This window comes from Eschscholzia californica, unplaced genomic scaffold (genome assembly GCF_041429995.1).
Source record: "Eschscholzia californica isolate CP2 unplaced genomic scaffold, dmEscCali1.0.p SCAF_5, whole genome shotgun sequence".
Classification (NCBI taxonomy): Eukaryota; Viridiplantae; Streptophyta; class Magnoliopsida; order Ranunculales; family Papaveraceae; genus Eschscholzia; species Eschscholzia californica.
This window is the reverse complement of record NW_028238472.1, coordinates 32,121,249-32,193,337: the sequence shown is the minus strand read 5'-3', so window position 1 is coordinate 32,193,337 and position 72,089 is coordinate 32,121,249. Positions and strand designations below refer to the sequence as shown.

The following is a 72,089-nucleotide window of genomic DNA, read 5'->3' as shown; positions in this document are numbered from 1 at the left end:
AATGAAATGTTACAAGTTGTTTAATCCAATTGTCAATAAAGTTCTATTTAGTAGGGATGTGGTATTTGAAGAAGATTTGGCATGGGAATGGAAAGGAAAAGAAATTGTTCAAGTTGAACTTAGACTTGAAGGAGAAGAAGAAGAAGAAGATGTGCCACCAAGAGAATTTCAAAGAGACCCACAAACACCATCGTCCTCATCTCCATCATCCTCATCATCGGGGGGAAGTTCTAATGAAGGGCCAATGAAAACAAGAAGTTTGAGAGAGAGATATGAAGTTGTAGATAATGAAGAAGAATTAAACTTGTGTTGTTTTCTCATGGATTGTGATCCTATTAGTTATGAAGAAGCCATCCAAGAAGAAAAATGGGAAAATGCTGTGAATGAAGAAATTAATGCAATTGAAAAAAATGATAATTGGGAGTTGACAAATTTGCCAAAAGGATACAAACCTATTGGTGTGAAGTGGGTATATAAGACAAAGAAGAATGCAAGTGGAGAAGTCCAAAGATACAAAGCAAGACTTGTAGCTAAAGGTTACAAGCAAAGAGCCGGCATTGATTATAGTGAGGTATTTGCTCCCGTTGCTCGTATGGAAACAATTAGATTGTTAATCTCTATATCGGCTCAATATTCATGGAAAATTTATCAACTTGATGTCAAGTCGGCATTCTTGAATGATATCCTTGAGGAGGAGATATATGTTGAACAACCTTTAGGGTATATTAGAAAGGGCAAAGAAGATAAAGTTTATAAGTTGAAGAAGGCCCTTTATGGGTTAAAGCAAGCTCCACGTGCATGGAATGCAAGAATTGATAAGTATTTTCAAGAAAATGGATTTGAAAAGTGTCCTCATGAGCACACTTTATATATGAAAGTGAAAGAAGGTGGAGGTATGTTATTTGTTTGTCTCTATGTTGATGATTTGATATTCACCGGTAATGATTCAAGACTATTTGATGAGTTCAAGAAGAGCATGATTAAGGAATTTGATATGACCGATATTGGGTTGATGGGTCATTTCCTTGGTATTGAAGTGAAGCAAATGGAAAATGGCATATTTATTTCTCAAAGTGGATATGCTAAGGAAGTTCTTAGAAGGTTTAAAATGGAGTCATGTAATCCGGTAAACACCCCTCTTGAAAGTGGAGTGGAGTTGAGAAAATGCTCAAGAAGAAGTGATGTCGATCCTACATATTTCAAAAGTTTGATAGGAAGTCTACGTTATCTTACATGTACAAGACCGGATATTCTTTATGGAGTTGGGCTAGTGAGTAGGTACATGGAGACACCGGATGAATCTCATCTTAATGTTGCAAAAAGGCTCCTTCGATATATTAAAGGTACGCTCAATGATGGTTTATTTTTCTCTTGTGAACAAGATTTTAAGCTTATCGGTTATTCCGATAGTGATTGGGGTAGAGACTTAGATGAAAGAAAGAGTACATCGGGGTTTGTATTTTTTATGGGTTACACGGCATTTACTTGGTCTTCTAAAAAACAACCCATTGTGACTTTATTTACTTGTGAGGCGGAATATGTAGCCGCTAGCTCTATGGTTTGTCATGCAATTTGGTTAAGAAATATGTTGAAGCATCTTCAATGCCCTCAAGTTGGTCCAACCGAAGTGTTCCTTGATAACAAATCGGCTATTGCTTTAGCCAAGAATCCCGTTTGTCATGAAAGAAGCAAGCACATTGATACACGCTACCATTTTATTCGTGAACATGTTAAGGAAGGTGATATTGAAGTGGTGTATTGCAAGTCTCAAGATCAAATAGCGGATATATTTACGAAGCCCTTGAAGCATGATGTTTTTGAGAGATTGAAGTGGATGTTAGGTATGAGAAGCTATGGAAATTTGGTTTAAGGGGGGATGTTGAAAAGGGGCTTTTAAACCAAATTTGGGTTTGGGCCCAAAATAAAAGTGTGGGTTTGAGTAAATGGTTTACCAAACTAGAAGGGGTAAAAAAGTAAAAGCCTCATGAAATTAATTAAAAGGGTGTAGAGAGTTCTTTTCTTAGTCAAGTTCAAGAACAATCTAGAGAGAGAAAGTAAAAGGAGAATAGTATACAAGAAACTTGAAGAAGAAGACATAGATCTAGTATGAATATTGTGTTTAAGGTAAGAACTAACTTCAATATCTAGTTTAATATTGTGACAAAACTTTGTGTCTCTTGTTTTATGAGATTGTGTAGATCTAAAGAAGCTTTATTATATGAAAGTATGTTGATGTGAATCTTTTGAGTTTATTTGAGTGTATTGAAGTATCTATACCTCTAATCTCCAACAGCAAGCACCAGGAGCTTAGTTTACTACATTTGGGAATTTCTTACAAACTCTTGGTTTCAAAAAAGCCCGAACGATCATTTCGTGTTCATTCTTCATGCTTCTTCTCATAGTAGCTCTTCCCTAGACTCTCTTATCGCAACACTGAGCTAAGAATTTCCTATGAAGGACTTGAATTCTCTTCATTACTTCTTGGGAACTGAGGTAATTAAGAAACTTGGCAATGCTCTTCTTCTAACTCAAAGTAAATATGCTTTGGAGTTGCTAAAGAAGGCAAACTTGTTAGATTGCAATCCTAGTTCCACCCCAGTTTCTACTGCTCAACATCTCTCTAAGCTGGATGATGATATTTTTCCTGGTCCCTCATTTTATAGGAGCATAGTTGGTGCTTTACAATACCTTGGTGCTTTAAGCAGCAGCCCACCGTTGCGCATTCATGTACAGAAGCTGGATACAAAACCTTTTTTGTTGCTGCCTCTGAGTTGTTTTGGGTTTTCATATATATATTTCATGAGTTAGGAATTGCCTTATCTGGGTGTTCTACTCTCTATTGTGACAATTTAGGAGCACAAAGTATTGGTTCGAACCCGGATTTGCACGTTAAAACAAAGCACATAGAAATTGATTATCATTTTATCAGAGATTTGGTGACTTCAATTTGACTACACCTTTTACATATCGTCACTACTGATTAGCTTGTTGATTTTCTTACGAAAGGACTCTCAAAGGCTCAATTTCTTTTTGTAATAGACAAGTTATTGTGCCTTCTCGCCCGACAGCTTGAGGGGGCATGTTAGAATAAATATTAGAACTGATGAAGAAGATGATGTAAAGGAGGTGTAACTTCCATAAAATTCGGAAATAAAAGAGGTGTGGTTAATAAGAGGGTGCCACAACAAAACTGGTTAAGCCCAACTCTTGGTTTAAAAGTTGTTAAGAGTTTGTTAGAAGTTAAATTGTTTGTTGTAAGTTCGTGAAGCTCTTTTATCTCTCCAGAATTCAATCTATAACTACGATTGATAATCTGTAATAAAGATTAATTTTTAGATCTAATAAAAGGGTTTTCGTTAGATGATGATTTCTATCATTATTCCCAAAGAAAGATGGTAATAATGTCGGTGTTATCTCAATAGGGTTTATGAGTTTAATTTATTATTTTAATGAACTAATACTACATGTAAAGAAAAATGAAGTAATATTTTTTTTTGAATTGTTCAGCGTATGCCTCGAACCTTTGACCTCTAAGGTGGAAGATTATACCTCTTGCCATTCAAACTAAAGATTGTTGGCATAAATGAAGTAATACTGTCCATATGATATGATGCTAAATCTACATGTCATAAAATTATAATGTAAGGTGAGATGGTGTTGGGTTTTCCTCCTAGTGGGGAAACCTAGTTGGGTTTGGATTAGGAAACCAAACCCGGACCCGAGTCGAGTTTCTTTGGGTCGGTTACTTATGACGGTGGAATTAGGATTAAGGGGGAGTCTATAAATACTACCTTAACCTAATTTAGATGTGTGTGAGGAGCACCAAAGGGGGCAACACAATTAGAAACGCACAAGAGAAGAAGGGAGAGAAGGAGGTTGCCGAGAAGAGCGGGGCAGAACTTTTTCAGCACGCGCAGTCTTCGTTGTTCGGAAAATCCGACGGTGAGTTCTTCTCCGATTGAGCTGAAATTTGGCAGAACTGTTCTTGACATATTCATCTAGTATTTGTACGGAGGGATCGTTGATTGGTCGCCGGAATCCTAGTGAATAAGGGTCGTTTTTGGACTGCAGATTTCTGGGCTGTTTTGTTCTTTCTTGTGAGGGTTTCTCCGTGTTTCTTCGTGTTTGAGATTGATTCTTTTGGGAAGGGTCTGAGTCTCGGTTGGACGTAGTCTGTAACTACTTTGCTATCATAGTTGATTTGGTTGGACTACGAGTCCCGTGGTTTTTACTTCTCACGTTGAGGAGGTTTTCCACGTTAAAAATCGTTGTCTTATTTACTTTCAGTTCTTTGTTTATTGCTACCCCTCCGACTAGGTGGGAGAAACAGCCAGCCCTGTTGTCCCCTTGACAGCCCTGGAAACAGCCAGCTCCGCTTTTCCTCGACATCCCTGAACAACCAGCCCCGCTATCCCTAACATTTTTTTCATTGTATACATCTTATTGTTTCCTGTCTTCCAAGCAAATAACTGCTCCAGCTTCAACCACAACGAACGAGCATTAGTCTCATTCTTAATATGATGCAACACATTATCATCCACCCATTGCCTCATCAAACCACAAACTTGTCGATGTAACAATTTCCACTGATCATCAGTTTTCTCATCGGGTTTCTTCTCCTGAAACACCGGAACGTGAAGTTCCTTCACAAAGAGCAAGTCTTCCATCTTACCCTTCCATAGATGATAATTAGCACCATTCAAACTTATCATTCTACCCATATTTTCCATCACTAACACAAACAAACCAATAACCGAAGTTATCACAATCCAAAGAACTCTCTAACCTGGAGCTCTGATACCACTTGTTGGAAAAAACGGGCACTTAGGCGCAGCGGAAACAAGAGTTTTTCCCTTTGTGTTAGTTACGAGGATAATATAGAAGAATATGTGGGAGCAATAAACAAAGAACTTAAAGTAAATAAGACAACGATTTTTAACGTGGAAAACCTCCTCAATGTGAGAAGTAAAAACCACGGGACTCGTAGTCCAACCAAATCAACTATGATAGCAAAGTAGTTACAGACTACGTCCAACCGAGACTCAGACCCTTCCCAAAAGAATCAATCTCAAACACGAAGAAACACGGAGAAACCCTCACAAGAAAGAACAAAACAGTCCAGAAATCTGCAGCCCAAAACGACCCTAAATTCACTAGGATTCCGGCGACCAATCAACGATCTCTCCGTACAAATACTATATGAATATGTCAAGAACAGTTCTGCCAAATTTCAGCTCAATCGGAGAAGAACTCACCGTCGGATTTTCCGAACAACGAAGACTGCGCGTGCTGAAAAAGTTCTGCCCCGCTCTTCTCGTCAAACCTCTTTCTCCCTTCTTCTCTTGTGCGTTTCTAATTGTGTTCTCCCCTTTGGTGCTTCACATACACATCTAAATTAGGTTAAGGTAGTATTTATAGACTCTCCCTTAATCCTAATTCCACCGTCATAAGTAACCGACCCAAAGAAACTCGACTCGGGTTCGGGTTTGGTTTCCTAATCCAAACTCAACTAGGTTTCCCCACTAGGAGGAAAACCCAACAGATGGGAGCCATAAATAAACCCAAAAGAGAAATAGAAATTAGTAGATGGCAAAGAAAACAATAGGGTGATCCATCATAAAACTACTTATTTTTTTGAAGTCAAACATAAGGTAAAAGAGTAAAAGACAACAAGGTAATTATGCCTAACAACCCATTAAAAAAAGATTCATAATTAAGCAAGAATATCATCTAAAGACTTAGGTGTAGCCTCTAATTTTGCCTTCTCTAGATCTTCCAATTGCTTCTCCTTTGCTAGTTTCTTAAGCTTAGCAAGTTCAATATCCTTACTCATCTTCTTCTTGTACATTTCCATAAATGTTATTGGTTCTTCCAAAATCGATTTTTCTCCCTCTCGGATCTTCAGCGGGTACACAATTGCATCTGTAGACGGATTCTGGAATGTCGCTATTGATAATCGACTATAACTCGAGTTCACCACTGCCTGGTGATCTGCATTCTTGAAACGCCCGTTGCTCAAGTACTACAAAAGTATGTTATTGTTTCATCAATCAATACGTTTGTAGAGGAAGATTACTTAATTACTCTAGTTTGTATCGAACCTCTAAACAATTGGGCCACGATATTAAAAGACTATAGTCCGAACTCCAGAATAATTAAGAATATTAAAAGACTATAGTCCCAACTCCGGACTAATAATAAGACCCAAATCGTGAGCTAATGACGTTCGGGTCCAAAATAGTCCCTTACGATAGTTTGGGCCAACCCTAATAACACAAAGCAAAATTGTATTGTGTGGTGTGATAAAAGTGACTGAATAATAGCAAAATAGAAGTGAACTCACATGACCATGATCTCCAAGGTTAACAACAAAAGCTCCATCAACAGGTTGAACTGTGATCCATGTCTTACCACCATCTCTAGTAGCTTGTAGACCTCCAACCTGGTCTTGAAGAAGAAGCGTAATCGTACCCGGATCCGTATGTCGTTTCAGCCCAAGAGTCAGATCGGGTTGTGGGCATTTCGGGTAGAAATTAACCACCACTTTCTGATCCATATCAACACAGGCTTTAGTCAGGGCTTCTTTGTCTAGGTCCATCGCCTCTGATAAAACTTGTAATAATTTGCAGGCCAAGCCCATAAGCTTCTCACTGTATGATTCTGTTACTGATCTCCATCCTTCGGGCTTGTCGGGCCATCTCGAGTAGTCTCGGTTTGGGATCGGGTATGAGAAGTAGGTTACAATCTCTCTCCAATCCTGGACCGCTTCTCCCTACAACAAAGTATATACAAATATTTAATTTGATCAGTCTTCAGAGTAGTACTTGTTAAGTTGGATCTGGCATCTGATTCAATGGTAGAACTACCTTTAAGTCGAATTTCAGAATATTTATTTTTTTCTGATTCATAATGCCAGATATCAGAATTCAGTCTTCTCTTCTACTCAGGCTCGTTTTCTCTCTTCACGCCCCACGGACTAGGCAAGTCCGAGGATACTCGAATTGGGCCTGACCCGTGCTGAGTTTGAACAACACTGACTGAGGCCAATCCGAGTACTCTCGGACTGCTTAGTTCTTGGGCCTCGGACTGCTGAGTCTGAGACCCACGAGAAGTACCCAGAGTGAAAAAAATGTAAGTTTGAATTGATTTTACCTGGAGATGACTGGAGACAATGAAACCACCTTTCTTCCCACCGGACATATCAAACCGAAGCTTCTCTTCCGGTGGCAAAGTAAAAAACTCTCTAGCAAGACGACTCATCTCTGAGATAACACTCGTATCAACACCATGATCAACCACTTGAAAAATCCCCCAATCTTCACAAGCTTCAACAATTTTCTTACAGATCTCTGATCTCCGATCACTTGAATCATCATCAATTCCGGCTAGTGAAATTACAGGAATTTCATCACTGAATTGATTGTAAGCAACTTTAGGACGTTCATCTTCATCACGAACAAAGCTTTTTTGAAGTGTTTTTTCATCAGCTAATGCTGTCAATGTTGATGGCGCCATTAATTAATTTATCTTTCTCACTCTAAAATCTTCACTCCTTTTTTTTTTTCTCTCTCTCTCTCTCTCTCTCTCTCAACACTCACTCTACTCACTCTTTATAGAGTGAGTGATGGAAGAGGAGGTGAACGGTAGATGGTTAGGTAGGTAGTGTGTCGTGGCAGTTCTATCTACCGCTCGTGCTAGCTACCCTCTTTTTATTTCAAAAATTATGAGGGTGCCCAAAAAATCATTTATAAATGGTATAGTTTTTAATTTTCTAAAGTTGTTTGCTTGCACCTAAATATATCAACAAAAATGATAAATGTGGTTCAAGTGGGTAGAAGTATGTCTTCCTATTTTCTTGTGTATAGGTAATGAAAATAGTCACTCAATACAAGAGTTTGTAGATCAATATTAGTTAATTATTTGGTCGTATTTTTTTTTTTTTGAGAATATTTGGTCGTATTGATAGTGTAGAAATTATTTTATGCTTCTTTAACATATTTCTTGGAGTCAAACACGACAAAAATTTGTAGCGATATATTTTTTATTTGTCCATAAAAATGTTGTCAATTTATAAACTACATAAAATGTCACTCTTGCCATTTTTATTATAAAGCTTACCCAAACTTTTCTTTAAATGTAATCTTACGTGGAATATTACATATACTTATCATGATCTTTCTGGTAAGATCCACATTAATACATCTCATCAAAAAATAAAATCCACATTAATACATCTTTAGGAGAAAAACATAAAGTCTCCAAAATTGGTATATTGGCAAAAAAAAAAATCTTTGTTTATGTAAATCAGTTTTGTCTAAAAAAAGAATCAAATTTTCATATAACATAACTCAATCGGTTTGAAATATAATCAAATTTATGAAATAAATTAAAAAAAAAAATTAAAGTTCAACTTTTATTTGTGACAAATCAAAGTTCAACTTTTATTTTACGGATTATATTGGTTTCCATGTTTCTTAATAATAATAAAAAAAAGAGTTTATGTCTTAGTGTCGCTAAAGACACGTGATAGGCTAAAACTCAAATTACTTTTACAAACTTCTGCCTTTTATTAGAAACTTAAAGGTCATTTATAGGCTTAAAAATCCCTAAATTTCGATTATCGGATGATAATTTGAACTAAATCAAATATCCATTGTGCAGGGTAGACCCAAGTCTTTGGGAGACCTACAGCAAAGTGAAAAACGAGGCCTTTTATACGGTAACAAAAAAATATTCGAGAAACGATTTATCAAAATAATTTTTTTTCCATGTGGTAATTTCTCTACTCTTTTTTATTTTTCTTTTAAATTTCATGATCTGGCATTACGTGCATACGCTTTACAAAACCAACTTCCAATAGAATAATTAAGTACGATATTAAATGAAAGTCAACACTTGGTTGCCCAAGTGGTTAAAGTGTTGACATATACTCCAAAGGTCCCTGGAGGTCCCAGGTTCGATCCCTAGAGGAGGTGGAATCTCTGGATTATTGAATTTGAGATTATTAGGGCATAAATAATGTACGTGGGTTTTAGGCCGTAGTTAGTTGTGATTTAGGTCAGTGTTTAATTGGGCTTTAGGTTTGTTCCTGTTTAATCTGACAGTTACCGTGCATCGTACATTGAAGTCAAATTCCCCAAAAAAAAATACGATATTAAACGTAAACCTAAAATAGAAAAATTAAATTTAAAAACACATAGTTGTTTAATGTGTAATTGTATAAATTCAAGACTATACTTATATAAAAAGAAGTGTGTAATTAATAAAAATTAGTGTAACAGTATTAGTAATTATATGATTTATACTGTAACACAATTGATAATTATATAATTTGTTTGTTGCATAAAAGGAAATAATGTTAAGAGACAAAAAATTTAGAATCACGAAGAGACAATCGGATTGTAGAGATCTAATTCTATAATTAAATGAGATTAGAACCTAATTCCCGAAAACAAAGATATTAAAAGAATAGAAAATAAGATAGAAATCAAACAAAGAAAACGGGAAAGAAAATTTAAAGAGAGTGAGAGGAGAGCATATAGTGGATAGAGATAGACGGCAAAAGTGAGAAGAATACAAGAGAGAGCGAATTAATAGATCTTGTGGACCTTAGTTGGATTTTATTTCTCTATATTCATAGGGTGCCTATAAAACTATATATTTTGTGGGCATTTTTAATTGCAGCTCGAAGCAACCGCTTTGACTGCTTTGGGTCTGGGATGCCCCTGCCATTATGAATAACTACTATAATTAATACATGTTAATACGTGTTTAAATTGAATAAAATACTCAATGTGGATAATTATTAAATAACTATCTATTCTAGAAAATATTTCTATCCACTTGGTTGGTCACGGTCCCTGATCAATCCATTCTTTTGACAAGATCATTGCCCTCAAGAATCATCAATAAAACTGATATATTTGATTCCTCCTCTTCGTTCATAGGCAGAACATCTTGAACTTGTGTTCCGGTAGGAATATCTTTTTTAAGTAAGGCACACAAACCACTGGATGGATTCACGATTTTGTTGGTAACGAAGTCGATATGCTACATTCCCTACTTGTTTAAATACTTGATATGGACCATAGTACTTAGGTCATAATTTGTTATTACCACGTCGAACTATAGGCATTTGTTTACACGGTTATAACTTAAGATATATAAACTTTCCTACTTGAAACTCCAACTCTCGCCTTAAATTCCACATCTCGCCTTCCTTCGTTTAATTATTTTTTCATAATATTTTGTGGGGTGCTTAAGTTTCTTTGCTAATATCTCAATACACAAGTATAGTGTTGCAAGATTTCATCAATTGACTACACTTTAACTTTACCCAATGCATATGTTGCCAATCATAGCGACGATATAGTTGTGTCGATATACGTTATAAGGCCTCAAAAGAAGTAGTTCGAGTGGACGTGTGATAAGATGTGGTATACCTGTAATTCACCCATGGTAACCACATGACCCACCCTTTTGATCTGTTACTCATAAATCATCACAGATATGCTTTAAAACATTTGTTTACTATCTTAGTTTGCCCGTCAGTTTGAGGATGATAGGTTTAACTCATATTTAGTTTGGTCCCTTGATGTCGTTAAAATCCTTGTCAAAGATTACTAAGAAACACGACATCTGGTCACCTTTGAAATAATTGGTTGTGGGAACCCATGGAGTATCACGATATTCTCAAGAAAGGACGAGGCTAGTGATGCAGCTGCGTGTGCATGCTTTAGAGTTATAATATAAACATATTTTATAAACCGGTCAATCAATACCAAGATCACTGACTTACATTTCCATGTTGGCAACCCGTCGATAAAATCTAATAAAATCTCTATCCAGTATATTGTTGGTATCTTAAGTGCTACAACGATCATATAGATAGGGTATTATATGTTAAAATTCACGATTATGTGATAATCGGAGATAGATGGACATAAACAAAGAACACCATACTTAACGAGGTTCAATTGGGTATTCACGACCTACATCCTCAAAGAAAACCACAATGGCTACATATTTTATTCCTCATAATTTTGGTGATTCCTTATAATAATTGAATAGTAATCGAATGAATTAATGTTAGATCCCTCCCTTATTCATAGAGAAATTAGGATTTGTAGATTTTTAGTTTCTCCTAACTAAACTAAGACAAAATATAAAATCTATTTAATACTATAATTAGATAGTTACAAGAATATCTTAAATATAAAATCTATTTGTTCTATGAAACATCAACGATTAACCTGCTCAAGATAGCATGTTAAATTCACGATTATGTGATAATCGAAGATATAAATTGAAATAATTGACACGATAATATAACGTAGTTTGATTGGATAATCACGACCTACATGCACGGGGAATTAATTTTTCATTAATAATCACCAAACCAAGAGGCTTTGATCGGTTACATTTGTAACACATAACTTGATAACTAAAACCTAAAACCCAACCGATATTTATAGAGTAATTTAGGGTTTTATAGTTACCTGAACTAGGAAAGGATAATATCTTCAAGTATCTTAGAATATTCTTGATCGTCGGATCTCATCATCTCGATACATCACGTATATTGTGTTAAATTCACGATTATGTGATAATCGAAAATAGACATTGAAATACTCCCTCCATCCCAATTTAAGAGTCCTGTATTCCTTTTTCGTCTGTCCCAAATTAAGAGTCTCATTCCTCTTTTATCATATAAAATCTGTAGATTTTTCAATTATACCTGTGTTGACAATATATAATGTATTTATTACTTAATTAAAATAATTCGAATTTTGGAATCTTTTAGAAAGAGATAAGAATAATTTGTGTTTATGGAAACTAATCTTATATACAGTGCTACTTCTTTTGAATTCCAAAAAACATGTTAAAAATTAATATGGGTAAAAATAGAAAAGTGAAAATTGTGAAAAAAAAAAGTTATGTTTTTAAAATGGGACTCTTAATTTGGGACAGAGGGAGTAATTGACACGATAATGTAACGTGGTTTGGTCGGATAATCACGAATTACATCCACAGAAAAATAATTATTTAATTAATAATCACCACAACTCGCAGGTTTGATCGGTTACATTGGTCAGACATAATTCGATAAGACTTAGAACCCTACCCATATTTATAGAGTAATTTAGAATTTTCTAGTTACCTAAGTTTCCTAACTAAACTAGGAAAGATCATAATATTAATCTGATAATAATATTAGATGACTACAAGAGATATATCAAATATCGAAAGCCTAATCTTCTGAATCTTCGTATATCTTCAAGTAGCTTAGAATATTCTTGATCTTCGGATCTCATCATCTCGATATGTCACGTATATCACGTGTTTACACACGTGTATCAACACTCCCCCACCCCCTCCCTCCGCAAGTCGGAACACAAAATTTTTGAAATGTCTGTTTTGGAGATAACCAAAATACCAATTGAAAAAAATTATCTTATTTTCATTCAATTTGCATGATTGATGGTTTAAAATGAACACGTTTGTCTTCGGTTTAAATAATAAAAAACGTTTTCTCTTGGTTATTGGCGGCTACAGAAGATGCTTGAAAATAATTCTCTCAGCATATTTGTTGGTTGGGATTAATTTTTGCATGGATGATTTTGGAAAATAAGCAAGTGTTCCAAAACTCCATACTGTTGTTTATCCTTCATTAAGAACGCTCGACCTTTATAATTCACCTTTTTGTTGTCAATGTTCCATTTGTTAAATTGCCGAAAGAAGAAATACAAGGATATATATAAAAACTCTGCAACCGTCGACGAAGATGATGATTGTCGAAGGAAAAAACAGGAGATTGACACAACAATATGTAATCGTTGGGAAAAGCATAAGCGAAAAAAAAACACGAACAAATAACCTTCTCATGATACCATGTTAAAATTCTCGATTATGTGATAATCGAAGATAAATGGACATAAACAAAAAATACCATATTTAACGAGGTTCAATCGGGGTATTCACGACCTACTTTATTTCTCACAATTGTGGTGATTCGTTACAATAATTGAATAGTAATCGAATGATTTAATCCTAAAACCATCTCTTATTTATAGAGAAATTAGGAATTAAGGTTTCTTAGTTTTTCCTAACTAAACTAAGAAACAATATAAAATCTATTTAACACTACCATTAGATGGTTAGAAGTATATCCTAAATATAAGAAAATATATCATCAATATGTTTCATATCTTCCAATATCTTGGACTCATCTTCATCTTGCTCTTTTCATTTCGATCCGTCTTATATCTCAATATCCCCCGACAAGTTGGAACACGTAAATATTGGAGTGTCCGACTTGGAGTGAAATAAAAACGTCTTATTCGTCTTCTAACAACTTTTGGATTTCGGGTGCTTCATGAAAGATGATTTAGTTACAACGATTAGAAAAACTATTGTTCAAAATAGCGGAAGAAGAATATTTTTTCAATGAAACATGAACGATTAACCTGCTCATGATACCATGTTAAATTAACGGTTATGTGATAATTGGATATAAATGATGGGCCTAGAAAGTTTCCTAAATAGGTCACCACCCGCAAGTATACGGGCGTCAAGTAATAGTTCCGGTAAGACCGGTTCGTTCCTCAGAGACTAGTTGAACTTATTCTAAAACTAGGAAGTAATAAGATTTTGAAAATGATTTTGGTTTAGGTGATAACATAACGGACAAAATAATAAAAAAAATTATGATACAATGAACTCAAATGGGGATAAAGACGAGGGTTTCAGAATCTATCCATGGAACAACTTTAGAGATGACAATTAACAAATGAATCAAATACTTATTTTCTATAACTCAAACTTTAGGATATGAACTATCTAAAGTCCGGAAAGTATTTTCGTTAAAACAATCTTAACAATTTAGGTATTCACCATTGCTATTGAATTTGTAACTATTCAACTATTAATCATCAACAAATAAGCATAGACCATCAAGGAATTTAACCCAAGCATGATATATCAAATCACGAAGCATGAATAATGAAGAATTCGTTTGCAAATAACTATCAAGTGTGACTAATTACATGAGGTACCATTTAAGTATTTGATTAATTCATGAACATGTCTCTAAAAATATCGACAATATAAAACTACTCACAAAGATTTCGTTCCAAAATCAAGATTAAAAGGAAAAAAGAGATCACCAAATTATTGATGTTTTGTTCATGGCGATGAAGTAATGGCAAGATTCTTTTCTCACAAAAGTAATTTCACCAAAACTCTTTGTATAAACTCTGAAATTTCATTACAGCAATAGAGAAGAACAAAATCCATCTCTCTGTTTACAAATGTCTCTCAATTTCTCTCAGTCTCTACCCTGTTTTTCTCTTTCTCTCTTTTTCTCCCTTTTTTCTCTCAACAAGACTGGTATGTTCTCCTCTCTGTTTTCACTTTCTCTCATTAACAGTTACTACAGGAAGAGGGAATAAACCATCAGTGATGATTATTTCTTGTTGTTTTCCTTTCTCTATCCTTCTCTCTCTCTCTCTCTCTCTCTCTCTCTCTCTTTCTATAGATTATACATGAAGCTCAGAGAGGATGAAGAAGATAGATAGAAGGCCCCCTGTTTCTGGTTCAAAGTGAAGCTCCTCTCAACTCTCTGTTTCTCTTCTTTTATAGTCCCCATGCCAAAAGCAGTCGGTTCCCTCTTTTATCACCCCTCTCTCTCCAATCTTCTTCACATAAGAGAAGATGATATCACCCCATAAACAACTCAAGATTTATTTCTAAAATCTTCTCATTATTTCTCTTTAAACCGACGGAATTTAATCCCTCACTGAAATCCAATCAAAGGAGATAAATCTCTTATCTCTTTACTGTCAAATTGATAATGACAGAAATAGAATGGTTCAAATAATATCCACTTACCTTCTCTGTAAATTCAGAAACCTCCTCTCTTCATATATCTAAGAAAGAGAACAAAATCTCCTACTATATCACATACTCAAAGAGAGTATCCATTAAGTAATCTTGAAAGAAACCAATTAGTTGCTTTCCTTTTCTATCGAAATCTCCAGTACCATCTCCATCATCCTCCTTCCATCTTGATAAAAATCTTCAATCTTCAAAGAATTTCTATGAGTTTCTCTCTCTAAAAATCACCACATCAATGAAATCTTCAAGTATCTCTAAAATCAGACCTCTCATTCTATCTCTATCAAGAAACTATCTCCCATGAAAATCTTCACCTTTCCATAAGTTTCCTAAATCTCTCTCTTGTTTCAATGGTAATCATATAAAAGGGAAATATTTTGCTTCTCTCTTTGAATGATAAAAGGGAAAGAGTGAAAGAGGAAAATATTTAAGGGAAAGAGTTTTTTTTTGGTAATTCCATTACAATTGGTATTGATACATCATAGACGTGATAAGCTCAATTACTACCCATACAAACTCAAACAAACCGGGCCTATAGCCCATCTAAACCATGGCCTGAAGCCCATCTAAACTATGGCCTAAAGCCAATCTACATTATTATTAATACCCTAATAATCCCATTTCAAATAACCAAAGATTCCACCTTCTCTGGGATTTGAACTTGAGACCTCCAGGGGTTTCTGGAGTTTATGTCAACACCTTGGACCACTTGGGCTACCAACTGTTGACGTTTAAGGGAAAGAGTTAGAGACAGATGGGCGCTTCCCAATGATATAGGCTGGTGTTGACGTGAGATTGGTGGGAAAATTCGGTGCATCTCGGAGCATACATATATTTTGCAACACACTTCATAGTCCAACAGATTAAGCAAATGGTCCAGCAACCGTCTGATCTATCTTGCACGTCTAAAAGAAAACTAAGTAGCGTGTGTTCGGTTACACCGAAGCCGAGCCATTGAGAATCCCGAATGATGTCCCGTTTGCCCCGATTGTGTACCGAAAGGATACTGCTGACGTCCAGATGTAGGGTTTTGTGTATCCTATACACTATCTAGTGTTCTAAGCGGAATCTCAAACATCATATGTTAACACTAGATTTCCCAGGATCATATGCATAAACTAATCAATGAACTAGAAGAGGGATAAATACCTTAACGCGTTTTTCCCTCGAACCATTCCAATCGCATGTAAAGATCGAGAGCTCCAATTGTAGCTCCTCTACTTGAGACACCGAATGAATAGACTTGATCTCCCTTCCTTTCAGACTGCTAGGACTTATTAGAAGGTTGAGAAGAACTCTTCTTTTTGACTAGATTGATAGAACGGGAGCTTTTTCTCTATATTCCTCTCTCTCCAATAGCTGTATATTCAGAGAGAAAGAGAGAGCTGTATATTTTTCCTTAGAGAAAAATCCACACCTTTTCTGTTCTCAACTGACCCAATATATAGACAAACCCTAATTAGAATCCCATTCAGATTAGGTCTTTCTATTTTCGGGTCACAGAAAAGATAATTACCAAAATACCCTTTTGGGGTATTTTGACAAGTCCCTTTAGTGTGGCCGGCCAGAACAGCCCACCATGGGCTTTCTATGGCCGGCCCACTTGCTCTGGTCGGCCATCACATGGCCGGCCTTATGAGCCTTCCCCGGGACACCCCTTTTAAGGCCCGGTTCTTTCTATCTTGATCCGAATCTCCATTCGAACCCTTTCGGCCTTTCTAGTTGGATCCCATCCATCTTTAGCCTGTTCCCGTCTAGTCAAGTCTCTCCGATCAAGCTACCACTCTTATTGTAACCCCGTTGTAGGATCCGGTCTATGTTAGCCGCGAATCAACTCCTTGATCCGACGATCGTAGTTGGCTTCTAGCAAAGCATTACGACCCCTAATTGGACCGGACTGGATGATCTTTACGTGTGGTCATCGTTATCCTAACTGACAAATTGATCGCATTGCCACCTTGGTCGAAGGACACTCCTTCGGAAGGGCATCTCCTTCGGACCGAACGGATATATCCTTCAGTCTCCCACTTGTACTTAGAACAAGTGCAATGCTCGATTCCCATGTCTCTTAGTATCTCATCTGATACGTCATATCCTTCAGACTTTCTTGATCTGGAGAACAACTGTCAATACAAATGATTAACTCTTAATCCATTTGAGTGTGGCCACACATTTTCCAGTTGCTTCTCCTCAAGTGGCCCGGAGATACTTAATCCTAACTTAATAGGAGGACATCATCCAGTCTTGTACTCCCACTTAACTCCATGTCTATCCTGTCTCCCCCAGTATGCCGCCTTTATAACCTCCTTTTACGGCGCGGCGTTTGACGGTACCAAAGTTCGACATTCCTTACCTAAGATGAGTGGAGCACTCATGTTTACGGAATCTCTCCAATCTCGCCTATGAGAGTTTGTGACGTTTTTCAACTCCTTGAAAAACTCTCATCTTTGGGTTATCCAGTGTAGATTCCCCAATCATACACCCATGTAATTGACTTAAATACCATATTCCTATAGCCCATGGAACTGCGCTATCAGTCAATTCCCATGCTAGTCTTCTTGAATCATTGTTGTCCATGCAATGACCTGGACTAGGGACTGAATAATGAATCTATTCCATGTTCACTTAGTAGGGTTCCATTTACCAGATCACGTATCTGATAAACCTACCTGGAATGCTTCATTATGTTTGGACTGTCAATTAAACACTAAACTATTATTTAATGACAGAAATAATTTATTTATTTCTTTTATTGAATGTAGCTAATTGATTACATGAAACTCCTTTCATTAATCCAATTACAACTTAAAGCCATTCATCGATGCGTTTTATACCTATGCCCCTTCTATGACTCTCATATTTGGGCTGAGGCAGTGGTTTAGTTAACGGATCGGCAACATTGTCATCCGTATCGACTTTGCAAATGACCACATCTTTTCGCTCAGTGATTTCCCTAATCACGTGGTACTTCCTTAGGATATGTTTGGATTTCTGGTGTGCTCTTGGTTCCTTAGCCTGGGCGATAGCTCCATTGTTGTCACAATACAGAGTAACCCCATTTTCTATGTTAGGAACTACACCAAGTTCGGTGATAAACTTCTTTATCCAAACTCCTTCCTTCGCTGCTTCCGAAGCGGCAAGGTATTCTGCTTCTGTGGTAGAGTCTGCTACAGTAGTCTGCTTTGAGCTTTTCCAGCTTACTGCTCCTCCATTTAGACAAAAGACATAACCCGACTGCGATCGGAAATCATCTTTGTCCGTTTGGAAGCTCGCATCCACATGGCCTTCTACGATTAGTTCATCTTTCCCGCCATATACCAAGAAGTGATCCTTTGTCCTTCTCAAGTACTTCAGGATATTTTTGGCTGCGGTCCAGTGTTTCTCACCTGGATTAGATTGGTAACGACTACACATGCTCAGAGCATATGAGACGTCTGGGCGAGTGCAGACCATGGCGTACATGATAGATCCTATTGCCGAAGCAGGCACCTTCTTCATGTGTGCTAGCTCATCAGGATCTCGGGGACACTGAGTCTTACTTAGCGTCGTACCATGTGTCATGGGTAGGAATCCTCTTTTAGAGTCTTCCATCTTGAACCTCCCAAGAATCTTATCGATATAAGTCTCTTGACTGAGTCCAATCATCCTCTTCGATCTATCTCTATAGATCTTGATGCCCAATATGTATTCTGCATCTCCTAGGTCTTTCATTAAAAAACACTTCCTAAGTCACTCTTTTACGGAGTTAAGCATAGGAATGTTATTTCCAACGATCAGTATGTCATCCACATACAGGACCAAGAAAACTAGGTTGCTCCCACTAACCTTCTTGTATACACAAGATTCCTCTTCATTCTTCAGAAAACCAAACTCTTTGATTTTCTCGTCGAATCGAAGATTCCAGCTCCGACTTTCTTGCTTCAACCCGTAGATGGACCTTTGAAGCTTGCAAACCTTTCCAGCATTCTTGGAGTCCTCAAAACCCTCAGGCTGTGTCATGTACACATCCTCTTCCAGTTTACCGTTCAGGAAGGCGGTTTTGACATCCATTTGCCAAATCTCATAATCGTATTGAGCTGCAATTGCTAGAACAATCCTAATGGACTTAAGCATCGCGACAGGGGAAAAGGTTTCTTCGTAGTCTATTCCTTGGACTTGTCTGTAACCTTTTTGCCACGAGTCTAGCTTTGAAAACACTCACATTTCCATCCTTGTCTGTTTTCATCTTGAAAATCCATTTGCATCCGATGGGTTTTACTCCATCGGGCAAATCAACCAAGTTCCAAACTTGATTCTCAGACATGGATTCCATTTCGGATTTCATGGCTCCCAGCCATTTTTCGGAGTCTGGGCTCGTCATAGCTTCTTTGTAGGTGCTGGGTTCATTATCCTCTATCAACAACAACTCTTGTCGTTGAGATAACTCAATCAGCCTTGCGGACCTACGCGGGGCTCGAACAACAGGTGAGACACTCTCAACTCCTTGAGGGTTCTCCTGCGAATCACATTCGCTCTTCGCGAGAGGATCTACCATCTCTTCCTTTCTTTCCTTTTCTATCGGCTCAGAATAGTTAGGAATCGCGACTTCTGACATCGGTACAACGGTGTCAGTTTGTTGCTCGGATCGAACTTCTTCAATTTCTATATTTCTCCCACTTGTCTTCTTGGAAAGAAACTCCTTTTCAAGGAAGACACCATCACGAGCAACAAACACTTTGTTCTCTGATGGGTTGTAGAAGTAATACCCCTTCGTCTCTTTTGGATAACCAACAAAGAGACACTTGTCTGATCTTGGTGCTAGTTTATCTCCTTGTAAACGTTTTACATAAACATCGCAACCCCAGACTTTGAGAAAAGACAACTTTGGAACCTTTCCAGTCCATATCCCATATGGCGTCTTTTCTACAGCTTTTGACGGAGCTCGGTTTAGTGTGAAAGCAGCCGTTTCTAGAGCATACCCCCAGAAGGTGTTAGGAAGATCGGCTAAGTTCATCATCGATCGAACCATGTCCATCAAGGTTCGATTTCTCCTTTCGGACACACCATTCATCTGAGGTGTTCCTGGAGGAGTGAGTTGGGACACTATTCCACAACTCCGAAGATGATCCTCAAACTCTTGACTCAAATATTCACCACCTCGATCCGATCGAATGACTTTTATTTTCTTGCCAAGTTGATTCTCTACTTCATTCTGGAATTGTTTGAACACTTCAAACGATTCCGACTTATGCTTCATAAGATATACGTAACCATATCTAGTGAAGTGATCTGTGAACGTTATGAAGTAGCCATAGTTAACTCTCGCAAGTGTACTCATAGTTCCGCATACATCTGTATGTATCAGTCCTAATGGTTCACTCACCCGATCTCCTTTTCCCTTGAAGGACGATCTTGTCATCTTGCCCACTAAGCATGGCTCACATGTATCGTACGATTCCAAATCACACGATCCCAGAAGTCCATCTGAATGAAGCTTCTGCATGCGTTTCATGTTAATGTGGCCCAAACGACAATGCCAGAGATAGCTTTGGTTAGAATCATGAGTACGAAGCCGTTTCGCGTCTATGTTCAGGATTTCGTCTTCTATGTTCACAACATAAAGACCATTACGTAGCTTAGCACTGGTATAGAACATCTCACCTTTGTATAAAGAACAACACTTGTCCTTTATTATAGCATGATATCCCTCTTTGTCTAACACCGACACAGAGATGATGTTCCTTTATATAGTGGGTACATAATAGCAATTATGCAGCACTAATATCAATCCAGTCTCTAAACTGAGCTCAAAGGTTCCTACGGCCACAGCAGCAACTCTTGCCTTATTTGGGACTCGTAGAACCATCTCGCTCTTTGTCAGATACCTGACCTCCTTGAGCTCATCTAATTCTGAAATTATATGTGCTCCACATCCGGTATCAAATACCCATGAAGGAGAGTCAGCCATATCTGCCAAATTGACCTCTATAACATAGGCACCGACTTCCACTTCCCTTTCTGGTAGCTTTATTACGCTTTCTTTATTTGAAGCATCGAGAATTCTTCTCTGATCTTCCTCCCAATCTAGAAAGTCGTATAGATCTCTATCTAAACGTGAACTAATACTATATGCCAACTCTACCCTACATAAACATAATAAGGATTTTGCTAAGTACTACATTCAATGTTTACGCAAAAACAGTTTTTGCCATATTATTCAATGAAAACCGTCCCCTTTTGAATAATACGATTCCAAGATCCCATTCCTGTGAAGTTAAGCGTACTTTGGCACTGCCCTTAACTTCTCCCTCCTGGGTGAGTAACTCCTTACTGATCATATCTCATATGACTCTTGGTTGATGAATAACACTTATGTGTTCAATTCATCCTTTTGCCTCGAAATCCAAAACTCTTTTGCTGACTCGTTGAGAATAACCATTTAGACATGTAGACCTCTTCATAGGTCTACTCGTATTGTCCCGAGGTAAAAGATGGCACCCTGCTTTGGCATGACCCACCATCGATGAACAAGGGCTCAACAGGTGTCTTAATCTGGGTAGGCATTACTCAAAATTCTTTTTTTTGGGGGACTTTTACGTTTTTGTTTGCATGCATTACTGTGAACTCTAGCATAATCATACACCACATAAAACGTAAATAAGTAAATGCGCGCGAGAAAATAAATCAAGCAGACATGATCCTAGTATGGCCCCTAACCTAAAAGATCTAATCTTCTTAGGTTCTTGCTTGTTTTGCCTCTGTTCGCCTGGATCTCCATCCTCGAACCTCCATTGAATTCTCCCACTCGAACCACGATCTCATCCTTTGGTTCTTCAATGGACTCTATTGGACCCTTAACTCTAATTACAAGACTCAACGATTCGCAGATCGTATAAAACTTGAAATTAAATTAATTACATCGGGCACCCATCCGTGCTTAAAAACAAGATAGAACAATTCTATGGCCATACTAGAACCCGCATTCACATTCATACATACATAATAATATGACACTCATAAATCACCCAAGTATGTATGAGATTCGCTTCCTTAGGTACTACCGACATCTCTATGTCTAACGTGCCTTAAGTCTAATTTTCTCAAAATTCCGACTAATAGCTCGTTTTGGTTTTATCCTAAAAGATTATGAAATCGTTTTGGAAAAACTCCGTTTTTAGGCTTTTGATTGGCCCGGGTCGCTTTCGGAAAAAAAATATATGGTTGAAGTTGGAAGAAGAAAAGTCAAAACCTCCCACTCAAGTCAAGGCCCAAAAAAGCCCAAGTCAAACTCTAAAGACTTAAGTCAAACTTGGTCAAACACCCGCGGACCAGTCTCGGTTTGACCCAAAACTTGGCTCGGACAAGTGTTTAGCACCGGCCGGACCGAGAAAACATGTTCCAAACATGTCGGGTACCCCGGTTTGGACGCGTCCTGGCCCTAGGCCAGACGTGCTCCTTGGCCACAGACGCGTCCTAGACGCGTCTTGGTGCATCAAACGCGTTCTAGACGCGTCTGGACGGTCAGACTATGTCTCGGCCTATGGCCGAGACCTTCTCAGACTCCCTGTTGCATATGGACTGGGATTCCAGACGCGTCCCAGACGCGTCTGGGATGTCCGAGACCCAGTCTCGGATTCCCAGTCCCACTCGGATTCTGTCTCGGTCCTAGACCGAGACGGACTGGGATTCCAGACGCGTCTTGCACGCGTCTGGGCGTCCGAGACTTCATGTCTCGGACTCCCAGTAGGACTCGGACTGGGACTATCCCAGTCCGGTCTTTCCACATCTCGGGATTCTGTTTCCCGAGATGTCCGGACTGGCCAGACGCGTCCTAGACGCATCCTGGCTGGTCCGGACCGGCAGTTTCTATTTCCAAAATAGAAACTGCCATCCGAGCATGCTGTCTTCTCCCTTTCTCAACCCTAATTTGTTGTTTTTGATGAAAAATCATAAAAAAAAATAGTAGGTTTTGAAAACTTTTTTCAAAAAACTCATTAAGTTTTAAATTCCCTTTTCGAAAACTCTTTTCAAAATCGAAAATTTAAAGTTCTCCCAATTGAAACACTTTCAATTTCTATCCGATTACGTCGAAACCTAATTTAAACTAATCAATTTTATGTCTAAATCCATATTTAAACATAAAACCATCTAATCAATCAAGTTCGAATCTAATTCGACTAGTCAGAGATAGTTTCATGCAACCGGCTCTGATACCACTGTAGGGTTTTGTGTATCCTATACACTATCTAGTGTTCTAAGCGGAATCTCAAACATCATATGTTAACACTAGATTTCCCAGGATCATATGCATAAACTAATCAATGAACTAGAAGAGGGATAAATACCTTAACGCGTTTTTGCCTCGAACCATTCCAATCGCATGTAAAGATCGAGAGCTCCAATTGTAGCTCCTCTACTTGAGACACCGAATGAATAGACTTGATCTCCCTTCCTTTCAGACTGCTAGGACTTATTAGAAGGTTGAGAAGAACTCTTCTTCTTGACTAAATTGATAGAACGGGAGCTTTTTCTCTATATTCCTCTCTCTCCAATAGCTGTATATTCAGAGAGAGAGAGAGAGAGCTGTATATTTTTCCTTAGAGAAAAATCCACACCTTTTCTGTTCTCAACTGACCCAATATATAGACAAACCCTAATTAGAATCCCATTCAGATTAGGTCTTTCTATTTTCGGGTCACAGAAAAGATAATTACCAAAATACCCTTTTGGGGTATTTTGACAAGTCCCTTTAGTGTGGCCGGCCAGAACAGCCCACCATGGGCTTTCTATGGCCGGCCCACTTGCTCTGGTCGGCCATCACATGGCCGGCCTTATGAGCCTTCCCCGGGACACCCCTTTTAAGGCCCGGTTCTTTCTATCTTGATCCGAATCTCCATTCGAACCCTTTCGGCCTTTCTAGTTGGATCCCATCCATCTTTAGCCTGTTCCCGTCTAGTCAAGTCTCTCCGATCAAGCTACCACTCTTATTGTAACCCCGTTGTAGGATCCGGTCTATGTTAGCCGCGAATCAACTCCTTGATCCGACGATCGTAGTTGGCTTCTAGCAAAGCATTACGACCCCTAATTGGACCGGACTGGATGATCTTTACGTGTGGTCATCGTTATCCTAACTGACAAATTGATCTCATTGCCACCTTGGTCGAAGGACACTCCTTCGGAAGGACATCTCCTTTGGACCGAACGGTTATATCCTTCACCAGATTGCCCCTGTTACCCATTAAAATTCATGCCACGTGTCATCCGGATGATCTGGTCTAGCCTCTTTCATTCCGATATTTGACTTAAGCTAACTTTTCGCTCCGGACTCCGATTCGACATCCGTTTTCACCCACGGATTCGTCTTGGACTCTACTTTTCAACCGAGTACTAAAATTTCCAGAACACCCTCATCTCTAAATGACCGAAATGCCCTCAAGTGTGTCTTTCTTCCGATTTTATCTGGTTTTCGCGCTCAATTCCTTAGAAGACACCTGAACAAGAGAAAACACACAATTCATCAGAGTAACTGCTCGAACTGGACTAAATAACCCGAGTTAAGAGATTCAGATGGGACATTTTCATGTCTCATCAAACATCCCTAAACTTAGATTTTGCTAGTCCTCGAGCAAAACAGAGAAATAAAACTAAACCCAGTTCACCACTTTCGTAGGGACTCACGATTGCACTTAGCACGTGCAACAAGCCGTTAAACCTCTAAGTTACCCTGGAGGACGAGTTTTGTCTCGTGAGGGTTTCCAGTGAATATACCCACAAAATTCAAAAATCTCAAAAGTCCAAAAGGGTCTAAATATGATATGGACTAAAAATGTTTATCTGGTTGATTTTCGAAAGTTAACAGACACAAATCCAAGTCAACTAGACCATACAAAAGTTAAAAATCCCTTCACTAGTAATCAAGACCTGAAGTGCACGTGCCCAGCCAATATAAGTATCATTTCGGTTCTGAAAAGACAAGACCTTGATTACCGTCTCGATACATTTCGCCTCGACTACTGCCTCACGGTCATACACTCAAAAATTAAAGTCACTCGGAATGGTTCACTCTATGTGTTGGTATGAATATGAAGGAAAACTCAACACATGAAAAAGACGGACTAAAAATTTTGTGGACGACTGATCTCAAAGAAAGGAAACAACCACTATTACGGAATGGGGAAGCTAACAAACTCTTCTCACCTGATCTACTTTCTAACAATGCTTCCTAGAGGTCGATATACTAAAGATGAACTAGAACTCCTGAGAACTCGACGTCTTCAAATCTTCAAGAACTACTTTGGGATAAACACTAACACAAACAAACACCTTTTTTTTTCCAATACTTTTTTTTTTCAGTACACTAGTGCTATACTCAAAATACAAATACTTTCTTGACATTGTTCTTTCCTTGGTAATATTCTCTTCCTTTTGCTTCATGCCTTAATTCTCAGGGTTCTAAATGATGGATGAAATTTTCTATCTTCCTCTAGTTGACACTGTTTTCAAGTTTCTCAAACTACAAGAGTAAAGTTCGCTTCCTAATGACATCCCTAGTGGATGTAAAATTTGAACTCAAGAGATTAAATGAGTTCTTCTTTCAATATTGCGAGGTTGAGTAGCTCTTCACTCTACTCGGAATTAACTCAGAAGAGATCACTCAAAACAACAAGAAAGGCTTAGAATCTCACATAGGTTAAGTCTCCACTAATGATTGATTAAGCTCTCTCAGAAAAGTCAACTCTTCACCTATCTAACACTCACATGGCTAGTGCACAGACAACCTCAAGACTCGAAATTCGTGAAAAAAACCTTTAGTAAAAGCACAGTACGACCAACTAAACTCAAGCAAAAATAACTAGACTCACATTTTCAATCCAAAAAATTTTAAAATTTTGAACCCTTTTGAATTTTTGAAATAAGGACTTAGCAAAAAATTCAATCCCCTGTCCCCAAACTTAAACCGAACATTGTCCTCAATGCTCTGAAGACTATGCAAAAAATAACAAGGTGAAGGGAAAGATATTACCTGATTCCGACGTCCTAAGCGTGGGTTGCCTCCCAGAAAGCGCTAAGTTTAACGTCTTCAGCCAGATGAAACAGATGACTCGAAAAAATAGAAAGAATTATACCTAGTGGATTACAAAGTGTAACTAACTATAAACCAATAATCGATACATCTGTGGGTCCACCCAAAACACAAAGTTTTCAGTGAACGATAGTTTCACATTTTTGTAACTTGGTGATAGTGTAAGTGAGACTATCAAGAAAGAAGGGCAATCCCCAAACTTAGACGACAATAAGGTCGTTAAGTTTGGCACCGCACCAGAGAGAGTACAGACCGGATAGAATGGGTCTTTATATGGATGATCGACAGAGGGAGTGAGTGCTTCAAAATCTACACATGGTTTTGAGCAACAAAATACAAAGCAATCTAAAGGACTATCAATGACACCCGGACTTAAACTAGGGTTCTCTAAAATAGGTACTTCGGGTTCCTTCAACGGAGAAACCCTACTATCAAACTGATATTCCCTAGAACTCGGGTCGGATAGACATTCTGTAATCTCTTTTATCACGATGTAATCGGGGTCCTCTAAAAATTCTAGATCTTCGCCTAAGTCAGACGGGTCATTACACTCATTTAACAAATCGGTCAACCATGATTCATCACCCTCAGTTGGGAGTTTAGGTTTCTCATCATCTTCAACTCTAGCAGACTCTTCATTTTGGCCTGAAGGGATTTGAAGTTCGGTACAAAGAGAGGATATCTCAATATTGGGCTCTACCGTTTCTGAGATTTTGGGTTCAATAACGACATTTTCGGGAGAACTATACTCCTCTAAAATTGTATCCTCATCATCATACACAGGGTATTGTGTACTGTACTCTATATTGTCCTGATAATCCTCTTCTATAGTACTAGTTCTCCTACTGAGTATTTCTTCTATAGTTCTGCACATATTGTCAGTCTTTTTTCTAAAATCTGACAAAATTCAGAAGTACTCTTTTGAAGATCACTAACAGTTTGGGCTAATGAAGGTGATGCTAAAGAGGGAGAGTCAACAGCTTCACCGTTATCCCATTGAGGTTGAGACACATGTGGAGCATAAAACTCTTCATTATAATGCATGTAAGAGTCATTAGTTCCAATGTTTTCCCATTGAGGTTGGGACACATTTGGAGCATAAGACTCTCTACTATAATGCATGTAAGATGATCTGTCAGGATATCTATAATATGGTTCATAACCTTCTTGAGGTTGATAATAATCCCTATGACCATCATTATGCACATTGTATCTAGGATGACTAACACTATTCTGACCATTTGCTAAATACCACCATGGTAGATTTGAATAACCCTCTTCTCTTCTGCCATTTTGTTCGGACCACGATCTATCCATCTCTCTTTTAATTTTTTTTTTTTTTGAATCGAAACCGAGGAAGCACTACGAAGATCCTAGAAGGAAAACAACCACAATCAAGCTGACTTTACCAAGCAACCTAAACAAAATTTAGACGACTGACAGGTTGGTCAATTTCACTTAAAAGTCTAGACAACTCCTATATTGTAACAAAGCCTGAACTATAATTGTTATGAGGGTTACTCCGTCAAAGTAATACGGTCAAACAATTCTTGGAGACGACCAACGATGAACGTTGTGATAGCCGTCCAACCTTCGGTAACGTTTCCTCTTCTCGAGGTGACCTTTTAAAGAATTGAGTGACACTTTCCTTTTAGGAATGCCCAAATAAAAATTAAGTCCCTGGATTGTTTCAAAGATCCTATGAGCTCGATACCCTAAGGCCAATGTCTAAACCAGATTTTAATTTAAGTGAGGTTTGGGATTCGCAACGTTGTTTCCTAAATGGGCAAGAGATTGGTGATGAAATCCGACTCCTATCTTGTAATGGGGTTTGTGCCCTTACTAAAGACGATTAAACTAAGCAGTTCGTCAAATCAATGAGGCACACAAAAACATTCAAGTACCCACTTACAGGGGATTCGTGGGTGGTCAGAGAAATTACCTCCCGTTCAAGACGGGCGATGACCTTTGTAGACGACCCAGGCCACTCTTCCCTTAAGTGTCCGAACCTGAGGTTTCGTTTGATTTCCGGTTACATTTTACAAGCCCTCTAATTTAGGGTCAAAACTTTAATCCAGAAAAATAAAATAAAATTAAGAAAGTCTCAAGTCTCTCTCTCTCACAAAAAAAAAAATAAATAAATAAAACTGTAAATTTCTTCTTTCCGACTCCTCCTCCTTGTTTGCGCCTTCTCTTTCGCTCCTTAATGCCCTAAACACAAAAAATAGAGAAGCAAGTCAAAGTGGCCAAAAATACAAACTTACCAAAAATAAAAACTTTCCAAGATTAGAACAAATTTAAAAACTTAGTCCCCGGCAGCGGCGCCAAAAACTTGATGGGCCTAGAAGGTTACCCTAAATAGGTCACAACCCGCAAGTATACGGGCGTCAAGTAATAGTTCCGGTAAGACCGGTTCGTTCCTCAGAGACTAAGTCAATCTATTCTAAGACTTAGAAGTTACACGGTTTTGCTTCTGAAATCAATTTGATTTTGGTGATGAAATAATAAAATAATAAAACAAACAATAAAAATGAACTCAAATGGGGAGAAATCAAAGTTTTCTGTATCTACCTCAAACTATGATAAACAAATTCTCCTTACTAAATCATGATTTCTGACTTTATAACTCAACATTTGGTAAATTACTATTATCCAAATATCGGAAGATTTATCTTCTCAAAAGAACATATCCACTAACTAGATAGCTAAACCTATTTCGATTAAAATATAATAACAATTCAACTATTGATTATCAATCATTAAGCATATATCATTAAAGAAGATTTTCTAAACATGACATATCAAATTAAAAGAATAACTAATGAAGAACATGTTATTAGTCGAAGAAATCGAATAAGGCTATGTTTGTCTACAACTAAACACCAATCGAGAAAATCATGAAAAGATGAAAGAAAAAGTATTTAATCAAGTATGGGGTTTCATCTTCCACTCTAGATGAAGGCTTAGAGATTCATGACTACAATAAAGAAATCAAACACAAGAGATAAAAAAACAAAGATCAGAAATACTTCACCAAATCAGATTCTAATCCTCCTTTCTGATTTCAACTCTTTGTTACAAGTCTCTCTTTCTACAAAATTCTCTTTTCTCTCTCACAAAGAAAAGAAGAGATGAAGTCTCTATTTCTCACGTTCTCTAACTCCCTCTCTCTCTCTATTAATCTCTCTTTCTCTAAAAAAAAGAAAGAAAATAGAAGAAGAAGGATTGAAAATAAATTAAATTACATTACTCCACTGTTTCAACTTTGAATCTCTGCTCATCTCTCTCTCTCTCTCTCTCTGTTATTTTAATTCCTCTCTGTCACTAAAAGAAATGATGTAAAAGAAGAAGATAGATGATGGTCTCTCTCTCTCTGAATTTTTTCCTATTTTATTTGAGTTCTAGAGAGGCTCCTCCCAAGAGAAGATGTCTCAAGAGAGTACTGAAGCTCTGTTTTTATACCAACAGGGAAGAGTCATTCCAGCCGACCAACTCCTTCCCTGCTCTTTCCTTTCTACTTTCTACATAAAATATAGGGATATTTAGTAAATGCCCCCCACTTATTTAGCAATATTAGGACTTCACCCCTAAAAACATTATCGTTCAGGCGTTAACCCCCATTGCCTCTTTTTCCGTCAAAATCTCGTTATGTAGTGGGCGTGCGAGTCACATGCTTGTTATCGGACCAAAATACCCCTGTCCTAATTTTTAGTATATGACCCCCATTTATTTAGCTATATTAGGACTACACCCCCGACCAAAATACCTTGTCCATTCGAATAGTTTATCCCGAGCTAATACCTTCTTCCGATGGTAGCGTGGATCATGTCTTTACCAGTCCGAGGTAGTTGTACCATAAAATTACTCGTATGGGTCAAGTTCAAGTTATAACATCCACCAAACAGAACCCGAAAAAGAATGGAAGAACAAACTAGTAGTAGTTGTACCCAAAAATGGTGTAATTGGTTTCAAAAGTCTCTGTTTTATAATTGTTTCTCACAAAAATCTGATATTGAATCTTCTAGTCCTGTTTTAAGGAGTTGTCCATTGCTTAGACATGGGTTTCAAAGAAAAGATGAAATCTTAGAAGATTTTGCTAGAGAAGAATTGAAATCTAGAATAAATGTAGAAGAAATTGAAGAAGGAGAAGGAGAATCAATCAAAGAAAAAAAATTAAGGAAGAAATTCATCCATGTTAAATCGATTTTCAGATTGTTCTTCAACAACTAACCAAACTATTTTGGTTGGGGGTGTAGTCCTAATATAGCTAAATATATGGGGGTCATATACTAAAACTTAGGACGAGGGTATTTTGGTCCGATGACAAGCACGTGACTCGCACGCCCACTAAATAACGAGATTTTGACGGAAAAAAGGGCAATGGGGGTTAACGCCTGAACGATAATGTTTTTAGGGGTGAAGTCCTAATATTGCTAAATAAGTGGGGGGCGTTTACTAAATACCCTAAAATATAGCCGGAATCCATCTCTCTCTCTCTGTTAATTATATCTCAGAATATCTCCTTGGTTCTCTTTCTAAGGATCTCTATTTCTAGCTCCAGCCAAGATCTTTTCTGTTTATTGTATCTTCTTTCTAGCACATGAAGATATCAAGCCAATCACAACTCCCACCCTCATCTATTCTTTCTCTAAAACAGTTGTAAAATCATCTCCATCATTCCATATTAATCAAGATTTCTTTCCCTTCTTTTATATCCACTGCCATAGGAAGAAAACCAAAATAGAGATCAGAGAAAAATAAATGATATCTTCATAATCCAAAACCACATCTTCTCCCTTCTTTCCTTTCCTGCTCTAGTCATATAATGGTTTATTTATCTTTCAATTTCCAGAGATTGGAGAGATAAGAAGAAGATTCTCTCTCTCTAGATTCAATGAAGATAATAGCATATTTCTTCCAACCATTCCTTTTTTAAAAGATTTGAAAATCTCATCCAAAAAAAACTCATGATTCTCCCAATAATCCTTCTTCCATTTCTGTTGAACATATACCCAGCTAACTCTTTCCTTCATGATTTAATGGCTATGTGTGAGATGAGAGGCAAAAAGGGGAAGAAACGAACTACCCAAAAGTGCTGCCTTTGGGAATAAGGGTTGATATGGTGCTTCTCAAAGTAACCAACAAAATGTGCCAACGTATTTCAAAGATGCGGGATCAAGAATAATAAGTCTCAGCCGTTAGATTGAGCCACGTGACTAAGGGAGTACGGTTGCGTCTTCCATTCAGGTGTACAGAAGCATGGACCCCGTGCTATCCTTAACCACTCCCTCGTCGCCCGAATATGTACCGAAAATCCAATGTGCATGGTCAGATGCACACCACGTGTTATTTATTTGATTTGGTCCACTATCTTTGACTCAAACTTTGACTTGCTCTAGTTTTGTCGTGCGGACTCCGATTTGACTTCCGTTTTCGCCATTGGGTTCATCTTGGATTCTACTTTTATCTGAGCGTCAAAATTGGCATAGTTACCAGAATCTCCAAATGACCAAAATGCCCTTTTATGTGTCATTCTCCCGTTTTTGTCAGTTTTTTGCACTGAACTCCGTAAAACGCACCTGGGAAAGAGAAGCAAACAAATTATCAGAGTAACGGCTCGAATTGGACTAACTAGCCCAAGTTAAGAGATTCAAATGAGACATCTTCATGGCTCATCAATAAACATTAAAATAATTGAAACGATAACATAACGTGGTTCGGTTGAATAATTTCGACCTACATCCACGAAGAAATAATTGTTTCATTAATAATCAACACAACTCGTGGGGTTTGATCGGTTACATTAGTAAGATATAACTTGATAATTCCAACCTAAAACCCAACCCATATTTATAAGGTAATTTAGGATTTTATGGTTACTTAAGTTTCCTAACTAAAGTAGGAAAAGATAATATCTTCAAGTATCTTAGAATATTCTTGCTAGTCGGATCTCATCATTTCGATCCGTCAAGTATTACGTGTTAAATTCACGAGTATGTGATAATCGGAGATAGACATTGAAATAATTGACACGATAATATAACGTGGTTCGGGCGGATAATCACGACCTATATCTCTACGGGGAAATAATTTTTTCATTAATAACCACCACAACTCGTGGGTCTGATCAGTACATTGGTCAGACATAATTCGATAATTAAAACCTAGAAACCAACCCCTATTTATAGAGTAATTTAGGGTTTTCTAGTTACCTAAGTTTCTTAACTAAACTAGAAAAGAATGTAATATTTATTTAATAATAAAATAATATTAGATGATTACAAGAGATAATCTAAATATCGAAAATTTAATTTTCTAGATCTTCGTATATCTTCAAGTATCTTAGAATATTCTTGATCGTCGGATCTTATCATCTCTATACGTCACTTATATCACGTGTTTACACACATATCTCAACACCCTCTCCCTGCAAGTCGGAACACGAAATTTTTGAAGTGTTTGACTTGGAGAGAAAGAAAATACATCTTGAAAAAGAATTTCTCTTATTTTTCTCTGATTCGCATGATTGATGGTTTAAAACGAACACGTGTTGTGTTCGGTTGAAATAATGAACAACTTGTTCTTCTTGCTTTGTTGTTCTCGGCTAAAGAAGATACTTGAAAATAATTCTCTGAGCATAGTTGTTGGACTGAGATTAATTTTTTAAAGGATGATTGTGGAAAATAAGCTTATTCTTCATTGATAATATTCGACCTTTATAACCCACCTCTTTGTTGTCAATGTTTCGTTTGTCAAATTGCCGAAAGAAGAAATACAAGGATATATGGATATAAAAACTTTGCAATCGTCGACGAAGATGGTGATTGTCGAAAAAAAAACAGGTGATTGACATAGAATCGTTAGGAAAAGCGGAAACAAAAAGAAAACACGAACAAATAACCTTTTCATGATACCATGCTAAAAATTCACGATTATGTGATAACCAGAGATAGATGAACATAAAAATTGAGCACCGTATTTAACGAGGTTCTGTCAAGTATTCACTACCTACATCTTCGGACAAAATAACAATGGGTACGTACTTTATTCCTCACAATTGTGGTGATTCATTACAATAGTTGAATAGTAATTAAATGATTTAATCCTAAAATCTTCTTTTATTTATGAAGAAATTAGGATTTAGGGTTTTTTAGTTTCTCCTAACTAAACTAAGAAACAATATAAAATCTATTTAATACTACCATTAAATAGTTACCAGAATATCTTAAACATAAGAAAATATATCATCAATGTGTTTCATATCTTGAAAAAGAATTTCTCTTAGTTTCCTCCGATTTGCATAATTGATGGTTTAAAATGAACAGATTTGTCTTTGGTTGAAATAATGAAAAACGTGTTCTTCTTGCTTGTTTGTTTAGGCTAAAGAAGATGCTTGAAAATAATTCTCTCAGCATATTTGTTGGTTGGATTAATTTTGGCATGGATGATTGTGGAAAATAAGCAAGTGCTCCATATTGTTGTTTATCTTTTATTGAAAATGATCGATCTTTATAATCAACTTTTTTGTTGTCAATGTTCCATTTGTCAATTTTCCCAAATAAGAAATACAAGAATATATGGACATAAAATTTCTTTAACCATCGAAGAAGATGATGATTGTCAAAAGAATAAATAGGTGATTGACACAACGATATAAAATTGTTGGAAAAAGCGGAAGCGAAAAGAATACACAAACAAAGAACCTATCCATTGATACCATGTTAAAATTCCTGATTATATGAGAATCAGAGACAGTGGCGAGGCCAGAAATTTTCTTCTATGGGGGCACTTTTAATAAGAGAACCCCACGTGAATAAATAAATAAATCAAACAGTATTTATTAACTCATTATGTTTATATTATTTAAGTATTTTATTCAAATTTCGAAGGAAAAAACAAGAATTATTCAAATTTAGATAGAAATACGAAGACAAGGAGAAAGAAAAACGGCATTTACTTTTTAGTGGACAAAATTTACATGTGATCAAAATTCTAAGATTGAATAGTTACATACATATATATATATATATATATATATATATTCAAGTTTGTTTTCTTGTTTGATTTCTAAGGCGACTGACTATCTACGATCACGTTTTCTACTTAAAAATTTTACATTTTATTTTGATAGTAATTTGGTTACATGTTATTTAACTAAATAATCAAGCTAGCTAATTAATGTAACACACTAAATACATATAAAAATATAAATGCTATGCAAGAAAACAACAACCTTATTTTAGAGAGGAGATGACTAGGAAAAATCGTACCACTCAATGGATTAGGTTTACGAAGAACTCAAGAAATTAAATTACAGAAGACACAATGTTATGTATCATTTCTAAGTGTGAAGAAAGAGGTTATAGTGGGTGGTCTTTACCCTATTTTCTATGGACTTGATCTACAATGCTACATATGAGAAGTGGATGTACCTTTAGTAGTTAAAAGGTGACCTTTTTGCAACAAACAAAACCGAAAGGTGGGCTTCATTAGGGAATAGTTTTAAGGGGAGCTATATGGAGCTTGTGGGGGCATGTGACCCCACATGCCCCTTACTAGCCTCGCCCCTGATCAGAGATAGATGAACATAAACAAGGAACACCATATAGCGAGGTTCGTCGGGTATTCATGACTACAATCTCAGAAAAAATCACAATTGCTACATAATTTATTCCTTAGAATTGTGGGGATTCGTTACAATAATTGAATAGTAATCGAATAATTTAATCCTAGAACCCTCTCTTATTTATTGAGAAATTAGGATTTAGGGTTTCTTAGTTTCTCCTAACCAAACTAAGAAACAATATAAAATCTATTTAATACTACCAATGGACAGTTACAAAAATATCTTAAATATAAGAAAATATATCATCAATATCTTTCATATCTTCCAATATCTTGGATTCATCTTCATCCTCAGATCTCTTCACCTCAATATCCCCTCGCAAATTGGAACACGTAAATCTTGAAGTGTTCGACTTGGAGAGGAAAAAACACGTCTTATTTGTCTTCTTACAACTCTCGAATTTTGTGTGTGATTAAGTTACTATTATTAGAAAAAAATCGTTGAAAATAGCTGAAGCAAATTTTTTTTCAATGAAACATGAACGATTAACCTATTCATGATACCATGTTAAATTCACGATTATGTGATGTCAGAGATAGATATTGAAATAATTGACATGATAATATAACGGGGTTTGGTACGATAATCACGACCTACATCCACGAAGAAATAATTATTTCACTAATAATTACCACAACTCGTGAGTTTGATCGGTTACATTGGTCAGACACAATTTGATAATTTAAACGTTGAACCTAACCCATATGTATAGAGTAATTTAAGGTTTTTTAGTTACCTAAGTTTCCTGAACTAAACTAGGAAATAATATAATAATTATCTAATAATAATATTAAATGACTACAAGAGATATTCTAAATATCGGAAGCCTAATCTTCTTGATCTTCGTATATCTTCAAGTAACTTAATAATTGAATGATTTAATCCTAGAACCCTCTCTTATTTATAGAGAAATTAGGAGTTAGGATTCTTAGTTTCTACTAACTAAACTAAGAAACAATATAAAATCTATTTAATATTACCATTAGATAGTTACAAGAATTTCATAAATATAAGAAAATATATCATCAATATCTTTCATATCTTCCAATATCTTGGACTCATCTTGATCATCGGATCTCTTTATCTCTATCCGTCACATATCTCAATACTATACTTATTGCATTTATATATGTTGCAGACCAAGAAGTCAATTAGAGATACTGAGAATGTCTCGGTTATAACACTGTAATGGTCAAATCCCTGACTGCTCTACCTCTTAAATCTTGGTCGCTCCGATGAAAGCTCAAGGTTGGGAGGGGAGGGGGAATGGGGGGTTCACTAAGATATCTTAGGAATCTAGTTCGTAGTGAGCAAGTGTCAAGATAAGAAATTAAGAACAAATCGATCCCCAAATAAGGTCTACCATATAATATTTATAACTTTGTGTGGGCTTGACCGACCGGCTGAAAGTTAACAACGATTGAGCACCTTTCAGATGGGAGGCATGTGCTTGTGTGTAAGGTTTGGCTGAAAATCTCATGTGATATATGATTCTGGTGTCAGTAATAATTTTCTGTTATTATCGTTCTTATATTTGGGGTTCAGATGATTAAGATGTCAAATGAACAAGATAAACACTTCTAATCTAGGTAATGGAAACATTTGTTTATGAGAAATCTCATAAAGATATTTTTTTTTGGTAATTTTGCATCTTAAAAGTGGTGATATGTACAAATGAAGCATGATTCAATGAGCTTAAGTATGAGCTTGAGTTCATTGATGGTTGGATCTTAAAGATCTTGTTCATAGGATTTCAAAGGGTAAAAGCTACATGAGTACTATTCTAAAATTTAAAGGGGCGGTAAGATAGTAAAACGTAACTACAAAAATTGTCATATATTAAAATGTAATTACAAAAAATTGTCATGTATCTTTACACCAACATAGTAAAACGAATTTTATGGTCCCGTTCCCATAACATCATCCAACTAAAATGTTATTTCTTTGTACTGCTATCTTGCCTACCAGATGAAATCATCCAAACAACTAATGGTAGAAAATACTCAATTTATTTTGAGATACTTAATTTTCTTATGTGAGACTATAAGCTTCTGTTAAAATTTTACTCTTTTTTTATTCCTACATATTGACTATCTTCTTTCATAGATCTATGAAAGAAGATAATGGCATTATCAGATACAGTTAGAGGACAAAATTCGAAAGAATGTGAATGCTTAGCAATATACAACGCAATGCTTTGGGCAAAAGACCTCAACATTGACCACCTACACATTGAGAGTGACAACATGAACGTGATCATGTCGTCTCCAAAACTCCAGTAGATCCATCCAGTGGCAATCATACAAGCAGATCAAAGAAATCGTGAAAATCAAAGACAACTTTTCCAACATTATCTTCTATTACACGCTGAGACATAACAACAATATGGCAGATGCATTAGCTAAATGGAGCAGGAAAACTAGTAGAAACGCATCTGGCACAATCTCGAAGAGTTAATTTCGTATTCTTGTTAGTCTTTGTGTTCTCCTTTAACAAAAAAATGAAATTTAATTTTCTCCTTAGTTTAGAGAATATCTTTTAGTTTGCTTTATTTTAGGAAGTATCTAAAACGAAAATAAAGAATTATAATACTCCCTCCGCCCCAAATTAAGAGTCCCATATTGGTAATCCAACTTATTTTCACATTTTTTCTTCTTCCAAATTTACCCTTATTTATTTGACAACTTTTCTTAAAGTAATGCAAAGGTTATAATTTTCATTCTCGAAATACATTAACTTTTCTTGAAGTAATTAACTTTTCTTGAAATAATTGAAAGATTACAAAGAAAAAACAACTTTTGTATTGGAAAATGTCAAATATGTTAATTAGCTTAACTAATGCACCATACACTACAAAATTCAAAGAAAGGGTATTCATGAAAAAGTAAGAAATTTTATATGATATATTAGGAATGGGACTCTTAATTTGGGACATCCAAAAAAGAAATAGTAGACTCTTAATTTGAGATGGAGGGAGTATATCTAATCACAACACAATAATCTTATTGTTTCTTCTTCACAAAATCCTACATTAATTCGCGTCTTGGGAAAAGATGAAAGTTATAATACGCATGAGAGACATGATGAATGTAACTTCAGCCATAGTATAAATGGAGAAGATGAAGAATTAGAGAGAAATGTAAGAGCAAAGGAATATGATGAAGAATGAGGTAAATAAGTTGAGGCTATATGTTGGCATGGAATTTAAATCTTTTGATAAAGCATACAACTTCTATAATCGATATGCATTAGAAATGAGATTTTGTGTTTGAAAAACTTTAACTCGTAAGTGTAATCGCATCAACACAATAATGGATCGAAAATATTGTTGCTCAGGACTGTGCAATTATACTACATCTGAAATATTTGAATATAACAAAAAAACACATTTGCATACAAGAATGGGTTGCAAAGTCAAGATTTTTATGAAAACGAGAATGAAAACTAAATGGCTAATCTCCTAATTTGTAAAAGTTACCAAGGAGTTTTGTTCAATAACATGGGCTCAACAGGTGCGAAAACACCCCTTATGGGTTATATATGTATGGGTATAGTATATATATATATATATGTCATACATACATAAATACTTACAAACAAGCGTACATACAATGTACATAGGTATTATCGTATAAATGGATGAAATTATTAAGCGGGATGCTATGTAGCGCTTCAAAATCGACCCCGACCCGCTTATTTCACCGGGTCGGTCGGGTTGATCCCGCCTTCGGATTTCGGGTATCCAGGGCTCTAACGAACTCTAGGACCGTGACGGATTTCGGGTATCCAGGGCTCTAACGAACTCTGGAACCGTGACGGATTTCGGGTTCTCTTATTCTTTTTTCAACCTCATTTTCTTATGTTAAATGATCAACCCAACATGCTTATTTGCTTATGCAAGCCGTGGTGTGTGTGAGAGAATTTGAGATGAAAAAAAAATTTTGGTTGATGGTTGTTGTTGATTATCACCCTCGGTCGGCAACTTGTAGCTGCAGATGAAGAAATCGGAGAAAAAGATGAGGATAAAGACGGAGGATAAAGGATAAAGATGAAGGGTATAAAAAGAAACAAAATAAAATATAAAAAATAAAAATATTCCACTTATAACTCCCTAGAGAATCTATTTCCATGAAATAGTCCACTTTTAATTTCTTGCCCCTTAGGAATTAGTTTCCGTGAAAAGTAAAAAATCAAAATAAAATATTTTAATATATTTAGATACTTGAAACATAATATTTATCTCCATATATTTTCTAAATGATATTTTTATCCATAAAATTTAGCAAAATAAACTTTTACTTATACATCTTAGGCAAATGACATTTTTGTCCTTCTTACCAAATGACATGTTTATCAAGTTGTCAAAACGACGTTTTGGCTTTATATAGCCAAAATAACATTTTCACCCTTTTATAATATCAAATTGACATTTTACCCTTATGTTGTTAAAATGACACTTCTGCCATCGTATAATACCAAAATAACATTTTTACCCTTATGTGGTGCGAATGACATTCTTAACTTTATCTTGTAAAAACGTTATGTCTAAACTTCTATATTAAAATGACAACATTACCCTTCTATATTAGTAAAATCTCTTTTTTATCCATACGTTGTCAAATTAACATTTTTATTTTGTTTTATCAACAACTTGACATTCTTACTCTTAAGTTAGTAAAGTGATACAAGGTTAAATAATTTTACAACATAGGGGTAAAAATATAATTTTGACAACATAAGGGTAAAATGTAATTTGGACAAGATAAGGATGAAACTGTAATTTTGACAAGATAAGGGTAAAAATGTCATTTTGACTATATAAGAGTAAATAAAAACTCTTAATTGAATATTATATTTGTAGAAGTTAGTTGTCAACCACATAACAGAGTTTGTAATTCCACGGAATAATAGATGACTACTAAACGAAAGAACTCTTTATTTCTACGGAATAAATTCCGTGGAAGACTTTCCATAGAATTCTTTTATTTCCATTGAATTATTTTCCTGATATCAAACACAACCTAAACAGAAAATCACATGAGTTTTTTACATGACTTAGGAGGCTAAGCTGAAATTGGTCATAAGTAAAGGGATCAAATGTAAAATAACACAAAAAAAAGGAGATTTTGAAGGCAATGTCCGAAGTTGTTATTGCCAATCTCTAATTTGGTTAAAGGCAATGTGTGTTTAAGAGGCAACGTCTAAACGAGAGTTTGAATCAACTGTGTGAAGTCGTCGCCGGCAACCTAATGTGAAAAAAATCTTTCTTCTTCTTCCTCTTCTTTTTCCTCTCTCCCTCTTATGTTTTCGGCGCTTGAAACGTCTGATTTCGAGAGGAAACCACACCTTCATGGTCTGGTTTAAAACCCAAACCCACTATCCTTTGTTCGTTACTCTTCTCTCTCTCTCTCTCTTAGTTGTTTACTGCTCCATTCTTGCCCTGTCTCTTCACTTTTTCTCTATACCCATTTTGATCATAAATCATAGACAATTCATTCCAAGACTCCTCCACTAGGTTAGGGTTTGATCAACTCAAAAAATTGATCAAAAAGCCTGAACTAACATGCATATTGAAACCTAAAATCTTAGATGATTTCATTAGAAAACAACAACAACAAAACCAAGAACTCATCTTCAGTGAGAGGATCAAAATCTAGTAGAAATCAAGGGTTGAAGAATCTACTTCATCAACAGAGAATAATGGTAATACGGAAAACCCATTTCAAGAATCCAGTAATGGTGGTGGGATGAAGATTCTGAGTGAGAAAACTATTCGTAGGGTTTCTGGTAAATGCTTTCCTTCATTGAAATCATTATCAGATCATAAGAGAAAACATCCTGAAAGATCACGGAAAGGGATTAAACCTCCTTCAATAGGTAAGTAGTTCTATAATTGATCGTCATCATCATTGGTAAATCAAATTCTTCTTATTTATCAAATCAACAAATAAAGAATCAAATCAACAAATAAAGAGAAAATAGCCAGCTTTATTAGTGTTGGATAATCTGGTTATTCTTCATTACTCTAAAGAGAACAGAGAGAAAACATCAAAAAATGAACGTTTCAATACCTGTTAATACTGAATTTCAGTAGAAGAAACCTAAAATTTGGAGGGAAAATGAAATTCTAGTTCAAGAGACAGTAAAGGTGGGATCTAAATTGGGGACTTTGAAAAAGTTTTATGAACATGAGGTGCCGCGAAGAGAAGAAGAAGATAAGAGTACAGAGAAGAGGTGAGGAAGAAGAGAGAGACTTTTTTTCAGTATTAGTCGTGGGTCGAAGGTTGCCGGCCAGCAATTTTTGCCAAGAAGAAAGAGGTGGCATTGCCTCTAACTATATCTCATCATCTTTTTTTTTACCAAACTGTGAGAGCAAAATATATTGCCTTTAACAAAAAAGCACATTGCCTTTAAAAATTTTCCAAAATAATAATACAAGTGCAGGTGGGGTAAGTGATATTGGTAAACCCACGTAAACAAGCCCACCATTCAGACCTACCTAACTCTCGAGTGGGCGAGCTCTCCTAATTCCTTTCACGTGAAATGTCATACTTACCTCACAATCTCTCGTTAAATTTAGGTCAGAAATCATACGTTAAAATTTTCCTAGTAATTTCATCCAGCTAATATGTAGAAAACTATTCTACCAATAAGACCAATGCTATATCTCTCATATCAATCCCCTCATGACCTCCTCCTCTGTCTCCACCACCACTCACGTTCATTTGTAACGAGGTGAAAGGCTGGTGCCTGGTGGTGGAGAGACTAGAGAGGGAGAAGAGAGACAGTGGCGACGTTTGCAGCGAAGATTAAGAGAGATGTGATCTAAGAGAATACCTTGTAAGAAACAATAGGATAGCACCCAAAATTTCTCTATCCATATTTTTTTTGTTGAAAGCTCAATCCACATTCGCATGTAGTCTCTTAACAAATCGTCTACTCCATTTTTTCATACTTCATAAAAAAAATACAAAACTACTTAATGTCAAACTATGTTTACAGACAATCCCATAAATAGTAGTCACATTCTCACCATAATGATCATCATCAATATGAACTATATAGTACAATTAATTGAGATAAATAGAATGAATTGATAGTTTTACATATGATAAGTTTGTCCCACTCATAAGAGTACGACACATTTGATACAATCAGATAACTTACTGATACGACCACGGCAAATTTTCTTACAAGTAAAGAAGTGGTATCAATTTTCCTAAATAAGATTACCTGTGTATTTAGCACAACAAAATTGCCTCTATCTAGCATTAAACAATTGAGGATGAATCTGATATTAGGGTTTACCCTTGATATTGAAAATTGAGTTTATAATCTTGTTGCAGATCCGCTAGACTTCTTCTACAAGGACCCTCTGCAATACACAATATCAAAGAGAAAAAAAAAATCAGTAAGCCCGATACAGAGATGAATGTCCTACATTTCAAAAGATAAATCCAATTTGCTAACCTCCAAAAACGGTATGAAGTTGCTGAAAATCATCTTCCGAACATGCCTCCACTAAAGCATAAATGCCGGGTCTCAAAGCCTCGTTGATTTCCCTGTCATTTGGAGATAGAGATTAGCTTTAGGGTTTACGGGTTTCATGTCATTGCTTTTATGTTCTTTGTGGAAACAATATCATGTATAGCTAAAAGTAGATAATTCAGTATGACCAAAAGTAAAAAAACAATACCTTCTTATGCCTGATTTAGATGGACCATATCCCGAAAAGACTAATATGTAATTTGATAAGAAACGTGAAGCGTAACGCCCGATTTTTTCCTTTTGTTCATTTATCTACAACATTGAAAAACAAGAAACAACTTGTGAGGATGCAGATTCTAAACTCGGCAAAAATCTGATTAGGGAACCAACTAATGTTCTTAATTCTTTTCCCCAAAATATCGTGCTCAGGAAAAATAAGTGTTCAAGAACAAGATGCACGTGTGAAAGTTGTCCATGATAAGTTAATAAAGTAGAAAGTTAAAACATCACTAACCAATTCATAAACCCTTAGCAGAAAACTGGCACAAACGATTCCCTCTCGTACTTCCCACTCAAAATAGCTTTCTCTCTCTACTGATTCTTTAGCTTTTGTTTCTAAACAATGGAGAAGAACAGATACTGAATCTTGAAGAACCGATATGCACCTTCCAGAAGCACTACATATAATGAAATAAATAGTCATCATTTTATTATTCAAGAGGAAAAGCAAGAACGACAAATAGATTTTACCAACATAGTTATTTGGATTGAAGGGAACATATGATAAAATTTCATGGCATCGACTAATCAAACTCTGAATAAGGAAAACATATTAAAAGTTTCACAGTGACTTCGAAATTCGAATTCTCAACTCATCAAAGTATCAAACAAGATGTTAGTATGGAAAGTAAAACGAAACTATGATACTAATGCCTTGTGATCTTTAATGTTACAAATTTATGCAATTCACAGGAAAGAAAGGGTAGGCCTTCACCTCATCTTCAGATGAAACTATCATGCTCAATCATATTTACAATAGGAAAACCGGAAAGTAAAACAGGACAAAAATAAGACAAAATACCTTGTATGATGCTGAAGAATTGCACACAACAACTTGCAGCATGAAACAAATAGATCTACAGAGAAAAGTCGATCAATGTTACATGGAAGTTTGCCGGAGGATGGTGCCAAATCTTGGTTTGTTGACAACATTGAGTGGGCTGGAGCTTCCAAAGATCTTAGGTGAGGGAAATCTTGAAAAAGTGCCGAAGGTAAACGAAGTGATTGTGAGACATGGTGTGAACTCATCCAGAAGGACTCTGGTTCTCGTGACTTAGGTTTTCCGGCAACTTTAGTTAAGACTTCAATACACATGAGAACAACCGCTCCAGGATCAGGAGAAGTAACTCCATTGTTATAGACCAAGTGCTCACAGAAGATTAGTGGACTTTGCAAGTGCAGAACAATGTTGAATAAAGCAGAAACTGAACGTTGGATGTATATTTTAAGCTTGTTCGGACAACTATCTCCTGAAAAGCACAATAAGAAATAATTAACTTTGACTGGAAGAGTTGTAAGATTGTAACTATTTACGCTTACATTTATAGTCTAATTGTATACTCTCAGATCCCTGTATTCCTGGCTCCAAAAACAGAAGAACTGGAGGGACGTAATGCTTTATTCTAATTAGTTGCAAGTTTTAAAGAACTAAAAAATAAAAGTATAAAACAAAAAAAGATATTCATAATAATTTCCCAAAATACCTACTTGTCAAACAACAAGATGTCGATGAAATTAATTTATTTATTTTTGAGAAGTGTTTCCATACCTGTGTAACCCAATCTTGATTAGGACCTAAATTCCCACATACCAATGGTCTTGCCAAGCTAACCTTGCTTGGCTAGTAGCCCCTCGGGGGTGTTAAAAAGGGTATTTTTGGTATTTCAAAGTCTACCGGGATAAACTTGCTACAGGAGTTGGGGGTTCAGTTAGAAGTCTTTGCAGGAGTTAAGAGCCCAAGTGGACAATTTAAGTCAGACAGCCTAGCTGTGAATGGGAAATAGGGCCACTAAGTTGTGTTTCTCTATCTTCATTTATCTTTCTTTTACGCTTTCTTTATTTGATCTGTAGCTATTGCTTTGTATGATTCTAAATTCTACTGTTACATCAAAAAGTGTGTTTCTGCTTCTTTACCAAGTTTTAGGTAATGAAAAACACTGAACAAATAGAAGAATTGGCATAATGACAGACACCATAAAGGTGTCATGAGAGGCGGCAAAGACCACCATGTGCAAAAACCTAAAAAGATTACAGTTCGCGAGTTAATAACGAGAAGGCCAGGGTAATACTAGTAAAATGAGGTATTCCTATTTATCAATATATCACATCATATCAGAACACAGGTATAGAAGTGCAACTTTTACGTTTTTATGGAGAAGAAAAAAAGGTGCACTTATTTTGAATGTTAAAAAGGTTCACTTGTTATATCTCTAGCAAATCTATTACTTCTTCACGTTGTGACCAGTGAGTGGTTAAAAGAAGATCATACCTGGAACAGATTGAAGAACCAAATTCAGGCAGTCGATCCCACCTACAACAATTGGAGACACCTTTCCTCCATATGGACCACCAGTATTGATTTCATAAATCATATTATGCTGCTTCTGTATTCCAACAAGTGCACTTTCTAATGCTTCAGTAGCTGCCAATATATGCGAGTCTAAAGTTTCTTTCTCGAAGGAATTCAACTTCAGAGGTTCCTTAATTAGACCTTTAAGTGACATCCTAAGCCTAGCTATAAACTCGTCCAAGCTATAGTTTCCATAGCTTAGAGAAGACCTAGATGAACCAACTTGACTCGTGAGTATTTTGATACTGGATTTGGTGTCATGGGATTCTAGAGTAGCTCCTTTCCCCTGTAACGAACTACATCTCCCAATAGCCTTCAAATGGATGTCAATCAACCTAGGATAAACATCTTCTAGTGAAAAAGACTTGGATCTAAATAAATAGCTGGTGAAAACGTCCAGATATTTTAGAACACCATCTAACCATACATGAGAAAATGTGTGTGGTTCCTCTATCATACTTCCCAACTCCATTAGCAAGAACAGCGAAGTTCCAATAGAAATCGGCATTGACATTGATGAAAAATTAACACCATGTATGAGTTGTTTTAGACTCAGAATAGCTGAAGACCCAACAAAAAGCTGTCTGACAAGATATGCCATTTCAGGTTTGTCGCCTTTTAACAAGCTTCTAAGCAAAGGTTTGTTCAGAAGTTCTCTGTCATATAAATCAACCTCAGGTAGAATATTGACATCGTATTCTGCTTTTTGGGACTTGACCCGCTTCTTAATTCTTGAATTTTGAACAAAATATGTTCCTACATGATGCACTTTCTCAGGTTCATCACCAGAATCAGATAACGAATCAACTCTTCTGCTTCGGACGTTCCCTTCCTGAATTGGGGTTGAAAGTTCAACTAGACCTGCTGAGGGTTTCAGAAAAGATGCATGATAATCATTTAAACCTGAAGCATCGTCCTCATTGTCTGCCTGAGTGAGAACGTATAAACCATCTGGTTGCCGAGAATCCTTGAGAAGTAATGCGTGAAAGCAAGAATTAATGAACTTCTCAAAAAATGCTATGAACAGGTTGAGTTCGGATTTACAAGCGAACTGCCTCAATTTGCTTTTCTTGGTACAGGTTTTGTCCAGAATAAATGCAATTCCCCATAGAAAACCCTGAGACCATGAAACAACGGAAGCTAATTTATTCAAATCGACAGCATTGGGAGCAGCATTTCGCAGTCCACTAGGAAATAATATTTGTGAAGATTCCTTCAAATTCTCTGTGATATGTTCCATCCATGCTCCCAAGTTGGAATAGAAAAGACTCCACTTATCTTTATTGTTAAGATCATTTGAAGTGGGTGATCCTACTGTTGATTTTTTATCATATATTAGAGAGGGAATGGCAAGAGAAAACTGCTCTCTGCTTAATGCCAGAATTACATGAGATGTGTGATCCATCAATGAAAAGCCCAAATCCTTCACCTGGCTAACAGATTCTTTAGAAAGTACAGGAACAAATTCAAGTAACACTTCGACTGATTTTAGAAGCCACATAATAGACTTCGAATCATCAGAAATTGTTGAAACAATAGAGGACGTTTTTACTCCATCCTTCTCGGGAACTGCCACCAACAGACACTTTAAGGCCTTTCTACAACATAAAAATAATCTAAAGAGTTCGTAGTGAATATCCACTTCTGATTCACCATCGCGATCTAGTAGTCTGAGAATCACGAGCCTGACAAAGAGAATTTCAGGATAGTTAGATGACTAAAGAAGAAACTATGGAAGTGGACTATTATGTACTCTGCAAATGCTTCAACAAGAACTCAATACCTACCAAATATTAATCACGACTCGTATTTAAGACGAGAATATGAATAATTAAGACAGAAAATATATAGTGTTGAATTAATAAAAATTGGTAACATGAACAATAATATTAAAAGGAAGGTCTTTTTAATATTTGGGACATGTAATTGTGAAACTTATGGTATCTAAGTATCCATTTAATGATTTAAGATCTTCTAAAAATCATGAAAATAAATTAATATTCTACCCCAAAAGAGAACTCAATGTACAAATTAATATTAAGACTTAATAAAACAGAAGACGAAAGTTAACTAACCTTTCAAGATTGAGTATGTAATTGGCGTAACCAGAAAAAGATTTCAAATTCCGATGACCTTGTGGCATCCAGCATAAGAGATTAAGCAAGGTTTGACAAGCCATAAGTTCCTTGCTACATTCCGCTAGAGATTGATAAGGACGGGGACGGGGCTTCAGTGCTGAAAAATCTTCATGAGCAACTTGTCTACTGTTTAGGACCATCGACGTCTTCTTATTTTTACTTTTTGTTTTAAAATAATTCTTCTTATTTTTACTTAAAACATCTAACCAGACATTGTAGTCAACATTCCTTGATAAAGAATCACCAAATAGTGGTAATACAGATTCCTCCAAAACACGGCAAAATGCTGATTCCAAATTCCTGCAAATAAACTAGCAAAGCAGAGAAAATAAGCATCACAATTATACAGTTAAAGTAAGACTTTACGCACAAAATTAATCAAATAATCAAAAAAAATTGCAGAAGAATTTAACTTCTTACTGTTTGTTCATAAAACATAGTATCACGTAGAAGCTCCAACGAGATTCCGTGTAGTGTGACCTCCAAATTATGAGATTCACCCATTTTATGCTCCAGATTGTCTCTGCCACTGTGTCTAGCACCGGATAGGATAATATTGAACAATATAGAAAGAAACTTCCGCAATTCCTTCTTCTTGGCATAAGGACACCAACTATCTGTAGTTTGGCAGAGAAGCGACCAAACTGCAGTTGGAAGTGACTTTTTTGTCAGAGAAGGAATACTCAAATCCCATGCATCATCTCCTCCTACAGCTTCTTTCTCCTTCGCTTTAGAAGTTGCACAAGCATCAGCTGCGAGAAGTACTACCATTTTCTCCACCAACGGGAGGTACCTAGTGAGGATTGTAGTAACATCTGCAGCTTCTTGCCTTAAGATTGATAAATTTTCTCCCCCCTCCTTTATGAACTCGAAACCTTTTATCTGTCTAGTCAGATCAATAAGTCTCTGGCAAGCCATGGTACACATCACATAAACCAGCGGTGGGCATACTTCTAGAGTATCCTGGACGCAAATATCTTTCCAAACAATATGGAGAGATTCTGCAGGACTAGTTATCCAATAAAAATAACTTTCAACAGGGTTTTCCATGTAATCCTCTCCAGAATATGTTGCAAAATGATCCCCCATTGCTTGTGCAGCCTTGGTAGATGAATCTGGAGGCATTAAGCTGACTAATTGTCTGTATAAGCTTCGACAGGAAACATACATACGAGAAAAGAACAAGAAAACCCAGGATGAGCTGCTGGACATTCCCTGGTCAGAATTTTTGTCCCCAATAACAGAGTGAAGAAAATCATTGACACGGTCTGTGTGTTTCCCAACCAGGATACTGAAGGTTGGACTGACTCCTTTTATCACTCCCTTTACGGCACTACCAACAATAATACTGTTTCCTGGCGTGACAACTAAAAAATCTAATAGAACCGAGTATATTTCAGATAAAGCCCTTCCTAGAAGCTCAGCCCGCAAATCTAAATTTGACATGCTGGAACTATGTGAAGGTCCTTCAGTTTCTCCTTCATCCATCAAAGAGCTGCCTTTCAGCCACTCAAAAGAATCAGACATATCGCTTTTTAACATCTTGATGCACCCACTGGCCTGCCCTTCTGCCATGGATTTGATAGCATTACGAATGACAACCCTGAAATCTTGACAGCATAACAATATTGTGACTGATTGTACTCGTGCTTCAGGTGATGCGAATCTTGAGTACTCGTTTTCATTATTGTCAGGAATTCCAAATAACCTCACTGCTTTACAAAGTGCAAATATGGGGCTATTAACCTACATATTAGAGAAGTTGTGGCAGGAAGGCGTCAATGAAACGGAAATAATATAGGAAGTAGACCCAGAACTATAAAAACAAAAGAATAAAACAAAAACCGCTTCAACACTGCCCACCAGAACCATAGCCAGTCTGATGTAGTGATATGAACAAAACAACATAATGGACAAACTATGGAGAAGAAGCAACATCTAACAACTAAGTTAGATAAGTTCTCTTCAAATTTTTAACATAGAAGCCCCAACTTCAATAAAGAATCAAAAAGCATTTTCAGGTAAAGCAATCAGAAATAATTCCACTGACCTGGCGAAGCTCGCTATATACATTAATCAATTGACATCCAAGGTGCAGAACATGTGAAGCTAAGGAGAATCTTGCAGGTGCGCCGATCATAGGCAGATCAATAGCTATATATGAGAGCATCATACTCCACAAGCATACCAAGTCATTGTCATCTCCTACGACTTCATATTCAAGTTCCAAAAAATAACCATGCGCAATTATAATCTCCTTTAGTAAAGGTACAAATTCTTTGGGTTTCCCATCATCTACCTTCAAACGGGAAAACAAGAGTACACATATCCTTGAAGAAAACGAAACAAGTTTCTGATATGACTCCTTCAAAAAGTTAAGGTGCTCTCCTTCAGATGTATCCTCCGTTCGGATGTATACTTTTTCATGTCTAAAACTGGAAAGTATCCTATTGGTGGCTTTGAGAGTGCAATACGCATCACTCAACATGGATCCCACTTCAAAGTTGGCGTCAGAATTAGCATTTACCTTAAGCATCAATGGCTCAATAAAGATTACAAAGAGATTAAAAAATGAGTAAATAGTCTTTATGTCAGGTCTACTTGATGAATTAGAACTTTCTGTGGCTGAACTATCATTCCCACCAAACATTTTAGACATGCAATTGGTGTTCGATTTAGTTAGGCATCCTGACACACCTGTTTCTCCTGTCATGAGGATGTCCTGGGACAGCACTGGGAGTCCCTTTAGCTTCTTCACTTTAACAACAAACAAGCGATACAGCTCCGCGACACTACCCAATGTACACATCTTTTTAGACAGGGTTCCTCTCAAATCCTGGAGAAATTTTTTCTGATAACTTTTATTTGAGACTTCCACTCCCAACTCGACATTCTTTTGTGCACTAAGAATAGTTAAAAACCCGTCATTGCCTTCAAGATGAACATGATGGAACAATCCATTAGACAAAACCTCTTCCACTATCTTCAGTAAGTTAACTGTTCCCGGAGAACTACCGCCATCAATTTGTCCATGCAACACACCCAACAAACTTAGCAGCGGTTCAAGAAGTTTATCCTTATCTACGAACTCTTTAACTATTTTTTTCGGAGTCGGGTGAACCCTCAGGAAATTAGCAAAACGTTCTAAGATCAAACTCGACAAACTGAGTAAAAGAAGACCAGATTTCTCATTACAAAATTCTTCTAGGTAGATCTTTTGGACAAGATTAACCACCATTTTAACCATCGAAGTCTCAAAACTTGGTTTAAATACCCTGTCATATGAAGAGAACAGCAAACTAACACAATCTAATAGAACACTATAAAGTTCAAATCTTTCATTAAAAAGAAACAAATTTTTCTTGTCAAGCATTGACAAAGCATCTTTCCCAACTTCAGAAAATGCAGATAACAATTCAGACTTGAAGCTTAGTGAAACTTGCAAACACAAAGACTCCTCCAAACAAAACTTAAGAATCTTCCAAAACCTAAAATCTAACTGAGGTTTATTCCCTTCAATACTCTCTTTTCCAAAAACCAAACGAGATTGAACCCATTCATTAACAAGTGAAATAACACGGGAATTACTCACTGTTTGAGAAACTTCATCAAAATCATCTTCCTTCCGTTGCATTGAATTAACAAAGTTAAATGCAAGTTCCAGTTTCCTACAAGAATTAAACCCTAGATTACTAAAAAGAAACAAAATCTAATAACAAAATAAGGAAAACCAATCCGAGTTAAAAAAAATACTGACCTTTGAAGATCGAGGCTTTCGTTCTGAATAGATAACATCAAATCTAGGTTTCTCCATTGTCCGTCTATTTTGATCTTCTTAGTCAAAGTTTCCTGTTCTTCAACTTCTTCATCTGATTGTATTGTATGGCTTATAGAACATGCTACTAAAGTTGATTGAGATTCTAAAACTTTTCCATCCTCTTCAATGTTTCTAAACTTCCTCTTCTTGTTCTTCTTCGTCTTACCGAGTTCATCGTCTGTGTTTTTATAAGATGAACTAAAATCCACCATTTTTAATTTAAATTTTTTTTCTTGACAGAGATTATCTAATATGAAATTGATAAAACACTTTAATCTTTAACTGCTCTAGTAGATTCTTCTCTGGTTCCGCCGCTATGAAAAATCGAAATACTGTAAAAATATGAACTTGGAAGAGAAGAACCAATTTCGCGCGCTCTTCGTGTAACTAGGGTTTTTGGTAGCGTCTATTTCGTCTTACCCCGGGCCAACAGAGATTTTTTTTTTTTTTTTTTTTATTAGTTCAACAAAAAAAAAAAAAACAGAGAATTTTATTAAACCGGTGCCAGCTACCGACTCCACCCCGAGCCATGACATGGCACGGCAGCATGCCCGGTTTATATGAAAACAAAAATTTTTGGGGGCTCGGTGATGCCCAACACACACCATAGCTGAGGTGGCAAATAAGACAAGGGTCATTTTGGTCTTTTCACCATCTTTTGTAAGACTGTGAAAAGACCAAAATACCATTGTCCTATTAGCAGGAGTTAACCAGAGAGGCAGAGAGTGATGCGGGAGCAACAATGTTGGATCAGCCAGGGCTGGAACAAACAGCGCTGGAGCAAACAGCGCTGGAGCAAACAACTCTAGAACATGAAACGGGGTTGGAACAAGCAGCGCTAGAATACGACAACACTCCTACCCGTGGTCTGAGTGTTACTTTTGCTGAAGTTGGACCAGTCAAATGGATAAATAACTAATTTGTTGTTTTATTTGTTAGTGCACTACTTCTAAAATGCCTACATCTAGTCCGGTTCGTGATCCGGTGCCAGATCCGGTTTATGATTTATCAACTACACAAGAGAGTCGACTGGATGGTAATTGTTACACAAGAAAACATGATCCTAACACCTCGACAAGATTTGGTAATTTATAACTCCTTATGCGTGTTTGATTCATTTAGAAAGTATAGTATATATTGTGATCTTTATCTTACTGTATGCAGTCACATATGGATCTATTAATGGGTGTACAACGCTCCCAAATGTACAACCCTTCAAGAACATATAGTGGAAAATATTTCTCTTATAGTACATAAACAAATGAAAAGTAAAGATATATACAAATTTTTTGTTCAACTTGAATTGTGGCTTATGAATGAGTGGTTTTATTGAATTATTGTTGTAATAAATTGTGCTTCTTTGTTTGTTTTGGTTGACAGGAAGACAAATCGGTCGACACAAGTCACAGAAGAACTTCTTGAAAGTTTTATATGTTTTATTTACCAAATTGCTTTTCATGAGTATTGTTTTTGAATTATTAATAATTTTTTTTTTACTTTCTTTTTCATCCGATTAGAGACACTTCAAATAGATAAGTATTAGTAAATAAGAATTGAGAAGTTTCATCTGATTATAAACACTTCATAACTTGATTATAAACACTTCATAACTTTATTATAAACACTTCATAACCTGATTATAAGCTCCTCAGGTTCCCAATTCAGACGAGTCAGATGTTAAACAGTTCACAACAGAATTCACAACAAACATAATATACCCAACAAACAAACAAACACTTCAAAACAATCCAGACGAGTCAGACGAGTCAGATGTTAAACTTAGTTCACAACAGAATTCACAACAAACACTTCATAACCTGATTATAACCTGATTAGGTTTGCAGTCGGTGCTCGAGTATACCCAACAAACAAACAATCCAGCACAAACATAATATAAACAACTTGAGATAAAGATCTTATTAAATCATAATCAGAACTTTCAAAACAATCCTGAAGTTTTTCGAAAACCAACCCAACCTTTATTTTTGTCCTTGGATCAAAGATACAAAACACAAGAGGTGGTTGTTTCAATATTTGACAAATTTTAATTCCACGACAATACCAAAAAAGATATTCTTATACTTGTTTTCTTTGATTAATATATCAATCTCGAAGAAATACTCAAGTACATGATTGCAAGAAATATAATCAACACTAGAAATACAGTTGGTAAGATCGTAAAAGATTTCTGGAACTGCACAAAAAACCTGCATACAACCAATTGTCTTTTGGAAGAAATAATGGACTTTTTCTATCTGATAAGAATGCAACGAAAGTAGTTTGGTGTCGCATAATACTACCCAACTTCAGATAAGTCGAGTTTTATCAATATTTTAGATCAAATTGTAATATTTTCTTTCTCAAACCATTTGTAACATATAAAGTATCAAATTGTTGCTTTTGAAGTGGTTAATCATATTAGAAGATTGAAGAACATCCAAACCTCCTTGCACAACTAAATTACGAATAGATAATAACATCTAATATGAAATAATTCACCATTAACAGACAAATTAAAAGGCAAATATTTTGACTTTAATGAGGAAACTAAGTTTCAACTAACATTGTGCAAAGACAAAGTGAAATTTTGTCTTGAATATCCCAATCATTTCCAAACTTATCAAGTAATAATTGTGTCATTTTTCCACTGAAATGTGTCTTATCCATTGAAGAATATGCGACTACTTTCTTATGAAACACCGAAGAGGCATCAATAATGATACCATGTAATAAAATTTTGGTTACACTTCCAAAGATAAAATAAAATTAATGGAATACAACCAGGAGAATGAAACAATATTTTTTTTACAACTGCTTTTTCTTCTTTGTTAAACCAAAACCTGTTTTTAACGGTCACATGAGAAAATTTGGTATATGAAAGATGAGAGCTCTTTCTAATTGCATACTCAAGAATTTCATCCTCGAAAATTAGAAAGGATATTCATTCTTAACAAGCATGCTAACCAGGTTTTGTCTATCATGAGACTGACTGTATACAAAAGATGTTAAACTGTCAAACTCTGTTTGTGATAGAGTCGTTTGTTTTAATTCAACCTTGTGCTTCCTAGCATAGATTTTATTGTGGCTCTTAAATGCCGCAGTGTCATTTGCGGATTTAGGATCTCCTAGTTCACCACATAACTTACAAGTTACCATTTCTTTAGTTTGTTCAATAGCTTTTTTGATCTGAAACATCTATAAAGGTCCACATAACCCAACATTTTAGAAGTTCTTTTTCTCTTATGTGGTTTAATATAATATTTATCTGAAGATGCTGAATCTTCTGGTGAACTAGGACCAACGACAACAGAAGGTGGGCTAATAGCAACAATAGGAGATGTTGTTGGCTTTGTTCCAAGAACTAGTTCAGAATTAAGAAACCAAGACAACTTGTTATGCTTGGGCCATCAAGCCTACAATAAGTAACAAATTAACTGATACAAAATCAGTTTGTTTCATTACCAAATAGTGTTGCGCTACAAAAAAAACACATTTATGTTCATCATCATTTGGTTAATTAGACCATCATAATTTGCTAACTCCTCGTATGGTTATTGGGGAGATGAATACCACAATGTGTTACTTAGATAAGCCTTCATAAGGGTACTCATTAGGCATACCATCCGAGAAGGTCAGATCACTAAACTAATATTAGATAACAATTCATAACAGTATAACTCTATTCGCCTAAAGTTGGATCACACTAACATTAACAACAATTCACAAAAGCTGAAAATGCAGTTTGTTCAACAATAGTTGGATCACACTAACATCAGATAACAATTCACAGCACTAGTATTTGCTCCACAATAGTTGGATCACACTAAAATTAGGTACCAACTCACAACAGTTGAAGAGTCTGTTCAACAACAATTGAATCATATTAACATCACATAGAAATTCACAACAGTGAAATAACATATCAATTAAAACATATGAACAATATAACTATTAAAACAATGAGGTGGAGCAGACTAAAACAAATTTACCAGCAAAGCATCATTTAGAGTGGTACAAATAACGCAAGACACATATTGATAACAGACACTTAATATCATTACTCCTTAAATTAAACATATATACAATTAATATCTCAGAATAAACCCTCAAATTTAATCTATTACTTGAACAACAGTCGAAATCGAATTGACCAAAAGCTTGCAACATAAATTCAAATTAGTATGTGATCCATAAAAAACTTTAAATAATTCAAAACAAAACTATCAAAATACCCATGTTCATATAACAAACTAAATAAAGAATGAAAATTACATTTGAACAACAAGTATAGAACATCTAAGATGAAAATTTTCTCAAACTTAGCAAATGAAAGTCTGAAGTAAAGAAAAATAGTCAAGACCCATAATCATTTTATATATAGAAAAATAAAGAAGGAAGAATACATTAAAACAACAAGTGTAACACATTAAACAGTGATTATAAACCAAAAGTCATAATCATTTTATACACAGACAATATTTTAGTCTAATAGATATCAATTAATAAAATAGTTCTTAGAGAAAACATAACGTAAAATAAACTTGCATGAAGATTTAACATGTAACATTACAAAAACCATGATGAACATAACATAAAAATAAAATAAACTAGCATGAGGAGCGAAATGGGAACAAAAAACATAAAATAAACTAGCATAAAGAACATAACATGCTAGGTAATATTGAAAAAAACCATGGAAGTATCTATGAGACAACCATTAAAAGTCGAATCAAACGAGATATCTGTCGATGGAAATTCGATGTTATTAGCTAGTATTAAAGAAAAACACAGAGAAATAGAAAGTTAACACAAGACAAGAGGTTCAAACCAAACTTTCAATGTATTTGTGAAACAACCTTTAAAAGTCAAAGCGAACAAGATACTCGCATGAAGCAACCCTCAAGAAGTGATCGAATCGAATCAGTAAGTATGAACTAGTGGTGGGAATCGGTTTAGACCGGTCGATATCGAGCTCTAACTTCAGCGGATCGGTCGACTCAAACATAAAATATTGGTGACCACCTATTTATCGAGCGCTCGAATGGTCACTTTTAAGAATTGTTTGTCCATTGACCCTCCAAGACCGTTTATTTATCGGGCCAGTCGGACACCCGACAGTCTCCGTTCGGGCTTGCCAATAAAAATTTACAGAAACTTATAACTTCATTTCATACCGCACAAACAAAGTTACAATTTACAAGTTACAAATGAAAAAAAGATTAACAAAAAAAACACAAATAATCATAAAATTAATAAATTTGTCCATCATTTGGCAAAGTATAATTAAGACATGTGTTGATCGAACAACAAATCCTCGTGAAGCAACCCTCGAACAAAAAATATGAATCGAACTAGTAAGGAATGAAACCAGTAACTAAGTATGAATCAAACCAGTAAGGACTAAAAATTTAGAGTAAAACATAACACAAAGTTATAAAGACCTTCGTAGTACGATGCTCGATAAAAAAACTTTGAACGGATGGAGAGATTCAGAGAGAGAACGATATAATTGGAAAGGAAAAAGAACTAAGAGAGAGATGAAGAGTGTCAAAACTTGTAGGCGACAACCATTTAGGTTAGAAATTTAGGGTTACTTACTTTTTTTTTTTTGTTGAAATAGTTAAATATATTAAAACTAGAACAATAGAGTCTTATTACAATACAAATTAGAAACTATAAAAGGAACATTATTCCATGCTTGAGTCTTATTTCTCTTCCTCGCCCACTTAGCCAACTTATCTGCTACTTGATTGAACTTCCTGTTCGTGTAAGAGAACTTGACTTTTTCCAGTCGTCGTTTGATATCCTGAATTTTTTTTATATGAATTTTGGATTGCCATTGTATTTCATTCCTTTGATTCTGTAAATATTGTATGATATTGATGTTGTCACTTTCTATGATGATCTGTTTATAGTTGTGGGATTCAGCCCAAAGCATTCCATTTAATATTGCGATCGCTTCGCTTTCTTCAGCATTTCTGCTCCTAGTGGTGGTTGCATATGCTTCAAGAAATTTGGATTCGTTGTTATGAATGACCAAACTAGTTCCTGCAACATTCTGAATATCAAGGAAGGACGCGTCTACATTAATTTTCAATGAAGACCTATCAGGAGGGTTCCATTTTCCTGGTTCTGTTTTGGTAGTGGTTATATTGACTTCTATGTATTTAGGGAAGGTAGAGATATTTATAAAGAAAAGAAAAGAAAAAAGAATTTTGGTTACTTGGGGGATATTTATAAAGAGTTGGGTTTTGGGGTCTTTTTGGTCTTCTATATCTAACGACCATCATAATTAAGTCTATAAAATCCGACGGTCTATAACCTCTGAAAATGATGAAGATGGGTTATTCGGTCACTAGTACCGGTCGGGTATTTGGACGAGCCATATTGGTCGGTCGGTTAGCGGGCTGTCCGTCGATACAGAATTTTGATTGTGACCGTCCGTCAATTATTTCGGCCCGACCGGGCACTGACGGTTATGACCGTCAAGTGCCCACGAGCACTTTTTGTCTCTGTCGAACGGGTCGGGTAGCCGGCTTCCGAGCCTTTTTCCCACCACTAGTATGAACCCCACCAATAAGTATCGAGAAAATGAATAGAAAAACATAAAGTTAAACAACCTTTCGACGTATGATCAGATTCAGATGGAGATGGAGGTTCGATGGAAAACTTCGAAATAAACTGTAAGAGAGATTCAAACTAAGGAGGGTAAAGAGATCTGTAGAAAGGACAATCATACCCTTGTATATAGATTGAGAGGGAACGACATGTCGACCCCAAAAGAAGAGGCGCAGAGAGAATTATAGAGAAATTGAGATAAAGGATAGTCGTTGAGGAATTAGAGTTAAAACTTAGAATCAAATAGAAGATCAGTGTTTTTGGATTAGGGGATATGTATATAGAGTTAGGTTGGGGTGTATTAGGTCTGCTCGCTTATTCAACGGTCACCCTCTATCGAAAGTCTAACCGTTTACAATCTATGAAAACGCAAACAAATGCTTCTTCCGGCGTCACATATACCAGTCTTATCGATCGGGTATGTGATCGGGTCTTCTTGGACAATAGGGTATCAACCGGTTAATAGACATAAAACTTTGCCCGAGTCTAACCCGTCTTTTCCATTGGGCCAATCGGGTATTGATCGATAGGCCCATCGGGTGCTCACGGATTGTCTCGAAAAAATGGGTCGGGTTTGCGGTCTTCAGGATCTTTTTGCCCCAACTAGTTTTGAACCACTATAGATACGTTTGACCAAAATTAGTTTTTTTTTTTTGATGAAGATTGACCAAAATTAGTTGGTCATTAAAGAAGACCTATGGGCTACTCGGGCCTCACTTTCCATGAGATATGTTTCTTAGGCCCAAGGGTGAAATGAGATTTGGGAAAGTTAAGAAAAGACTTACTAATGTGGAAACCAAATCACATGGGATCATCAACTTGACTTCTAAATCTATGTCTTACCTATAAGCAATATTAACGTGCGCCATCTTCCCCCGTTTCTAACCTTATTAATTCCCATCATCATCTTCATCATTTCTATTTTCTAGAGAGAGACAAACAGACTTTGATTTAGAATTCTAGAGAGAGAGAGAGGAGTGATGAGGGCACCAAAAAAACCAGTTCAAGCTGTAGCAACATGGGTGAGAAGGCAACCACCAAAGGTGAAGGCTTTCCTAGCCGTCGTCTCCGGCATTGCAGCTCTTGTTTTCCTCAGATTCATCGTCAACGATCATGATAATCTCTTTGTTGCAGCTGAAGCTGTTCATGCTCTCGGTGTATCTGTTCTTATTTATAAACTCATGAAAGAAAAGACTTGTGCTGGTAATTTCTTAGGGTTTCTATTCATTCATCCTTTTCATTGTTTTTGTTTGTTAGGTTTTCCTTTTCTAATATCATCACGACTGCTAATTTGGTTTTTAGGGATCCTTTAACTAGTATGGAATAATGGTGAAAAAATTGATTTATTTTTTTCTCTTCTGATCCTGTTAATTGAACTTCTTATCTTTGATTTTTGATCTTCCATTGATGCTTTGAGATGCAAATCTGAAAAATTCTCCTTTTTGTATGGAAGGGGCTTTTGGTTTGGATTTCTGCGTGAGAATTTGTTTGTGTGATTTGGGCAAACTAATGGCTTCTCTTGTTCAATATAGTAATTAGAACAGAGGTCACAAGGTTATATGTAAATCTTTAGACTTATATTTGTTTAGAGTGCTTATACTTTCCCCATCAGCAATAGTTGCAATACTACAATATTTAAGACCTCGTACCGCTTATTAGCTATAGGACAGCCAATTTAGTAAAAGTGTACGGTAAATTTGAATTTCCAATCCACTAAATAACCACGACTCAAGTTTGGATACTAGAGAAAGAAAGATTCTTTAAATTTTCGACGTCAAAAAGGCTCCTCTTCATTTGGTCTACAGCCCACGGGAGAGCTCAATTCATTTCTTTCGTAGACTTCAGCCACTCTTGGGAAGCCTGTATGGCGAATATATAAATTAGCGAGTCTTGGAGGCGTTTAGTTTCTTTGTCTAGTCTGTTTTAATTTGTTTCTTTGTTTTCTAACTAGTTTTGTACTTTTCAGTTACATCAATAAATTCGATTCATTCTCCGTTTCAAGAAAAAAGAAACATTCTTTATATCTGGGTGGTAGTTCATTAATTAGACATTATTTTGCTCTCTCGTTTCCATGCTGATAAACAATACAAAAATCCGGTAGTTTCTAGGTAATTTTAGTTACTAGAAGCACAAGGAGACAACCACATATTATCCGTCTGTTGATGTTAAACTGATGCTTAGTGGCATGGAATTAATTTTGTTTTCCTCCACCATGTTTCTCCATGGAAATTTTAGCTTCTCACAAGGGAGTACTGGTATCTCCGTAACTTCTCCTACCCAGATGAAGCAGGAAAGTTATTACTACTCTTTGACTTCGTAACTTGGTTGGTCATATGGAGCGCACTGGTCTGGTGCTGTCAAGGTTACTGTAGTATTGGGTTTGGAGGTTAGAACTTGGTCTGTGTTAGTATTGGAGGAACCTTTAATCATCAATGTCACATTCGGGGTTCTAGATATCCGTTTAAACAATATTGTTGGAATTCTATAAATCCACTGGGAGGTTAGTAGTGGAGACCGTAGATTGCCCGAGTCAGCTAGAATGCCCAGAACAGTAGAATGGCAACTCTTCAAAATTAAATCTTTTGTCAGGCCGCTGGAGGGAAATTGTAATGGGCCAAAGAGGAGTTATGCAAGGTTGAGAAGGAAGAGGATGTGGGCGTAGTAACTTATTCAGCCAGATTGTAGGAGCCTTACAGTCATCTTCTGGACTTGTTTCTCAAAGTTTCTAATCGGGAAAAGAGAATCTCAGGAACTTAGCTTTCAGTTATAATAAGCTTCTGTCAGAAATCTTGTCAAATTATTTCGTAACAGTATCCTTCAAGGCCTCCTCAAAGTCATGGATTACCTAAATGTCTATATGCAGAAATGCCTATATATGGTTTTAATATCCTAAAAACACCTTCATGCACCGGAACATCATGATCTACTGAGTGATTGAGAATGGATAATTTATTACGCTTTACGCGTATAAATGTGTAATTACTAAGTTGTGGTTTAGTTCCGTGTAAGGTAACACCACCCCTTTTTATGTAGAATCATAAGTGCATCCTGAATTTATTAAAATTTTGATGTCTCGTAGATTGTTATCTTGCTGGGGACCCGATGCTTAAAAAGATTCATTCTTCCTACTAATGCATAAGTATTCACAATATATATTTTGGTTTTATGTTTTCATTCCTTCTGCTTTTTTCTCTACATGATTTGTCAGATACTATATTTATCCTGTAATTGCTTACTTACTTCGGTGTTTACCATGATGTCTTTTGGTTAATGTTTGTTATTTGAACTCTTTGTAGGACTTTCACTCAAATCCCAGTACCTCACAGCGATATTTTTAGCTGTTAGACTATATTGCAGCTTTGTTATGGAATTCGATATACACACACTTCTAGATTCAGCAACATTAGTTACGACCCTGTGGGTTATTTATATGATTCGGTTTAAACTGAAGTCTAGTTACATGGAGGATAAAGATAATTTTGCTATTTATTACGTGGTAAGCTTCTCTAATCTTCTCTGTGAATTATTTTTTCCTACTGTTGGCAATCTTATATATACATATATATACACATATATTTGTCTTGTGCTCGTAAGCTCTTGCCTATATACTGAAAAGAGTAAAGTTGAAATAATTGAATTGACTGCATGTTTGCCAACGATGGTATAACAAGCTTGTTGTCACCTGAATATGTAAGTTAATTAATGTAATTAAGGAGGATGGCTATGAGATTGCTTCTTTATTTCCAATAACCCAAATTTTCGTCCTCAGCTCCTCGCTTATTCAGGGCCTGGAGTTAATAGCTAGGCAAAAGCCTCCAAGTCCAATAGCCAAGTGGGGACCCGAATGTTCTTAAACTTCAAAAACTCATTGTGTATGGATCATAGATTTTGTCAGACATTTCCTTGATCTTATATGCTACTTCGTTTAGCTACAAGGGCCTAACTTAATTAGGCGGCACTCAAATTACTGAATTATCTAACATAAAAATTGTGTTACTTGTTTTTGTTTGTTTTTTTTCTTGTTCCATCTATCCATTCGGGGCGTGATTTTGTATCAACGATTCTAATTTTCATTTTGGATGTAGCTGGTACCATGTGTTCTATTAGCTCTTGCCGTTCATCCAACGACGTCACATCATATTTTGAACAGGATTTGTTGGGCCCTTTGTGTATATCTTGAAGCTGTTTCAGTACTACCTCAGTTGCGTGTGATGCAGAATACGAAGGTATGTTTTGTGAGAAACGCAAAGAACTCTAGTAGTCTTGTTTATGAACATGCAACTTTGTTAACATGGTTTTATTAATAATTTCAGATTGTTGAACCATTTACGGCTCATTATGTATTTGCACTGGGCGTTGCGAGATTCTTGAGCTGTGCCCATTGGGTCCTCCAGGTTAGTCATGCCACAACTTGTCTATACTTTTTTGGGATGTCGGATCTAAGTATCAAGTTTTGTTCAGTTAACTTTGTCATTGCGCTTGGGTCAAAGGTATTTTGGTGTAATAAAATGCTTTGTACTGAAAAAAGTTTTAAAGCCTCAAAGCCGTTTAATTCCAATCATGGAAGTAAACAACACATACTCAAGAATGAAAAATTAATTGTTTTTGTCAAAATGGCCGAATTTTTTTCGGTTTTTCAATATAAGGTACACGAAACTACGCCTATAGAAATTTTGAGGATTTCCACGAAATCGCTAGAAATAATGCTGTCTAAGTTTCGAAAAAACTTGAAATTGGTGAAAATCTGACAATTTTTTCAGAAAGTACAAGTAATTGAGATAAAATAGTGTGAAAAGACAAGATTCTTGCATTATTATGTTATGATTTATTGCGTTATAACCATCTATAAAATATGAATTACATATATATCAAAAATCAGAACCTACCTTCATCGTTTTTTTTGGTTCAAGGCTTCCAATTTCTACTTGACTTTTTGTAAGATTTCTTTATTTATTCTTTATATCCAATCTCTCTTATTATTAGAGAATATTCATAAAACTTTTGGGGTTTTCACATTTGGTTTGAAAGAAAATTTAGAGAGAGGAAGACGAGGGAAGAGTCAATTTATTTGGATTTGAAATTTGGGAATTATGGTTTTAAATGTCTTACCATATACCCCTATTTTGCTACTGAATAGGTACATCAATTTGGATGCGTTGTTTTGTTTCAAATGTCTTACCATATACCCCTATTTTAACTGGCTGAAGTTGATTTTGTGTAACTCACTCCCTAATATTACTACCTGGTTGCATATTAGCCCCCAAACAAACAGATTATCTCTAATATTTACACCTAAGTAGCGTTGTTATTTTTTGGGTGTTAGTATCAATAAATAATTCAATTTAGCTCTCCAACCTAACAGTTCGATTGCAGATTAGCCCACAAACTAACAGTGTGATTGTACCTTAGCCTTATTTTTTGCATTTTATCTTAATCAACTATTGTTCGAGTCAAGATTAGGTCTTTTTTATGCTTAATCATGGTTAAAAAGTCTTGTTATGCACAATTGCATCATATTTTATCATTTTCGTAGATTTGTAAAATTTCCAAACTGACTGAAATATTTTCACGAAATGTTTCCACATTTTCACCGGCCAAAATTTCCACTGAAACTAATATTTCATTCCTTGCACATAGCTAGGTACTTCAGGTCAATAAATATAAGATACAATGAAGAAATACTTTTCACCTTCAGGCTCAACAGGCCTACTTTAATTCTTGACTAAAATAGAGAAATTAACTTGATTTGTTGACTACAACTAAGTAGTTGGGAATCTGTAGATCCAGCTGAGTAACTCGTGGATTGTATTGGGACTAGGGTAGGCATAGTTAGTCCAACACGGAGTGCCCCGAGTGGGCCGAATTAGTGTTTATGCATTAAACTTTGGACTGTTGTAGTTTAATTTGAACTAGGTTTCCACTGCATCGTATGGACGCGACAAATCCCATTTGGCTAACGCCATTGTGGCATATCACATTTAATTCTGACTTGAGAAAAAACTATAACTTGAAGATGAAGAGTAAAAGAAAGAAAAAAAATATATATAAACTACAAACAATATATTAGATAGAGAAGAAACCAAAATTCCAAGTTTCAAATTTGAGAAAATTCGAAGGGGAGAGAAATAATGGCCAAAAATTGTGGGTAGTATGACAAATAGGGGGAGTAGTTCCTTTATGGATACAGTAACCGATTGTTGACACTAATAACCTTCTGTTTTGAGTCGATTTACATGAAGATGATTTTATATCACCCATTGGATGTTTATCAAACTCCCAACAAAAAAAATAGACGGTTAGACTTGTCCCTTGGATAACCGACTGAAATGTTTTATTATAAATTTATAATAGATATGCAGTTGATGGCCTATTTTGAAAAATTGCCATATATATATATATATATATATACATATATACATCGAGAGAGAGAGAGGGAGAGGTTTTCTTTCCCAAATGGGGCCCCAATTTTGTTAGACGCTTTGGACCTCTGAGAAGCTTGCACAGATCCTAATATATGTAAATATACGATTTAGTGAAAACTCAATCTCGGATCCCTGAGTGATCCCATCCACAGTTGCTTGGGATCAATGTATCAAAGCAATTAAATCCATTGTTAGTGTTATATGAGAACCACACCAGATGAAATACTTTTAATTATAACAATTTCATGCTTTTACCTTGAATCTCAATTATGTATGAACTCGGAACCTAATTATTTTAAAGAAGTTGGAATAAAATTATAATCAGTTCTTGTTGATTTTACTCACTGTATCTATGGATCCTCAACTAACACCAACTCTTTTTTTTCTTCTGTTTCTCAGGTTTTAGATACTAGAGGACGCTTACTAACAGCTTTGGGTTATGGTTTATGGCCTTCCATGGTTCTACTGTCTGAAATTGTCCAAACTTTCATCCTCGCCGATTTCTGTTATTATTATGTGAAGAGGTTCGTGAATTCATTCTTGTTACCAACGTATAATATACTACTTCCACTACCACTCTAAAATACCTATGTTCTTTGTCTGCAGCGTGGTTGGTGGCCAACTTGTTTTACGTCTACCATCGGGAGTGGTTTGAATTTGAGCTCATCTCTTATCCTGTTTACCTTCTAACTTTTCACATGAATAACTTAAAATTAGGGTAATGTGGGGGATTTTGCGTTTCTTATGGTACTTTTGATGGCAGTCTGAAATGCTGCTCAGTAATTGTAAAGTTAGGAACACATGATGCTGTTGGCTGAAGTGTATAAGTTAATTAATGAATTATTTGTTGTTCCCATGCTTCTGTTCGGGGTTTGACTCTCTAATTTAATCATTAAAATCGAGATTACTATATTTACAATTTTCACTCTATCTATATCTTCACAGAGTTTCTGGTTGTACTCGAAACCAGAACAGTACATCCTCTAATTATTAGAGAGAATGACAATCTTGCTGTATAACAGTAACATTCAGACAAGATCAAGAGACGTAAAGTGGGGTAAGTCGAGGCGGTAATAAACTACTATATATGTTACTTTTTGACTTCTATGGGCAAACTTCCATGAGCAGTATAACTTTTTGACTTCTAACTTGACTTTCTTGACTCATGGCATGATTTCTAATGAATTTCCGACTTTTGATTGGTTTCGAGGTAACTCCTAGCTTCAGTCTGTCTTCTAAGCACAAAAGGATGCTCCGGAATCCAACTTTTCGATTCAACGTAACTCTTTTTTGTAAGCAATATGAATTCTTTGACTTCTTCTGACTTGACCTTCTTGACTCTTGATTTGTTTTCTTATTAACTCCTGACTTGCTTTCGAGAGTTGTCCCGACTTTGGGTTGTCTTCTAGGCACAATAGGATGCTCTGAGCTCCAACTTTTTGATTCAATAGAAGTATTCTGATTCTAGATTTTTGATATACTGGAAGCTCTTGATTTCGTATTCTACACATGCTAGAATACTTTTAATTTTTCTCTTGATTTTATCTTCTTAATCAAGACTTATATTCTAAACATATATGAAATGTTTAATGTATTTAGAAGAGGAAAGATCGAGTGGAATTCTTTTGATATTCCCACTGAAGTGCTATTCTAGACATACTAGAATACTCATGACTTTCTTCATGGAGTTGATATTCTTGACACACATGAATATAAGACTCTTAGTGTTGAATGAACTTTAGGGTTCATTTGGGTCTTATTTACAAGTCTTGAATAAGTGGGTGCAATGGGACACATCTATGGGAAATTGGGATGCATTTTGTGACTGTTGAAAATATAAATGTGACATTTGGGATATTATAGGCATCAGCAGCAATTAGGGCTGTTAGATCAGGAGGGATCGCGCGAAAAGAAATGTCGTTCATTAGATGCAAGGGTGATATGGAAAGTTACTCGACGGTGGGAGCATCACAACCGTCGATTTGCGCGCTGCTAGACAATCTAGAAGGTCGCCCGAAGCGCACCCAACTAGATGAACGCCAATTGTTTGATTTATACTATGGGTTAAACGAGATCATGACAATTTCTCGTTTGCATTTTGCCCCCTAAATAAACTGGTCAAGTTTGTTGTTTAGTCCCTAATTTAACGTAATTTTGTCCAAACTTCAAACTGGCATATCTCATTCATCAAGAATCGTATTTGAGCGATTATTGGCTTCGAACTTAAGAGCTCAACGAGATGAACGTGATGACATGCTCGGTTCTTAGTTTGACGAGACGAACCGAGTCAAAATTGGCCCTGGTTCCATCATTATTTTCCTTATTAGTACTTATTGACACACACTCTCTCTCTCCCTATATCTCTCCATCCCCTCTCTCTATCTAGTATAACCCGTAATGGTACTTTGGCAGTCGATAAAATTTTTGAGTTTTTTTGAAATCGTTTAGGACATGGTTTTTTTTTTTTGTTAAGGAACTTAGTTTGTAAATATAGAGAAAAGTTTGTTTATTATGGCAATTAGAGCATCTCTAATGCAGGACTTAAATTCTAAGTGCAACCTAAGATTTTTTTTACAAAATTTTTTTCTCCAAAACAAAATTCAGTTTGGGTCTTAAGATGACGTGACATCATTTAATTCTAAGATGTCTTGAGAAGAAACTCAATATTTGAGATCTCTTAAAGATTTCAATTGCCCACTCAATATTGAAAACAAAATTACCTATCTAGGAAATAAAATCTAAATAATTTTTAAGTTTTTAAAGTGTTGAATTGGAGATGCTTTTTGATTTGGAATCTTCACCGTACTGTTGAGGAAAGAAAATTTTAAGTAAGAGTTGAACCCGTAGGACGATTGAAGTTTATTTTCTTTTTTGCTTTTGCATCCGAGATGATCTTAGGGTAAGGTTAATTCCAATTTGACACCCATGTTGTGACCCATGGAAATTTGACCCTAAAATTTGTCCAACATTTCAATTTGGTCCCTAAGACCATGGTATCCTTTCTATCTTTCCTTATTTCTCTCTTTACTGACTGGTTGTAGGCGACGATCAATATTTCGAGCATTGGTGACGATCAATCGAGCATTGGTAACGACCAATCGAGCATTAGTGAAACCAATCATCACTAATGCTCGATTGGTCGTCACCAATGCTCGATTGGTCGTCACCAATGCTCGATTGATCGTCACCAATGCTCGAAATATTGATCGTCGCCTACAACCAGTCAGTAAAGAGAGAAATAAGGAAAGATAGAAAGGATACCATCATGTCCAGTAGGACCAACAAGAACAGCTGGAATATCACAAACATCAGGAAAAAACGATATAAACTAGGTCAAAGGGAGTCACATCATGAATAGGAGGAAAAAGTAAGGTATGTGATTTAAAAGTACAACATGAAGAGAAACATAAAACTTATGAGTAATGGACTATAAAACCTGTAACGCCTTTTACACTCATCATGGCTGCAAAACACATGCATGACAGAACGAGAATATTAGTTGCTACTCTCTACAAGAGGATGAGGAAGAAAACAAGTATACACAAAGAATCTTAAGTAGAAGTAGTCCAGAGTATTTCTTGTCAGTTTTTCTGATAACTAACAGTAGCGAGAACGTCTTTCTAAAATTCACTAGGAACAGAGACAGACAATAACAAATAACAATGAGTTTCAACAATGTGTCTATGTTTCATTTCAACAATGTTATTTTTCTCAATAGTGTCTATAAATAAATATTGGTGAACTGTTCCATCAACACTAGGAACCCACTTAACTTATGTGGAGTTTATTTCTAATCTAAATCACCAAAAAACCTAATGGAAGAAGAGTATTTTCTTTAACTAAGTCCTAAAGTTGTTTACAAAATTCATAAGTATGTTTCTTAAGATAAACAAAACAAATAATGAATCCAACGACATAAAAATAGTGTTGAGAATTTCAAAGAGATAGATGACGTGTGGAAACTAGAGTTTATCTTGATAAATAGCATCGATGTTCTTCCCGACATACCTACGTTTAAAAAAAGAACAAAGTAATATCGAGTATGAGGAAATCTGACTCCTGAAAAATAATGAAGTAAGCCTCCCCATAATTTATTTCTTCTCGATATGTTTTATTTAAATGAAAAGTGCATTACAATATAATTCAGAGTTGGCTCTGCCTATGGGTGTAATTGGTCGAGTATCGGATCTGATTTAATTATAAGTACCAATCCATATTCATGTTTGAATAGATGTTGTGAAGAGGGAAGAACCTTCTATCAAGAATCAATGAACCGAGAGGCTAATATGGACGTAGCCGAGAGAGGTGAAGTAGAAAGATGTGTAAGCCAAGAGAGATGGAGTCGAGAGATAAAAGTAGTTTGAGAAAATAATTGTCGGCGTTCTTTGTATTCAATATAATGACGTAATTATATGTGTACAAAGTTGTTTGTCCAAATACATGAGATATAGATGAAGTACAAACAAAGATATACATGAAATAATAACCAACGTTATCTAGGTATCCTAGATCTACACGGCTTGACTAGGGTGGTCAAGATCCAAGTCGCTCATGGCCCAGTTAGTTGGGTCTGATAGATATGATTGGGTGGCCCTTTAATACTCCACCTCAAGTTGGAGCAAAAATCAAAATGATGCCCAACTTGCCAATTGTCTTTATAAAATGTCAGCGCCAAGTAGTTCAACGATAAGTTTGAATCGAGAAGCGATGATGTTTGTCTTGATCTTTTCACGAACAAAGTGGCAATCAATTTCAATATTTTGTGTTGTTCGTGGTAAAAGAGATTATTGACAATGTGGAATGTCGTACGATTATCACTGTGGGCGAACATTGGAAAAGAGTGACCAAAGCCCAGATCATAAAGAAGGTAGTTGAGCCATTGAAGCTCATAGGCGATCAGACTGGCTAGAGCTCGATACTCAGCCTCGACGAAGGATTTAGCAACCGTGGGTTGCTTCTTAGACATCCATGACAAGGGGTTGGAACCAATCATGGTGAAGTATCATGAAGTGGATCGTCATGTAGATAGGCAACCGACCCAGTCAGAATCATAATATCTTGAGATGTGAGGAGACCTCGTGACCTAGAGGGAAGTACCGCGACCAATAGAATCTTTGAGATAACGAAGTACCCGATGAGCAACATCGAGATGGACAGTACTCAGAGATTGATTGTAAGAATTGGCTTAGATTATTTACTTCAAAGCTAATGTCAGGGCAAGTGATTGTTAGATAGAGTAAGCGACCAATTAAGCGACGATAAATAGTCAGATCAGGAAGGGGATCACCATCATAAGAACTCAGACGGAGTTCTTGTTCCATTGTGAATAGGGATGGACGAGAAAAGTGTCAAACCGAAGTCCATAATTATGTCAAGGGCAAATTTCCGTTGACATGGGAAGATGCCTACGGAAGAACGGGACACTTCGATATCAATAAAGTATTGAAGTCGTCTTAGATCCTTTAAAGAGAAGGTACGATAAAAAAAAATTTGAGTTTATAAATGGTTGAGTTATCATTTCCAGTGATAATAATATCATCTAAGTTTACAAGAACATAAAAAGAGATAGATGATGTTTGAAGGAAAAAAAGAGTAGTCAGAAAGGGATTGAATAAAACCCTTACTTATGAGGATGGAAGAAAACTTGGAAAACCATTAACAGGAAGCCTGTTTGAGGTTGTATAAAGATTTATGTAAGCGACAAACTTTGGAGTCCCGCTGTTTGGAAAAACCGAGAGGGAGCTTCATGAAAACTTCTTCGTCAGGATCACTTTGAGGAATGCATTGTTTACATCCAGCTGGTGAAGGGACCATCCTTTGATTGCGGCAGTCGAGAGAAGGACACGATCCGTAACTAATTTAGCTACAAAGGCGAAGGTGTCATGATAATCAAGTCCCTCAACTTGAGAATAGCCTTTTGCGACAAGGCATGGTTTATGACGCTCGATTGAGAATTTATTTTATACTTCCATTTGCATCCGATGGGACGCTTTCCAGGTGGGAGGTCTACAATAGACTAAATTTTGTTAGATTCTAAGGTCAAAATTTCCTTGGACATTGATTCACGCCAATGAGGCAATTTCATTGCTTGAGAAAAGGAGGATGATCCAATTGTAGATCGAACCGAGGTGAGAAAAATATGATGTGAGTTGGAGAACGCATCAACCAAAAGATAGTTGGTGAGAGGATAGGAAATATATCTGAAGGAGGAAATTCAAAGGGTGAACTATGAAAAACATAATTTTTAGACGAGGGGGGGGGGGTCGCCGAGAGCGCTTAGGGTGGATGGTGATACCAAAGGTTTCTGACGACGAGTTTGCGACGTCATCAAGAGCGATGCCGTAAGAATTAGAAGGCAGAAAGATGGCAAAGGGGTAATGTCCAACAATCATTGTGTTGGGTCCGTACTGGGTGCGCATAGATGGCAAACCGGTTTTGTGAGGAGAGGGGTGGTGCCTGTAGATGACAGGTCAATAGAAGGGCGGGCGGTGCCAATAAACGACGTGCCCAGTGATGGACAAAGATGGGTCTAGGCGGTGAGCAACTCTGGGTCAGGGTGTACCCGAGATTTGTATGTCAGATAAGAGGGAAAGTGACCGTTTCCGTCATCTTGAATAGAAAGGAATGGAAGTGGGAAAGAAAGATTATTATTATTATTATTAGAAGAATAAGAAGACATCAGAAAACAATCTTCATGAAATAAGACATCACAAGAAGTGTTGATTTTACGTGTAGAAAGATCATATTAACAATATCTTTTTTACCATGAGGATACCCAACAAAAATCCTGGGGGAGGCTCAAGGGTACAATTTTGTTTTGACGCTCGCACAACAAGTGTAACATAAACAACCAAATATACAAAGATGCGTAGAAATTGGTGGAGAACCTAAAAGTTTTTCATGGGGAGACAACTCATTTAAAACGGGTGTTGGTAATTTATTAATTGGGTAGACGCGCGTAAGGGCACATTCACCTAAAAAAGAAATCGAAAGATGAGCTTGAAAGCTAAGGAAACGAGCGACTTCAAGAATATTACGATGTTTACGTTCCATAACCCCATTTTGTTGAGGAGTGTGGGTCCAACTTGTGTGGTGGGTGATCCCACGAGATAGGAACCATAATTGTAAATAGTTGTTCATGAACTCCATTATGTCGTCGAAACAAAAGGTTTGAATTTGGAGAAGTGAATTAGTTCCATTACTCGAGTGAATGTTAGAAATTTTAGTTCAAAATTGAGTAATAACAAAGTTAGAAAAATTCGTAACAAATTTTTACTTTCTTGATTTATGTGGAATGAGAAAAAGTCACGTACATCGTGAAAAGTCATCCACCATAGTGAGAAAGTAACGACAACTAGAGTTAAAGGGGATAGAGAATGGTCCCCATTAATCGGCATGAACAAGTTCAAAAGGTCTAGAAGAAACAGAAGTGCTAGACGGAAAAGGTATACGCGTTTTATTAGATAAAGAGAAAATATCACACAAATTTTATTAATGGAAATAAACTTCATACGAGGAATGTTTGAAACTAAATACTTAAAATGGGAATAAAGGGATGACCTAGACGCCAGTGCCATACATCGAATGAAATACTACTACTATTATTGTAAGGAAAAATAAAAAACGAGTAAATCTTAGGGTCCGTGGGAAGAAAATAAAGTCTTTATGGGGTTCACCAAGTCTGGTCGTCGTTCTCGTCGCTTGGTCCTGAAAGACACAAGAGGTAGAATCAAAAGTTAGTTAAGAGAGGAGGGAAGAAGTAATTTTCAGAGATAGATATGTTAAACTGAAAAACAGAAATATGTACAATATTATCAAGATTTTTGAAAAGAAAGCCTAGCCAATATGATGAACCTAGATACGTGAGCCATCGGAAAGCCAAAAATAATAATTAGGCGGAGAAAGAGTGTAGCTAAAAATCAAGAGAGGGAAGAACAAATGTGCTTCGCAACCCCTTTATCGATGACCCAAGGATATGAGTAAACTTTCGTATCTGCTAGCTTAATGCTAGGTTCGGTTATGTCATGAGGGGGTGCGGCGGTTCCTATATCCTGACGTTGTTGATCAAGAAGAGTTATGAGGCCTTAGTATCGTACCTAGGTTAACAATGTTGCTAAGGGCACCACAGTCTGATTGTTGATGACTGAGAAGGAGGCAGCGAGCCGGGCGGGTCCGTGGGCGATTGTTGGGTCCATATTGACTAGTGTACCCATGCAATCCGTAGCATGTGGACTTTACATGTCCATGAACACGACAGTGTTCAATAAGGGGGGTTCCGCTTAGGGCGCGACCGATCAATACGGCCTGGCCGGGAGGAATCAAAGTTGCCAACGACAAGTGTCGCGGCCTTGGGCCGGTAGAGGGGGCTGCCATGGTATTTTGCTAAACCTCTTC

At 36.3% G+C, this 72,089-nt stretch overlaps 3 protein-coding genes across 3 annotated transcripts; 1 reads left to right on the top strand and 2 right to left on the bottom strand.

The window, feature by feature from the left end:
* Positions 1-5,607: 5,607 nt before the first annotated feature.
* F3H (flavanone 3-hydroxylase) lies at positions 5,608-7,619 on the bottom strand. Its single transcript, XM_086640408.1, has 3 exons — positions 7,153-7,619; positions 6,344-6,772; positions 5,608-6,022 (listed from the first exon to the last, which is right to left on the bottom strand). The coding sequence occupies exons 1-3, from the start codon at positions 7,513-7,515 to the stop codon at positions 5,714-5,716; spliced, it is 1,101 nt and encodes a 366-aa protein (XP_086496534.1). The 5' UTR covers positions 7,516-7,619; the 3' UTR covers positions 5,608-5,713.
* A 34,026-nt stretch (positions 7,620-41,645) lies between these two features.
* Positions 41,646-51,179, bottom strand: LOC147538630 (Urb2/Npa2 family protein). The gene is made up of 10 exons (XM_086639181.1): positions 50,596-51,179; positions 48,889-50,506; positions 47,259-48,584; positions 46,776-47,149; positions 44,620-46,385; positions 43,153-43,600; positions 42,586-42,748; positions 42,280-42,383; positions 42,054-42,145; positions 41,646-41,958 (listed from the first exon to the last, which is right to left on the bottom strand). The coding sequence occupies exons 1-10, from the start codon at positions 50,865-50,867 to the stop codon at positions 41,888-41,890; spliced, it is 6,234 nt and encodes a 2,077-aa protein (XP_086495307.1). The 5' UTR covers positions 50,868-51,179; the 3' UTR covers positions 41,646-41,887.
* Positions 51,180-57,988: 6,809 nt separating this feature from the next.
* LOC147538629 (uncharacterized) lies at positions 57,989-64,551 on the top strand. The gene is made up of 6 exons (XM_086641496.1): positions 57,989-58,476; positions 60,570-60,769; positions 61,359-61,499; positions 61,587-61,667; positions 64,095-64,219; positions 64,302-64,551. Exons 1-6 carry the CDS (start codon positions 58,254-58,256, stop codon positions 64,348-64,350), a joined length of 819 nt encoding a protein of 272 aa, XP_086497622.1. The 5' UTR covers positions 57,989-58,253; the 3' UTR covers positions 64,351-64,551.
* The last annotated feature ends 7,538 nt before the right edge of the window (positions 64,552-72,089 follow it).

Excerpts from the sequence above, each read along its gene's own strand:
- F3H (XM_086640408.1), bottom strand. The coding sequence starts at position 7,515 with ATGGCGCCATCAACATTGACAGCATTAGCTGATGAAAAAACACTTCAA. Across the intron at positions 6,773-7,152 it reads TTGTCTCCAGTCATCTCCAG|GGAGAAGCGGTCCAGGATTG; the intron begins GTAAAATCAATT and ends ACTTTGTTGTAG. Across the intron at positions 6,023-6,343 it reads ACCTTGGAGATCATGGTCAT|TACTTGAGCAACGGGCGTTT; the intron begins GTGAGTTCACTT and ends ATACTTTTGTAG.
- LOC147538630 (XM_086639181.1), bottom strand. The coding sequence starts at position 50,867 with ATGGTGGATTTTAGTTCATCTTATAAAAACACAGACGATGAACTCGGT. Across the intron at positions 43,601-44,619 it reads GGTTCTTCAATCTGTTCCAG|GAGATAGTTGTCCGAACAAG; the intron begins GTATGATCTTCT and ends TGTGCTTTTCAG. Across the intron at positions 42,749-43,152 it reads ATTCTTCAGCATCATACAAG|TGCTTCTGGAAGGTGCATAT; the intron begins GTATTTTGTCTT and ends CATTATATGTAG.
- LOC147538629 (XM_086641496.1), top strand. The coding sequence starts at position 58,254 with ATGAGGGCACCAAAAAAACCAGTTCAAGCTGTAGCAACATGGGTGAGA. Across the intron at positions 60,770-61,358 it reads ATTTTGCTATTTATTACGTG|CTGGTACCATGTGTTCTATT; the intron begins GTAAGCTTCTCT and ends TTTTGGATGTAG. Across the intron at positions 61,500-61,586 it reads GTGTGATGCAGAATACGAAG|ATTGTTGAACCATTTACGGC; the intron begins GTATGTTTTGTG and ends TAATAATTTCAG.